Genomic DNA, 72089 nt, shown 5'->3' with positions numbered 1-72089 from the left:
TAGCTGAAAGTAAATGTCGATGTCATTTCCAGGTTGTTTCGGGCATTGGATAATCATTGACATCATAATGTATTTTTTTCTTCATACACAACCAAGGAGCTAGGTTATATATGCACAGAAGCACCGGCCATGTGCTGTGATTGGTGCTCATATCGCCAAAAGGATTCATCCCGCCAGTACACTCCCATAGCCTTATACTTCTAGGATCCTTGGCAATGTCTTCAAACTTGTTATCGATTCATTCCCACCGAGCCCCATCTTTCAGGTGCCTCATATACTTATCCGCAATTTGCTCATCATGATGCCACCGCAACCTCTTTGCCTCTCTAGGGTTTGCAAACAAATCCCTAAACCTTGGAATTAAATGCAAGTACCAAACAAACTTGAACAGGATTCCTGTCTTGATCTCGTCGTCCAATTTGTACTTTTCCTTTGCTCTCCTGCGCTTGTATCATGCATGCTTGCATGTGGGACATGCACGCAAATCTTTGTACTAACCATGGTACAATATACAATCATTCACACAAGCCTGTATCTTTTGTACTTCAAGTTCCAATGGGCAAACAGTTTTCTTCGCTTCATTCGTGCTTTTGGGGAGCACATTATCTTCTAGAAGAATTTCTTTGATAAGACGTAACATCTCGGTGAAGCCCTTGTTTGATAGACCGTTTGCTGCTTTAAATCTAAGAAGCACCAGGGTGGCACTCAACCTGGAATATTTCTTTTTGCAACCTGGATACAATTCTTTATTGGAGTCCGCATCCATGGTTGGTAGATCCTTGTACCCAATCATATCCTTTTTTGGACCCTCGAAATCTACAATCATAGCAGCACTGGTACAGCGAGGTGCTATACAAACGGTTTTTAACCCCTTTCCGCGACGGCGTTCAAAACCGTCACCTAGTGAGTGACTGCAATAGGGGGGGTCCTTCCCGCACGACCCAGAAACCATCGGGATATGCCCTCCTGGCACACACGCTCGGCAAAATGAGGTCGTTTGCGGCCGGTGAGCGACCAAATATGGTTATACGTACAGTAGTGCTAAAAAGATAAAATTATACAGGCGAAATCGTTTCCGATTGTAAGTACATCCCACATAGTCAGTCCCCGCTAAATGTTTCCGTTCATATATACATCCCACACAGTCGCTCCAAGGAAAACATTTGCGCAAGGTGGCCTAACGCAAACAATTTTCAAGAGAATGTCGTGTGTGATTGTTCATTGATCCGACACAGTTTATTCCAAGAAACTATGTGCGTTGCCTGAGGTCATCGTCCACAGTGTTTTCTCAATAACCGTTTGCAATAGGAAAACCCAATTAGCAGGCTAATTGCCCTATTATTACTAATCCATTTATTAATCTAATTGACATTCATATTAAGCACATAATATATTTCATTTCCATACTAAGGAAGCATGATTTCATAATTGAAATACATCCGAGTACAACATGATATAGCTTCAGCACTCAGCGACCCCATTACACAACTGCACCAGCACCAAGTTCCACATGCAACATCTAGAACCTTTCGAAATTAGCATCATAGATGGTACATAGACAGATGCATCTCATCTGGAAAACTGCTGAAGCGGAAGGCGAATATTGAGCCTTCATTCATGTTGAAGGTCTTTGCAACTTTAGGCCAGTTCCTGTGGATGATTGACCGTCCATCCTTCGCCCTCTTTAGGAACACTTCAATATTGAACCGTGGGTGTTGTATGAAAACCTTCCTCGCCTCCTGACCATAGAGGTGGTTTGAGAGGTAATCATTAGTGAGCTGCTTTAGAATGGCTTGAAAACAAGGATGTGCATAAATATCTTCTGTATATTGGAAATGGGGCAAAGGCATAAAAAGGCAAGGTATAATAGTTAGTACCGTCTTGTAGTGAACTGATGTCTTCTTCATTATGCAGACAAAGATTTTGTTGTTTTTTGTCGCTAATTTCTTTATCCTAACAATCTTTCTGAGTTTCTTGACTTGATTGATATTCATGGACAACTCATTTCCCCATATGAAAAAAGGGTCGAACAGTGGGTCAAAACCTTTGGCAGCAGGACCTACATGTGCAAGACCGAATTATTAAAAACCTAAATATTAGAATGGTTCCTGCAATTGCAGATTGATCAAATTAATTCAAGCCACATGGAAGACCCATTTATCCAAACCAGGCATGATTAAGAACTAGGAAATATAGCACTTGCATATGTTCTCATGTATTAAGTGCGGCCAAATTCGATTTATTCGTCACATGCACAACAATACAAAATTGTACCCACGACAATTGGACATCGCATTGCAGAATTGAACCAAGCAGTTAACTAAACACCACAACAAATGAACCAAATGTTAACTGAGCACCACATTGCACAATATAGCATACTCCTAATAGAAGATCAGACTGTTAACCAAACCAAGCATGCTTAACAACTTGGAATAGAGCAATTGTATTTGTTTCTCATGTATTTAGTACAGCCAAATTTGATTTATTTCTCACATGCTACACAATAACAAAATGCAGCCACAACAATTGAACATCACACTGCAGAATTGAAGCAAGCAGTTAACTAAACACCACAACAAATGAACCAAACGTTAACTGAGCACCACATTGCACAACATAACATACTCCTAATAGAAGATCAAACAGTTAACCAAACCAAGCATGCTTAACAACTTGGAAATATAGCAATTGTATTTGATTCTCATCTATTTAGTACAGCCAAATTCGATTTATTTCTCACATGGCATACAATAACAGAATGTAGCCACAACAATTGAACATCACATTGCAGAATTGAAGCAAGCAGTTAACTAAACACCACAACAAATGAACCAAACGTTAACTGAGCACCACATTGCACAATATAACATACTCCTAATAGAAGATCAGACAGTTAAACAAACCAAGCATGCTTAACAAATTAGAAATATAGCAATTGTATCTGTTTCTCATGTATTTAGTATAGCCAAATTCGATTTATTTCTCACATGGTATACAATAACAGAATGCACCCACAACAATTGAACATAGCATTGCAGAATTGAACCAAACAGTTAACTAAACACCACAACAAATGAACCAAACGTTAACTGAGCACCACATTGCACAATGTATAACATACTAGAAGATCATACAGTTAACCAAACCAAGCATGCTTGACAACTTGGAAAATTGCACCCTGAAGAATTGAACATCACATTTGCAGAATTGAACCAAATATTTAACTAAACACGACAACTAATTAACCAAACAGTTATTAAGTGAGCACCACATTCCACGACATATAGAACATATACACTAGAGCAACAGATTGCATGGTAAAAGTAGATAGCACAATTCACTAGAATTTGTTTAGGAAAGGATGTAGCTAGCAAACTGAACATGGGTCCTTATAGTGAGCTAATAAGACAAGCTACTCCTCATCGTCGGAGATATCAATGATGATTGGCTCCTTGGACATGGAAGAGGGTGAGGCCTCTGCATCGTGGGTGCCCTCGTCGTAGTGGTGAGTTGCCTGAGCCACTCCGGACACCAGCCTGCTGGCTCTCGAGATGAGGTAAGCACGTGCATGTTGAGAAAACAGCTCATAGTCTTTGTCGAAGGCATCGAGGATGGCCTCGAGAAAACGCCACAAATTGTCGTCTAAAGTAGCCAGCCGCGTCGCGGCGTCGGCGCAGGAGGCATCGATGATGGCCTCGACGGTGAGGTGCTCCTCCAAAACCTGGGGGTCAGCACGAATGGCAGCCATCGCGACCTCATCCGCGCGTGCGGCCGTGATTTGCTTCCCCGCTGCCAAATGCTCCTTGAGATCCTAGCTATACTGCATGCACCATGGCTTTGGGCGGTGCTTATTTGGTGGAGGGGTCAGTGATTTGGGTGGAAGGTGTCGCGCCGGCGGTCGGGGGATGTGGGATGTGGGAGGAGGAGGATGGGGGTCGGGTGTGGATTACCTGCCTGGATAGGCGAGGCCGAGCAGCATGAAGGAGGGTCGCCGGCGAGGAGGCGGCGTTGCAAGCAAGGAGTGAAGGTTTCAACTTGGAAAGGAAGGCGGAAACAGGGGAAATGTGGCTTTTGGTAAGGGGGAGGGGGCTGGGAGGTAGATACTTCCATGGAAGCTAAAATTTTTGAATCGCTTCAGCGAAAAAACTGGCGCGCTAAGTGTCATCAGACGGTGCTCCAGGATATTTTGTACAGCATCTCACACAGTTGGGGATAATAAAATGTGTGGGATCTACTTGATTTTTCATCTTGATTTGAATTACATAATGGGGTCACAGTGGCAATGGACGGTGTTTGAATTGCTAGAACTTTTATCTGCAGTGAACATGCAACTATATGTGTGTAGTAAATGAATTGGAATTATTCAAGGTTCGTTTGGACATTTTATACATTAAATTGGTTTTCTAGCCATTTCAGGTGCACAATTCAAAATTAAACTACATGCACATGCTCGGATGCAAAAACATGGGTTGTGTAATCATATATGTGTCCATGGGTCTATGCTTACGTCCCATGCAAGAAATGGGGATGAATTTTGAACACCACAGCACCGTGGCTCTCCGACAAACATCGAGGTACTTGCTTTTGTAATTCTAGTAAATCTAAAACCCGTCTAAAATTCATGAACCTTGGCATGGTATCATGGAATGGCATCAACATGCTGGGGTAAATAATATTGTCCAATTTGGGGCAGGTTATGGTATAATCTTCTCACAAACCAGAGCTTCTCCGAAGAAGCCTCATGGTTCCGTTAGGGAAACGTGTCACCTTTGTAGACAAAATGATATTTTGTTGCCTCTTCATCCTTTCAATTTTTTTCCTTGTGTCAACATAGAACAACACGAGTGTTGTGTCAATTTTTGGGATTTTTCGGGGTTCGCTTGGACATTTTTATACATTAAATAAGTTTTTTATGCATTCATGTGCATAATTCAAATTTGAAATACATGCACATGCTCCAGTGCATATAAATTGGTTCATAATTTGAATGTGTGTCCTTGGTTACATGCTTAAGTCCCATGGAAGAAATGAGAATGAATGTCAAACACCTTGCCACCGTCGCTCGGCCGCTAACATTGAGATACATGGCTTCTAAATTCTAGTAAATCGAAAACGCGTCTAAAATTTATGAAACTTGACATGCTAGCATGGAACAACATCAACATGCAGTGGTAAAAATATTGTCCCATTTGGGGCAGGTTGGGGTATATAAGCTTCTCACAAACCAGAGCCTCTCAAAACAAGCTGCATGGTTACGGTAGGGAACGTTTCACCTTTCTGGACAAAACGATATCCGTTTCCTCTTCTTGATTTCAATTTTTTTCTAGTGTCAACATAGAAAAACATGAGTGTTGTGTCAATTTTTGGAATTTTTCGGGGCTCGTTTGGACATTTTTATACATTAACTCAGTTTTCTATGCATTTATGTGCATAATTCAAATTTGAACTGCAGGCACATGCTCTAATGCATATAAATTGGTTGAAAATTCAAATCTGGGTCCTTCGTTGCATGCTTAGGTCCCATGCAAGAAATGGGAATGAATGTCAAACACCCTGCCACCGTCACTCGGCCGCAAACATTGAGATACCTGGTTTTTAAATTCGAGTAAATCCAAAACACGTCTGAAATTCATGAAACTTGGCATGCTATCATGGAGCGCATCAAACATGTCATGGTAAAAAATTTGTCCCATTTGGTGCAGGTTTGCGTATAAGCTTCTCACAAACCAGAGTTTCTCACAACAAGCCTCATGGTTTCGGTAGGGAATGTGCCACCTTTGGGGAGGAAACGATATCCATTGCCTCTTATTGCTTTCAAAAAAATTCTAGTGTCAACATAGAACAACAGGAATGTTGCGTTAAATTTTGGAATTTTTCGGGGTTTGTTTACACATTTTTATGCATTAACTGGGTTTTCTAGGCATTTTATGTGCACAATTCAAATTTGAACTACATGCACATGCTCTAGTGCATATAAATTGGTGAAAAATCAAATCTGTGTCCTTGGGTGCATGCTTAGGTCCCATGCAAGAAATGGGAATGAATTTCAAACACCAAGTCACTTTTGATTGCCGGCAAAACATTTAGATACTTTGTTTTTAAATTCTAGTAAATCCAAAACTCGTCTGAAATTCTTGAAACTTGGCATGCTATCATGGAATGGCACGCGACATGTTGTGGTATTTTTTGTGTCCATTTCGAGAGAAGGCGCACTTGAATAACAGCCAACAAAGGCATTTTGAAAAAAAATAGCTGTCACTTTAATACCTCAAAGGTTTGTATAATTCAAATCGTGTGCGTTCTGTTAACCATTCACGTGATGCCACGTGTCTTGGTTTTAATGGCTATAGGAGGTGTCGTGCGGACAGGTGCTTGACTGAACGGGAGGTGTGCGAGCGCTCTCCGGTGCGTAGGCTCACCGGGAAGCGTGCGAGCTGTTCAACGCAAGATTTGTGCATCTCTTCAACGCAAATGGTTCAGATTGAATACGGTACGCAAATTAAACCCAGACTTCGGTGCTAAGCCAAGAGACACTGTGATTTGTCAAAATACGCAACTAAAAATCACTAGCACTATCTAATTTTTGCAACTAAAATTCAGTAATTAAGCATAGATTTCATTCATAGATTAAGCAGTCGTTCTCACCGGGAAGCGAGACAGCCTTAGACTGCTGCCCGCCTCGCTCCCACTGGTTTGTATTAATGGTACGGCCGAGCGTCCGCACGCCCCATCCTCGCCACACACACAATCCTCTCTCTCAGCCCGCATCCTCGTTGCCGCTCTCAATCCTCAAAGACGTCAGTGTATGAGGATGTCCCCGAAGCGCCCCATCGGAGGGAGTGGCGACACCGGGGCTGCTGAAGCACCGGAGCACGGCGTGAATATGGAGATAGAGGTTTCTGTCGCCGCCGACGAGGTGGAGAACGAGGCTGCCAACAAGCGGAGGCAGGTTGAGAAAGAACCGCAAGCGACTCCAGCAGGCCTAGACTTCATCAGCAACCTCCCCGATGATATGTTGAGAGTCATCATATCCCTCCTCCCAATCAAATATGGGGCAAGGACAGCCGCCCTTTCCCGGTGGTAGCGCCCCCTATGGCTCCTCACCCCTGTCAACCTCCTCGACGCCCACGAGCTCTGCCATGGCTATCGCAAAAGCTTGGATGCGTTCTCGCAAATCCTTGCCAGTCACCATGGCGCAATCAGAGGCCTTATCATGGGCAAGTTCCATTCCAATGGCAAGGACCTAGCCAAGTTGACGAGTGGTTCCGATCCCTCGGCATAGATCAGCTCGAGAACCTCAGTTTTAATGATGGGCATATGCGCTCGCTACCAACGTCCGCGCTCCACCTCACGCCCACGCTGTGCCTCGCCAAGTTCATGAACTGCCATCCCCCTTAATGACACGCCCGCTCTTTTTTCTACCACGACTGAGGTACCTCGAGCTTGTCGCCGTCTGCATCCCAAAGGATGACATGGAGCGCCTACTCCGTGGCTATACTGCACTCGAGTTCCTTCGTCTTCAGGTGAAGAATTGGTCAAGTACCTTCCACATCACCTCCAGGACTCTCCGGACTATTTATCTGTGTTGCTGGTGCTGCAACGAGAGATCAAAAAAGGTGGACCACAATATGGTCATTGAGGACACACCTTCACTTGAGAGATTACTTGTAGTTGATCAACAAGGTCCAACAAGAATCAATGTCATTTCTGCTCTGAAATTGATAGTGGTGGGCTACTCGTCTGTCAAGTACTACTACTTTCAGGTACAACAGTCGCCTTATACCTCTCCTTCTTGATATCAACATTATTTCTAGTTTTGAAGATGTTTCTTCGTCTGTCATCCAGCAAAAGCTTCACCCAGATTCTGGGCATAGTGAAGGTCTTGGCACTATAATCTGTCGGCCCCAACCTGGACCAAGTTGTCAGTTGCCTGAGAAGCTTTCCGTGCCTGAAGAAGCTGTATATCGAGGTGATGTTCCTTTCCTATTAAATGTTAACCATAAGGGAGTTCTATTTTTTGCACCTTTTCCCAAGTTTACAATGACAATGTACTACGATTTCTGAAGGAATTTTGGAGGATTACATGACATACACCCGCACCCTATATTTGTTGCTTGATTCATATGGTTACAATCCATAAGCATTTCTCCTTTGGATTCATCTGTACTAGTTTTCTTAGGGAATTTTTCATCCAATCCAACCTCTTGTGAAGAATGCTACATGTTTCTAGTTTGTAATCAAATGGCCATGTTAATCATGTCAGATCGAAGATGGTACATTGGTGCATTTCACAAATCCCGCAAACCAAACAGGCGTGTAGTAGTGTTCAAAACAGCATGTAGGCACTAACACGTTCTCTTCTTTTGCAGATAATAATAGGCCCGGAGGTGGATAATGTTTATAACGACAATCACATCTAATGCCTGGATCTGCATCTCTCAAATATTACTTTGAACTCCTACCGTGGGACCTTACCGGAGATTACACTCGCCAGGTTCTTTCTTGCCAGAGTGTCGGTATCAAAACCGGCGGATCTCGGGTAGGGGGTCCCGAACTGTGCGTCTAAGGTCGATGGTAACAGGAGACAGGGGACATGCTATTTTCCCAGGTTCGAGCCCTCTCTATGGAGGTAATACCCTACTTCCTCCTTGATTGATCTTGATGAATATGAGTATTACAAGAGTTGATCTACCACGAGATCATAATGGCTAAAACCCTAGAGGTCTAGCCTGTATGATTATGATTGTCCTCTACAGACTAAGCCCTCCGGTTTATATAGACACCAGAGGGGACTAGGGTTATACAAAGTCGGTTACAGAGAAAGGAATCTTCATATCAGACGCCAAGCTTGCCTTCCACGCCAAGGAGAGTCCCATCCGGACACGGGAAAGTGTCTTCGGTCTTGTATCTTCACAGCCCATCAGTCCGGCCCATGTCCAACAGGCCAGACGCCCGAGGACCCCTTAGTCCAGGACTCCCTTAGTAGCCCCCAAACTAGGCTTTCAATGACGATGTGTCCGGCGTGCAGATTGTCTTCGGCATTGCAAGGCGGGTTCCTCCTCCGATGACTTCAAAGAGCTGTATTCGGCCTTTCATTTAATGTCATATCCATCGGCTTCTGTGCATCCAGTGCTTCAGCTTCCACGTGTCGAGCAAATACGAGAGGTCAGAGTATATTTTGCATATAACACCCCGGCCATGTAAGAAAAGCGTCTATTTAAAGGGATTGGATCTCAAATCCGTTCCACATCACGCAAACAATCCTCAGAGCTTGCTAGGAGAGACCACTCCAACATGGCTAGGACTCCCAGTTCTTCCTTCCGTCCCCACGGCCCTGAAAAAGGCGATTGGGAGAGATGTTCTGTATCCCACGATCAGCTATTGAAGCTGCAAACACAGGGATTTCTCCCCCCCCCCCCCCGCGAATGTAGTCCCCGTTCGAGTAGGATTGACTTCCTTCAACGGCGTGGCTCAGGCTGAGAATTTCCCCAATCCATCCAGGGGGGATCGAGTGTGCTTTGTTCCCTACCTGCTAAGAGGCGTCGTATTTCCAATCCATCCGTTCCTCCGAGGACTTCTGGAGTATTATGGCCTTCAACTTCACAACTTCACTCCTGCTTCCATTCTGCACATCGCGGGTTACGTCGCTCTTTGTGAGCTATTCCTAGGTTGTGAGGCCCATTTTGAATTGTGGCGGAAGCTATTCTACCTCGTCCCTCGTAACCAAGAGGGATCAATATTTGAAGTGGGCGGAGCTGAGGTATGGCGCATCGCCGGGACCGGATACCTATCCGTCACACCGAAGAAGGCATCCAAAGAGTGGCCTTCCGAATGGTTCTATATTGAGGACGTCCCCCTTCCTGACCCAGTCCAAATGGGTCTTCCCAAATTTACAAGTGTTCCGTTGAAGAAACGCCACAGCTGGCGCCCTCGGAGCCTTGAGGAGGAAGATAGTGCGGAAGTCCGTCAACTGATGAGCAAGATAAAGACGCTTGCCCAGTCCGGATTATTGATAGTCGAGGTAATGGCGACTTCCATAGTGCGAGGGGTTCAGCCACTCCAATACAGAGGGCTTCCCATGTGGCACTATAATGGGGAAGATGACGCCTCCTGCTGCGGTCGGAAGGGTTTGGACACCCCCACCGCTTTGGCCAAGATACTGGCCGAACTATTCAAAGGGGAGGAAGAGGAAATCATTCGTATTAAGCGTAGAGACGGATTTTCCATGTACAATCCTCCGAGCTGGGTGAGCTCCAATCCCACTACTCTACTCATTCTACTCCCCAAGTCACTTTTAATGAACATTAATCCGTCCATTTGTAACAGGAATGGCGAAAGATCACCGAGGGGCTCCACTGCCACGCCCCACAGCCAGAGGACCACAACCGGGACCTTGACCCCGGATTCGAAGAGGATCCGGACATATTCGTGGTGCTCGAGGATGGGGTGTTCTACCAGGCGAGCTATGACGGCAAGGAGATGGCCAGCACCGCCGACTATCCCGGTCTTCTCCTTGCCTCCCACGTAAGTAATCAGGAGACATCCCCGAAAGAGCTTCCTCGTTCTGCCTCACCCACCGCACTGTCTTGTGCTCCAAAGGGGAGGCATTCGGCGCGTCATGCTATACCACAGGCAACTCCAAAGAGAGCGGCGCCCACATCGGGCAAGCCTTCGAAGAGGAAGGCAAACGAAGACATGGTCGAACCCTCATCGAAGAGGTAAGGTTTTGTAAATATGCCCCTTGGCAGTCACATCCAACTATGACATTTTCCGTTTGTGCCTTATCAGGAAAAGCATTCGCCGGACTATGTCCGGGGGTCCGGCCGGTCATACTCCCAACTGGCGGGTTCCAGACCCTGCCGTAAAGACGGGGGCTGATATGGGAGTGACACCGGATTGTCCTTTGGCAGAGGATTCAGATGATGTATCCGTCACCATCTCGGAAGTGGAGAGCGCCATGAATCATCGACGCCGGAGGGCCGCCCTACGCGACACTAGCCTTACAAAAGAGGCATTCAATGCCTTCAACACTGCTGATGCATACAACCGAGCTGCCCGAGACGGGCTCAACAGAGCCACATACCAGCATTTGAAAGATATGCGGGTAAGTTTACATTGTCAAAATATGATAATTATATACCAGTAGCCCCCGAGACTTGAAGCAGTTAAGCCAACTGATTTAAGGATCATTGTATAACCAGGTGCTTACTGAGAAGAACAACCTATTGTCTGAAGAACTAGAAAAGTGTCGGACCGAGCTGAATGCTGCTATCGTCCAACTGAAACAATCGAAGAAGGCATCGCCTTGTAATATTCCCCTCCATCGAGAAAATATAATTATATACCAGTAATGCTAATATTTGTGCATAACTCATGATCGTCAGCTAAATTGAAGGAGGCACTGGAAGTCGCGCAAGCGGGTGAACAAGAAGCCAAAAGGCAACGGGACACGGGCGAACGTATACTGACACGGATCAGGGAACAGTTAAAAAATCGAGGATACCAATACCTAGCTGGCGAAGAACTGAAAGATGTGCGGGCCCAGCTGGCTGACTCCATGAAGGAAAATAAGAGGCTGCGGGGCGGTATATTTAGTACGTGTTCAAACTTTCCTTCATGTAATTCAATGAGGAAAGGAACTGACAGAGTTATGTCCGTAGGTATGCTGATTGGCCGTCCCGAGGAAGAGATGTCCGGATCTTCAGGTGATCAGCTACAAGAGCTGTCGCAAATTTACGAGCAAGCTCGGCAGGCGATGCGAAGTGTTGCCAAGGCCTTATGGCCATCCGCCTCCCCTCCAGGAAGTATGGAGGAGCTTGTACAACTATTCAAGGGAACGCGGCGGCGTTTCCGATTATGGAAGATATCGGCCTGCCGGGAAGGTGCACGAGAGGCCTAGGCCATGGTGAAAACACGGTATACCAAGCTTGATCCAAATTATATGGCCCGGGTCGGACCTCTAGGGTCATATGGGAAAGAAATTCCCGTTAATTTGGTATATGACCAAGTAGAAGTAGCTGCCAAATATTCGTTGCAAGTTAGACAGCCTGTTAGACGGTATAGAGGAGGAAATTTATGAGTCCAAGTGACTATGTACTTTCCTTGACATATTTGTCCATAGCCGAATTGTAAAACGATTGTCATGGCTGACCTTTTCGCTTCAACCTCTGGACCCGATGGTGCGGAGTGTTTCCGAATACCTGAGCGACAAAATAAACCGGGGTATGTGTGGAAACCAGGCGTAGGGGTCACAGTTTCTTGAACAAACAAGTTGTATCCGGCTAGCAATGTTATATTACATTGTGATTGTAAGAAACATCTTCCAGAGAGAATAGTTCCGTTAAGGGTTCCTTTCCCTGGGTGTACATGCATTAATGTGCATGTCCGAACTGTGATTGAAAAATCGCAGTATATGCAACATCTGGGGGTTCATATTTGAATGAATGTACAAACATCTTCAGTTCGCCGACCGAATATTCCCTTAAGAACGCTAGCTTTCGGCTTCACCCAGCTGAGGTACACATCCGGATGATCCGGCAGTAACAATCGCAGAGGTGCTCCCTTTATGCCCTAGCCGAACTAATGGGAATGTAGGGCATAAGCACAGGAGCCAGGCAACCTAGCTTGGCCAAAACTTAAGTCATATCGATGCATATAATGGCGAAGAAAAGGTACATATGAGGAAAAACGCATATGTGATGAGCTTGATGCTCGGAAAATAACAATAATAAGCTTATGTCCAAGAAGCCCCCAGGTATAATGGACGTACATGGTAGAGGATGTGTACGTTTGATAGGTGCACGGTTTAGCCGCACAAAAGCTTTAAGGCTAAAAAAGGCGAAAAGAGAGGGAAAATAGTGAAAAATTAGGGAGAAGGAGACGAACAAAGAGTTCGGCGCTAGGCATAGAATCTTCGGAGTCTGGCCGCGTTCCAGGGGTTCGGCTCTAGGTGATTGTTTGATGCATCATGCAGGCGGTACGCTCCTCCAGTGAGAACTTCGTCAATGATGAAGGGACCCTCCCACTTGGGCTTGAGTTTGTCCTTTCTTTTCTCTGGCAGGTGTAGAACAAGTTCGCCAACATTATAAGTCTTGGCCTGTACTTCTCTGCTTTGATATCTGTGGGCCTGCTGTTGATAAAATGCGGAACAAGCCTTTGCAACATCGTGCTCCTCCTCCAGGGCATCTAAGCTGTCCTGCGATCAAGCTCCGCCTCTCTCTCTTCGTACATGCGCACTCGATTTGAGTCATGAATAATGTCGCAGGGTAACATAGCCTCTGCGTCGTACACAATGCAGAAAGGTGTATATCCGGTAGTGCGATTGGGCATGGTCCACAACCCCCAGAGTATGGAGTCGAGCTCCTCCACCCAGTGCTTGTCTGATTCTTTCAAAGACCGCACTAGTCTAGGCTTAATGCCGCTCATAATAAGAGCATTTGCTCGTTCGACTTGACCGTTTGTTTGCGCATGATAGACAGAGGCGTAATCGAGCTTAATACCTAGATTAGCACAACAGGTTTTCACCTCATCGGCTGTGAAATTGGAGCCGTTATCGGTGATGATGCTGTGTGGAACACCATAATGGTGCTGAACACCAGATATGAAGTCTATCACTGGTCCAGCTTCGGCCGTTTTAACTATTTGGCCTCTATCCACTTAGTGAATTTATCCACCATGACCAGCAGATATTTTTTCTTATGGCTTCTGTCGGCGTTCTGGGAACAGGGGTCCCCAGACTTGCCTGCCTGCGGCCCACAGCGTGGCTAAGCAGCAGGCCGTACGAACCATCCCCATCAACAAGGCATCCAAGACCCTCGCGAGGCGGACGATGCAAGACCTCCTCTGGAGTGGCCTAGCCGGGCAGGCTCATCAGGAGTGGAGATATCAAGGCGGGGCAAACCTCACGAGGCTCCCATGACGTGAGCCATGACGAACGGCACCAGGCGGGCACCAGCGCGCAGCGTCCTTATTTCCTCTTTGGTGCTAAGGAGGCCAGCGCAGGCGAAGAGTACCGAGGCATCAGGAAAATGTTGCCATATTGGTGCAACGAGACCAAGACCAGGAGGAAGGCAAGGCGGAGGTCATCGTGGAGCCCAAGACGGCATCACCCTAGAGCTTTTCGCAGGCGAAGACCGCTTTTGTCAGGATAGGTTGTACTAGCTGTCCCCCTTCAAATTTGCCCGCCGTTGTTGGCTCCCTTCCCGCTCGATATTTGGGAAGAGGACCAGGGCTTCTATAAATAGGCTAGCCACCACAGTAGGAGGCAACCGATCTCGAACTGGTTCAGATCGTCCTCAACTACACAAGCACAAGAACACCTGAACCTGAGGAGGCTGTTCTTCCCGTGTACTGTTCATCATCAGCCAAGAGGCAATCCACCACCACAACACTTGAGTAGGGTATTACGCCACAACGGTGGCCCAAACCAGTATAAACCTCTTGTCTTTTTGTGTTGCGAGTTCGTCGAGTTCGTCTGCGAGATCTTAGCGAGCTAGAGCGTAGATCGGTAGGAGGGAAAGACTTCGCGCGCACCCCAGTGTTCGAACCTTAAGGGTTTGCTGGAACCCCACATCCGACATTTGGCGCGCCAGGTAGGGGTGCCCGTAGTTTCCCTTCCATCGGTTCGTTGCTCCATCGCTCCGTCATTTCCATGGCGGACGCTCGCCGTGCTCGAGCTGAGTGTCGGGCTGCCCTCTCCGCCCGCGTCGCTCAGATGGCTCCCGTAGGCGGGCCACGTCGTCGTTCTCCATCTCCTGCCGCCAACACTGCCACCGGCCCGGCGGGGAACGAGTAGCAGGCATCCTCGCTGCATCCTTCGGTGCGGCAAGATGGCCGCACCGCTACTCCATCGCTTACGCCTGCCGGTTCTTTGTCTCACGCGCACCACGCTCCCATGGAGGCACGGGCCGCGCTCATCGCGGCGAACGAGCTCCTGTGTTACTGCCTCGTCGACGACCTCTACGAGGAGTGGCTCGACCGCGTCGCCGAGCTCGTCCGCGCCGCAGGGGGCTCTCCGGCGCCGTCCCACTCTCTACCTTCCCCTCAACCAGCCGCAGGCGACGGGGCTCATGGCATGCCTCCACCACCTCAGCCCCAAGACAGTGCCTTGGCACCAAGGCGCGCGCCTCCGCGGCGTGATCCACCGTGCCCGGCGCCCGCCCGCGAAGAAAGAAGCTGCCAAGAAATCCCGCGGCCGCGAGAAGCTGCACCAGCGCTCCCCGCGCCACCTCGTCAATACCGTGCGCCGCCTGTAGCGGCGCAGCGCAGACCTCGCCAAGACCAAGCTCCATCTCAGAAGCGGGCCCCGGCAACCACGGCCGGCTGCCGCGCCTTCACCCCCAAGCTGCATAGCGTCTCCTGGCCAGGCAAGTTCAAGCCAAATCTGCCTCCTCGCTACGACGGCACCGCCGACCCCACGGAGTTCCTGCAGCTCTATGAGCTGAGCATCGAACCGGCCAACGGCGACGAAAAAGTCATGGCGAACTGGTTTCCCATGGCTATCAAGGATGGGGCCCGCTCCTGGCTCCTGAACCTGCAGCACGGCTCGATCTCCTCCTGGCACGAGATGCGCGACCGCTTCGTCGCCAACATCCAGGGCACTCGCGACCGCCCATCGGCCGCGGGTGATCTATGCCGCATCAAGCAACAACCAGGAGAGACCCTCCAGAAGTACATCCAGCGCTTCAACAATACCCGCCTCAAGATCCCCAAGGTCACGAACGAAGCCATCATCTCCGCGTTCTCGGACGGCGTCCGTGACGTCAAGATGAAGGAAGAGCTCGCTATCCACGAGGAGCTCTGCACATCTCAGGAGCTGTGTAACCTGGCGACCAAGTGCGCAAGAGCTGAGGAGGGGAACCTCTCTCTCCTTGAGCTGCCAGCTGCAGGAGCTTAGGAGAAGAAGGCCAAGGCCAAGGACGTGAAGCGCAAGGAGGCGGTTGTGCTCGTAGCGGAGCCCGACACTAGGCGAGGCAGAGATCAGCCCGAGGCATCCAAGAACGGCCGACGGTTCTACGCCTTCCACAACCTGAACACCCACAACACCAGCGACTGTCAGGAGCTCAGAGCCATACGGGAAGGACGCTACGGTTGACGCCCCGAGCGCAACGACCGGGGGTACTGCCGCGGAGGAGGACGTGGAGGTGGACGCTGGGACGACCGTGGCCCGCACCAGGAGTGGCGCGACCGGCCTCGTGAGGATCGCTGGCAGGACCAACCTCGTGAGGGCGCGTGGAGGGATACGCCTCGTGAGGATCGCCTCCAGGGCAACGCCGGTCTTCCCCCACTGCCGCCACCAAGAAGGAACGACGACCACCACCAGGACGAGGGGGCTGGGGGCTTCCAGGAGCCGCGTGCGATCGCCTGCATCTTGGGCGGTGCCCAGGCCCCAGCCTCTCAGCGCATCTTCAAACAGCTCGCTCGCGTGGTGAACGCAGTGCTCCCCAAGCTCGAGGCCACGCGCCTGCTCAGGTGGTCCCAATGTGCCATCACCTTCAACTCGGTGGATCAGCTCAAGTGTGCAGCCACCGCTGGCGCCCTCCCTATGCTGTGCTCCCCAGTCATCAGCAATGTGCAAGTCAGCAAGACTCTCATCGACGGCGGCGCAGGGCTCAATGTCCTGTCCGTCGACACGTTCGACAACCTCCAAGTGCCATATGAGCAGCTCCAGCCAACCAAGCCTTTCTCAGGAGTGACCGACAGTTCCACCACACCGATAGGGCAGGTCCGCCTGCCTGTCACCTTCGGGGAGCGCAAGAATTACCGCACCGAGCTCATCGACTTCGACGTCGCGCACATTCGCCTGCCGTACAATGCCATCCTCGGGTATCCAGCCCTGGCCAAGTTCATGGCAGTCACTCATCATGGCTACAACGTTCTCAAGATGCCCGGAAGCGGAGGAATCATCACGGTCCCGCGTGAAGAGGGGGATGCGGTGTGCTCCCTTGAGCGCGGCTTTCAAGCCGCAGCAATCGACGACCCCGACAGCAGAAGTGAAGGACCTCTGGAGACCATCCCCAAGAAAAGCTGCCGCGCCGCGCAGGGCCCCAAGAGGATGGCGTCGCGGAAGGAGCCTCATCAGGATCAGCGCCCGCTCTAGGGGCGCCTCCCTCCATCGCATAGGGAAGCGCGCCCAGCGCCCTCCTCAGGCAGGGCTCGGGGGCTCCCTTCTGGAGAGCGTCAGACCTTGCCAACCTCACGAGGGAGGCGCTTGGGCACCACTTGGAAGCGTGCCTCGCGGCACATTTTCCTCAGGAGAGCACAGGGCAAGGAGTGCCCACCACCCAGGAGTTCATCACCAAGACCACCCAAGAACTGCAAGAAGCAAGAGCCATGCGCGGCCACAGCCACTCACAAGGCGCAGCTCCCCATCCTGGCGAGGATGCCGGGCTGCGTGTCTGCGTCGACGTCCCAGGGCCCAATAGGGCCGCATCTCAGGAGTGCTTCTGGCCATCGCGCGTGGGCCGCTGCGAGGGCCCACCACACAGCTACGTTCGCATGCCCTTCGGCTTGCCGAGCGTGGCGTCGGCCTATCAGCGCAACATGTGGCAAGTCCTGGCGGCTCAGGAGCCCAGGTTCCACGCCGTCCTGGAGGAGATGGAGACGGTCTTCAGGGAACCTCCTGAACCCCCAGAGCCTCCGGAGGCTCAGGGTCCCGGTGGCTCATGAGGAGCCATTCCTTCAACGCGCGCCTTCTGCTGCACCAACTCTACTTCATCTACAGAACTAGGTGACATCTTCCAAGTTTGTTTAAGCTGGGAGCGCCCCTCGGGCTGCACTATTCCCAGGCCACATGGGTTCGTCCCTATGGCTTGTATCCCTTTTGCGTATGTCTTTAGCTTACCTTGCTAGGGGCGCCCGTCGGGCTGCATCATCCCTAAGCCGCTCGGGCCGGACCCGGTGGCATGTATCTTTCTGCATTTATCCAAGTTGATCTGCTCTTCATGCTTAACCTGCCAACGGCTATCGCCTGCTCGATTGCCGCCTGCCATGGGTTTGTTCATCCTATGCAATTCGCTTGCACGTTAAAAGGGGGGCTCCTGAGCATCGCGACTGAGGAGCTCTTACTGGCTCTCCAGCCCTCACCCCTGGCCTTGACCACGGCATCGCGACCTGGAATACCAGCGGCGGCTGAGCTCGCTCGAGGGCCGGGACCTGAGGACGTAGAGTGCTTGCATCAAACCGCCTTGCAGGAACATACAGTCACCAAGACTCAAGACCAGGCGCAACCCGCCTTGAGGTAGGGCCTCGTGAGTCCCGCGCTGGCTCACGAGTGCCCAGATACACCTCGCAGCCCTACCGTGCAAGCCACATGTCAGGGCGGGGCTGTAGACGCCCCGGGGGCTCCTCCCGAAGGGGGGCCCCATCCCACGCCCAAGTGGAAGCACCATGCTCCGCACTGGCTATCGACACTGCCGAGGAGCGGCTATGCCCGTGCACAAGCGGAAGCACTATGCTCCGCGCTGGTGATAAACAACTGAGGGTGACCCCACGGTCGTGCCAACCTCAGGGAGCCCAGAGCTCAACGCCCAGCCTTACCGCAACGCCTCCCCTCGGGAGAGCCGTGCATGGTGGCTGGGCACGGGCGCTGCGCTCGGGTCACGCCCAAGCGCACGCCACCTAACCAGGTCCCCCGGACCTGGGCATCGCGCGCCCCTCCCGAGGCCTCGGCGAGGGCAGGTCTGGGAATTGTTTGCACGTCAAGGGGGACTCCTGAGCATTGCGACTCACGAGCCTAACTCGTCACGTGGCCCCTCACTCCTTGGTCCGTCCTGGTCTCCGGTCGGCCCAATGGCGGTTGAGGTATGCGCGGGGCCGGGCCCTGCCAACGTAGAACATTAATCTATCCCCACGAACTCTCCCTATATGCTGTTTGCCCGTCAAGGGGGACTCCTGAGCATCGCGACTCAGGAGCCTAACTGGTGCCGTAGCCCCTCACTCCTTGGTCCGTCCCGGTCTCCGGTCGGCCCAATGGCGGTTGAGGTATGCATGGGGCCAGGCTCTGCCGACGCAGAACGCAAAGCAAATAGGAAGGAAATCGCGAAATCTCAAAGCAAATATTACAAGCATATTGTCCTCACAATACCAAATGAAAAGTTTGAACGCCTCCACGAGGCCTGATACATGTCGCAGGAACAGAACGGGAAGAATGGCCGCGGGTCACCTCTACACGTCGCCGTCGCCTGCGGAAGGTGCTTCCTCGTGAGCGGTTTTGTCTTCACCACCAGCCGCAAGGTCGACGACGCCGGACAGAGGAGCAGAGACAAAGTCGCGGAACCTCCTCAGCAAGGCCCCCACCTGATCCTGCACGGCCGCGGCAGCCGCCTCGTATTGATCTTCAGCTACAGGCTCCAGTAGCTCGTCAAGGCAAGCGTTGGGGTCGCGAAGGTGCAGGTGGCTAAAGACGCGAGTCAGCACGGCTGAAGACAGGATGCGAGCTTCTGCCTCCGCCATGGGACCGAGACCATCAACGACCTCCTCAAGCGCCTTCATCACGAGAGGAAGCAGCTGGGCGGGGCCTTCCTCGTCGGTGTTGTCGGAGGTGGGGTTCCGGCAAACCCTTAAGGTTCGAACACTGGGGTGCGCGCGAAGTCTCTCCCTCCTACCGATCTACGCTCTAGCTCGCTACGATCTCACGGATGAACTCGACGAACTCGCAACATAGGAAAACACGAGGTTTATACTGGTTCGGGCCACCGTTGTGGTGTAATACCCTAATCCAGTGTGGTGGTGGTGGATTGCCTCTCGGGCGGATGATGAAGAGTACAAGGGAAGAACAGCCTCCTAAGGTTGAGTTGTTCTTGTGCTTGTGAACTTGTGGCGTGAGGATTCGATGCCTCTACTGTGGTGGCTAGCTCTACTTATATAGGCCCTGGTCCTCTTCCCAAATATCGAGTGGGAAGGGAGCCAACAACGGCGGGCAAATTTGAAGGGGGACATCTAGTACAAGCTATCCTGACAAAAGCGGTCTTCGCCTGCGAAAATCTCTGGGGTGACACCGTCTTGGGCTCCATGATGACCTCCGCCTTGCCGTCCTCCTGGTCTTGGTCTCGTTGCACCAATATGGCAACCTTTGACTGATGCCTCGGTACTCTTCGCCTGCGCTGGCCTCCTTAGCACCAAAGAGGAAATAAGGACGCTGTGCGCACTGGCGCCCGCCTGGCACCCACTTGGTGCCGTTCGTCATGGCTCACGTCATGAGAGCCTTGTGAGGTTTGCCTTGCCTTGATATCAATGCTCCTCGTGAGCCTGCCTGGCTAGGCCACTCCAGAGGAGGTCTTGCGTCGTCCGCCTCGCGGGGCTTGGACCCTCGCGATGGTCTTGGGTGCCTTGTTGACGAATATGGGCCGTATGGCCCACTGCCTGGCCACGCTGTGGGCCGCAGGCAGGCAAGTCTGGGGACCCCCGTTCCCAGAACGCCGACAGTAGCCCCCGGGCCCAAGGTGCGCTCGGGCTTGGCTTCGCGGCGAAGCCAAGGGTCAAGTTCGGAGCACCGCGGGCCCCAAAAGCCTGTGGCCTCGTTCGACGCGTGGTGGTTGATTGGACGTGGGCGTCTCCACTTCCCCACGCTGCCTCGGCAACTGCTTGCCCTGACAAAGGCTGGTGCGGGCAGTTCTTTCCTTCATTGCCTCTTCCTTGTCTCGCTCCAGATCCCCTTTCTTGCTCTTTGCCGCCGCTATCTCTAGATCTGCTCCATCCTTGCTCTGCATCTGCCGCCCATGGCGTCGTGCAAGGTCAAGACTTCCTCAACACCGGCTTGGTATGAGCCGGCCCTCGAGGCGCCCACCGTCATGGAGAAGAGCCTTGCCTCTGTGCGCCTGCTGACAGCGGGCGAGAGCAATGAGTGGGGGAAGACGGAGCTCCGGCTCGCGTCCAACGAGCCAGAGCCTGAGGGGAGCACCTTCTTCCCCTTCTTCTCGAGCAGCGTCGCTGTCAGGTTGGTTCCTCCCTTCTTTGATTTCTTTTATGAAGTCCTCGACCACTACGGGCTGCAGGCGTTGCATCTCCATCCCAAATCTGTCCTCCTCCTGTCCATCTTTGCCTACTACTGCGAGGCGTACCTAGGCGTTATGCCGTCCGTGGCGCTCCTTCGCCATTTCTTCTTCCTCCACATCAGCGGCGAGCACACCTTCGGGTGTGCTAGTTTCGTTGCGTGCGGCAAGGCCAACTCGATCTCGAGCACCGGGAAGAGGGCCGACAACATCCGATCCAAATGGGTCATGATGGATGCCCAGCGCCCCGACCCACGTCTGGCGTTGCCCACAGCGGCGCCCCCTCCCAACGGGGGGTAGCCCAAGGTGGAGCTTGTCGACGAGCGGGATGTAGGGAATCGTAGCATAATTTAAAATTTTCCTACGCTCACCAAGATGCATCTATGGAGTCTACTAGCAACGAGGGGAAAGGAGTGGATCTACATACCCTTGTAGATCGCGAGCGGAAGCGTTCCAATGAACGTGGATGACGGAGTCGTACTCGCCGTGATCCAAATAACCGATGACCGAGTGCCGAACGTACGGCACCTCCGCGTTCAACACACGTACGGTGCAGCGACGTCTCCTCCTTCTTGATCCAGCAAGGGGGGAGGAGAGGTTGATGGAGATCCAACAGCACGACAGCGTGGTGATGGATGTAGCGGGTCTCCGGCAGGGCTTCGCCGAGCTTCTGCGAGAGAGAGAGAGAGGTGTTGCAGGGGGGGAGGGAGGCACCCAAGGCTTAGATCTTGCTGCCCTCCCTTCCCCCCACTATATATAGGGCCAAGGGAGAGGGGGGGCGCAGCCTTGCCCCTTCCTCCAAGGAAGGGTGCGGCCAGGGGGGAGTCCTTCCCCCCCAAGGCACCTCGGAGGTGCCTTCCCCTTTTAGGACTCTCCCTTTTTTTCTTATCTCTTGCGCATGGGCCTCTTGGGGCTGGTTACCTTGGCCCATATAGGCCAAGGCGCACCCCTTACAGCCCATGTGGCCCCCCGGGGCTGGTGGACCCCCTTGGTGGACCACCGGACCCCTTTCGGCACTCCCGGCACAATACCGATAAAGCGCGAAACTTTTCCGGCGACCAAAATAAGACTTCCCATATATAAATCTTTACCTCCGGACCATTCCGGAACCTCTCGTGACGTCTGGGATCTCATCCGGGACTCCGAACAACTTTCGGGTTTCCGCATACATATATCTCTACAACCCTAGCGTTACCGGACCTTAAGTGTGTAGACCCTACGGGTTCGGGAGACATGCAGACATGACCGAGACGCCTCTCCGGTCAATAACCAACAGCGGGATCTGGATACCCATGTTGGCTCCCACATGTTCCACGATGATATCATCGGATGAACCACGGTGTCGAGGATTCAATCAATCCGTATGCAATTCCCTTTGTCAATCGGTATGTTACTTGCCCGAGATTCGATCGTCGGTATCCCAATACCTTGTTCAATCTCGTTACCGGCAAGTCTCTTTACTCGTACCGCAATGCATGATCCCGTGACTAACGCCTTAGTCACATTGAGCTCATTATGATGATGCATTACCGAGTGGGCCCAGAGATACCTCTCCGTCACACGGAGTGACAAATCCCAGTCTCGATCCGTGCCAACCCAACAGACACTTTCGGAGATACCCGTAATGCACCTTTATAGTCACCCAGTTACGTTGTGACGTTTGGCACACCCAAAGCACTCCTACAGTATCCGGGAGTTGCACGATCTCATGGTCTAAGGAAAAGATACTTGACATTGGAAAAGCTCTAGCAAACGAAACTACACGATCTTTTATGCTATGCTTAAGTTGGGTCTTGTCCATCACATCATTCTCCTAATGATGTGATCCCGTTATCAATGACATCCAATGTCCATAGTCAGGAAACCATGACTATCTGTTGATCAACGAGCTAGTCAACTAGAGGCTTACTAGGGACAGGTTGTGGTCTATGTATTCACACATGTATTACGATTTCCGGACAATACAATTATAGCATGAATAATAGACAATTACCATGAACAAAGAAATATAATAATAACCATTTATTATTGCCTCTAGGGCATATTTCCAACACGGGCATCGCTGGTGTTGGGGCAGATGATGACCGACCTGAGGCTGGGAAATGCGAGGGCGGCCAAGGTAACGGGGGCGATGCTCCTGAGGGAGTTCTTGACGCTGCGGGTTGCCCCACTCCAGGCGCGCGTGCGCCCCCTCTAGGAGCTTGAAGAAGAGGAGAACAAGACCCGCCTGAGGCCAGGGGACCTGCCTGGCGATGAATTGGACGCCGTCCTGCTCCTCATAGTCGGGGACAACCAGGAGTACCCGCCTAGCGCTTTCGTTCCCCTGTTCCAACGCAGGGTCCGGGAGGAACTTGTCGCCTCCAGGCCGACCTTTGATGCGCGCGGGCTGGTGCCGCCAACGCCTCCGGGAGTTCCTACGGCGCAGAAACTGGTGGAGGTGTCTTCTAGTGAGTCCCGCGGAGAGGGAGAAGAGGAGGAGGACTCGGAGAAGACTCTGGAGGAGGTGGGGGAGACTTCCCCCCTGAGCAAGGCCAAGATTCTCCGCGCCCTTCCTGATGATGCCGAGGCCGATGCCTTCCAAGGGAGAGAGATCAACCCCTCATCCCGACGAAGGGTAGGTCGTCGCTGGTAGCCCGTGGTGCCGCCCCCGTCCTGGCACCTCCTGGGGCTGGCTCTGGCTCTGCCTCTGTCCGCCTGGTGCCGCCGGAGCCCGAACGCCTGCTCCTCAGGTCCCGAAGCTGTCAAGCTTCAAGCTTCTCAAGCGGTCAGTGGAATACGTCGCAGTGGATTGGTAAGTGTCTTGAGCTTCGCCTTGCCCTTGCTTGTACTCTTCGTTTCCTGATACTCGCCCTTGGTTGATCAGGCCGACATCTTCGGCGAAGAAGAGGAAGGAAGACGCAGCGGCCGTGCCTCCTGCGGAGAAAGGAGGCAACAGCGCCCGCATCTCCCCGGCCCGGTCGTCCTCGCGAGGCCAAGAGGATCCTCGCCGTGTGGAGTCAGCCCCCATGGCCCCGCTGGCTCCGGAGGTGCCGGTACTTGGCGCGGCTGACGAGGTCCCAGCTGCTCCGGAACCCGCGGTCTCTGAAGCCCTGGTGATGATGTCGCTTCCTCCCACTGTTGCATCTCCACTCCCTAGTCCTTCTGCTCCTGCGGCTGTCTTGGAGCGTGCCCTTGCGGAGATGACCCAGCTGCAGGTGGATGTCCTGAGTGCGGACCAGCGCCTGGTGGCCGGGCGTCTGGAGCTGGCCTCTGGTTGGCTTCACTCCGACCTGGCAGTTCGCATGGTGCTGGGTCAGGCTGCTGCGGCTTCCGAGAAGGAGAAGCAAGGAGCCGCCAACGCTTCAGCCGATCGTGAGGCGGCGCTAAAGGATGCCAAGGCCGCCCGTGACCACTGCCAAGTGCTGGAGGGCGAGCTGCAGAGCCTGCGCGACAAGCACGCCGAAGAGGTGCGCTATCGCCAAGCGAAGGAGGAGGAGGAGATGAAGGCCCGGGAGGAAGCCATCAAGAATTGTGATGCAGAGTTGGTGGAGCTGGGGAAGAAGCAGGCCGCCGAGCGTAACCGGTTGGAGGAGCTGGAGCAGAAGATGAGGACGAGGGAGGCCGATATTGACGCCAAGGCGCGAGTCCTGGCGGATGACCGCGTGGCCTTTGCCGATCTCGAGAAGAGGTCTCGCAAGGTGCTGAAGATGCTCTACGAGCACGGCCTGGAGAAGCCTCTGGACACTGACGAGGACGGCCCTGCCCAGCTGCTTCCTCTCGTGGTGAAGGCCCTTGAGGAGGTCGTTGATGGTCTCGGTCCCATGGCGGAGGCAGAAGCTCGCGTCCTGTCTTCAGCCGCGCTGACTCGCGTCTTTAGCCACCTGCACCTTTGCGACCCCAACGCTTGCCTTGACGAGCTGCTGGAGCCTATAGCTGAAGATCAGTCTGAGGCGGCTGCCGCGGCCGTGCAGGATCAGGTGGGGGCCTTGCTGAGGAGGATCCGCGGCTTTGTCTCCGCTCTTCTGTCCGGCGTCGTCGACCTTGCGGCTGGTGGTGAAGACAAAACCGATCACGAGGGAGCGCCTTCCGCTGGCGTCGGCGACGTCTAGAGGTGACCCGTGGCCATTCTTCCGGTTCCGTTCCTGTGACATGTAACAGGCCTCGTTGAGGCGTTTAGACTTTTATTTGGTATTGTGCGGACAATATGCTTGTAATATTTGCCTTGAGATTTCGGGATTTCCTTCCTATTTGCTTTGCGTTCTGCATCGGCAGAGCCCGGCCCCGCGCATACCTCAACCGCCATTGGGCCGACCGGAGACCAGGACGACCAAGGAGTGAGGGGCTACGTGACCAGTTAGGCTCCTGAGTCGCGATGCTCAGGAGTCCCCCTTGACGCGCAAACAACATATAGGGAGAGTTCGTGGGGGTAGATTAATGTTCTACGTTGGCAGGGCCCGGCCCCGCGCATACCTCAACCGCCATTGGGCCGACCGGAGACTAGGACAGACCAAGGAGTGAGGGGCTACGTGACCAGTTAGGCTCCTGAGTCGCGATGCTCAGGGGTCCCCCTTGACGTGCAAACAATTCCCATACCTGTCCTCCCCGAGGCCTTGGGAGGGGCGCGCGATGCCCAGGTCCGGGGACCTGGTTAGGTGGCGTGCGCTTGGGCGTGACGCGAGCGCAGCCCCCGTGCCCAGCCCCCATGCGCGGCTTTCCCGAGGGGAGGCGTTGCGGTAAGGCTGGGCGCTGAGCTCTGGGCTCCCTGAGGTTGGCACGACCGTGGGGTCGCCCTTAGTTGTTTATCACCAGCGCGGAGCATAGTGCTTCCACTTGTGCACGGGCATAGCCGCTCCTCGGCAGTGTCGACAGCCAGCATGGAGCATGGTGCTTCTACTTGGGCGTGGTATGGGGGGCCCCCTCCGGGAGGAGCCCCCGAGGCGTGTACAGCCCCGCCCTGAGACGTGGCTTGCACGGCAGGGCTGCGAGGTGTATCTGGGCACTCGTGAGCCAGCGCGGGACTCACGAGGCCCTACCTCAAGGCGGGTTGCGCGTGGTCTTGAGTCTTGGTGACTGTGTGTTCTGGCAAGGCAGTTAGATGCAAGCACTCTACGTCGTCAGGTCCCGGCCCTCGAGCGAGCTCAGCCGCCGCTGGTATGCCAGGTCACGATGCCGTGGTCAAGGCCAGGGGGTGAGGGCTAGAGTACTAGTAAGAGCTCCTGAGTCGTGATGCTCAGGAACCCCCCTTTTAACGTGCAAGCGAATTGCATGGGACAACATGCCCGCGGCGGGCGGCAATCGAGCGGGCGATAGCCGCTGGCAGGTTAAGCATGAAGAGCTGATCAACTTGGATAAATGCAAGAAGATACACACCACCGGGTCTGGCCCGAGCGGCTTGGGGATGATGCAGCCCGAGGGGCACCCCCAGCAAAGTAAGCTAAAGACATAAGCAAGAGGGATACAAGCCATAGGGACGGACCCATGTGGCCTGGGAATAATGCAGCCCGAGGGGCGCTCCCAGCTTAATCGAACTTGCAAGATGTCACCTGGTTCTGTAGACGAAGTAGAGTTGGTGCAGCTGAAGCCGCGTGTTGAAGGAATGGCTCCTCATGAGCCACCGGGGCCTTGAGCCTCGGGAGGCTCTGGGGGTTCAGGAGGTTCCCTCAAGGCCGTCTCCATCTCCTCCAGGACGGCGTGGAACCTGGCCTCCTGAGTCGCCAGGACTTGCCGCACGTTGCGCTGATAGGCCGACACCACGCATGGCAAGCCGAAGGGCATGCGAACGTAGCTGTGTGGTGGGCCCTCGCAGCAGCCCACACGCGATGGCCAGAAGCGCTCCTGAGATGCGGCCCTGTTGAGCCCTGGGACGTGGACGCAGACACGCAGCCCGGCATCCTCGCCTGGATGGGGAGCTGCGCCTTGTGAGCGGCTGTGGCCGCGCATGGCTCGTGCTTCTTGCAGTTCCTGGGTAGTCTTGGTGATGAAATCCTGGGTGGTGGGCACTCCTTGCCCTGTGCTCTCCTGAGAAAAGTGTGGCATGAGGCACGCTTCCAAGTGGTGCCCAAGCGCTTCCCTCACGAGGTTTGCAAGGTCTGAGGCTCTCCAGAAGAGAGCCCCCGTGCCCTGCCTGAGGAGGGCGCTGGGCGCGCTTTCCTATGCGGTGGAGGGAGGCGCCCCTGGAGCGGGCGCTGATCCTGACGAGGCTCTTACCGCGACGCCATCCTCCTGAGGTCCTGTGCGGCGCGGCAACTTCTTCCTGGGGATGGTCTCTGGAGGGCTTTCACTCCATCTATCGGGGTCGTCGATTGCTGCGGCTTGAAAGGCGCGCTCAAGGGAGCACACCGCATCCCTCTCTTCACACGGGACCGTGATGATTCCTCCGCTTCCTGGCATCTTGAGAACGTTCTAGCCATGATGGGTGACTGCCATGAACTTGGCCAGGGATGGATACCCGAGGATGGCATTGTACGGCAGGCGGATTTGCGCGACGTCGAAGTTGATGAGCTCGGTGCGATAGTTCTTGCGCTCCCCGATGGTGACAGGCAGGCGGACCTACCCTATTGGTGTGGTGGAACCGTCGGTCACTCCTGAGAAAGGCTTGGTTGGCTGGAGCTGCTCATATGGCACTTGGAGGTTGTCGAACGTGTCAACGGACAGGATGTTGAGCCCTGCGCCGCCGTCGATGAGAGTCTTGGTGACTTGCACATTGCTGATGACCGGGGAACACAGCATAGGGAGGGCGCCAGCGGGTGCTGCGCACTTGAGCTGGTCTGCCGAGTTGAAGGTGATGGCACATTGGGACCACTTGAGCGGGCGCGTGGCCTCGAGCTTGGGGAGCGCCACGTTCACCTCGCGAGCGAACTGTTTGAAGATGCGCTGAGAGGATGGCGCATGGGCACCGCCCAAGATGCAGGCGATCGCACGCGGCTCCTGGAAGCCTCCGGCCCCCTCATCCTGGTGGCGGTCGTCGCTCCTCCTTGGCGGCGACAGCGGAGGAAGACCGGCGTTGCCCTGGGGGCGATCCTCACGAGGCTGGTCCCTCCAGGCACCCTCGCATGGTTGGTCCTGCCAACGGTCCTCACGAGGCCGGTCGCGCCACTCCTGGCGCAGGCCACGGTCGTCCCAGCGTCCGCCTGCGCGTCCTCCTCCGCGGCCGTAGCCCCGGTCGTTGCGCTCGGGGCGTCGACCGTAGCGTCCTTCCCGTATGGCTGTGAGCTCTTGGCAGTCACTGGTGTTGTGGGTGTTCAAGTTATGGAAGGCGCAGAACGGTCGGCCGTTCTTGGATGACTCGGGCTGATCTCTGCCTCGCTTGGTGTCGAGCTCCGCTGCGAGCACCACTGCCTCTTTGCGCTTCACGTCCTTGGCCTTGGCCTTCTTCTCCTCCGCTCCTGCAGCTGGCAGCTCAAGGAGGGAAAGGCGCCACTCCTCTGCTCTTGCGCACTTGGTCGCCAGGTTGAATAACTCCTGAGATGTGCAAAGCTCCTCATGGATAGCGAGTTCTTCCTTCATCTTGAGGTCACGGACGCCATCCGAGAACGCGGAGATGATGGCTTCGTCTGTGACCTTGGGGATCTTGAGGCGGGTGTTGTTGAAGCGCTGAATGTACTTCTGGAGGGTCTCTCCTGGTTGTTGCTTGATGCGGCGTAGGTCACCCGCGGCTGGTGGGCGGTCGCGAGTGCCCTGGAAGTTGGCGACGAAACAGTCACACATCTCGTCCCAGGAGGAGATTGAGCCATGCTGCAGGTTCAGTTGCCAGGAGCGGGCCCCATCCTTGAGAGCCATGGGAAACCAGTTCGCCATGACTTTTTTGTCGCCATTGGCCGCTTAGATGCTCAGCTCATAGAGCTGCAGGAGCTCCGCGGGGTCGGCGGTGCCGTCGTAGCAAGGAGGCAGATCTGGTTTGAACTTGCCTGGCCAGGCGACGCTACGCAGCTCGGGGGTGAAGGCGCGGCAGCCGGGCGTGGTCGCCGGGGCCCGCTTCTGAGGTGGAGCTTGGTCTTGGCGAGGTCCGCTCTGCGCCACTTCAGGCGGCACGCGGTCTTGACGAGGTGGCGCGGGGAGCGCTGGCGCTGCTTCTCACGGCCGCGGGATTTCTTGGCAGCATCTTTCTTCACGTGCGGGCGCCGGGCGCGTTGGATCACGCCGCAGAGGCGCGCGCCTTGGTGCCAAGGCACCGTCTTGGGGCTGATGTGGTGGAGGGATGCCATGAGCCCCATCACCCGCGGCTGGTTGAGGGGGAGGCAGAGAGTGGGACGGCGCCGGAGAACCCCCTGTGGCACGGACGAGCTCGGCAACGCGGTAACGCGGGAGCTCGTTCGCCGCGATGAGCGCGCCCCGTGTCTCCATGGGAGCGCAGTGCGCGTGAGACAAGGAACCGGCAGGGGTAAGTGATGGAGTAGCGGTGCGGCCGTCTTGCCGCACCGAAGGATGCAGCGAGGATGCTTGCTGCTCATTCCCCGCCGGGCCGGTGGCAGCGTTGGCGGCGGGAGACGGAGAACGACGGGGTGGCCCGCCTACGGGAGCCGTCTGAGCGACGCGGGCGGATACGGCAACCCGACGCTCAGCTCGAGCACGGCGAGCATCCGCCATGGAAATGACGGAGCGATGGAGCAACGAACTGATGGAAGGGAAACTACGGCACACCCCTACCTGGCGCGCCAAATGTCGGAGGTGGGGTTCCGGCAAACCCTTAAGGTTCGAACACTTGGGTGCGCGCGAAGTCTCTCCCTCCTACCGATCTACGCTCTAGCTCGCTACGATCTCGCGGATGAACTCGACGAACTCGCAACACAGGAAAACACGAGGTTTATACTTGTTCGGGCCACCGTTGTGGTGTAATAACCTACTCCAGTGTGGTGGTGGTGGATTGACTCTCGACCCAAGAGGCAATCAACCACCACCACACTGGAGTAGGGTATTACACCACAACGGTGGCCCGAACAAGTATAAACCTCGTGTTTTCCTGTGTTGCGAGTTCGTCGAGTTCATCCACGAGATCGTAGCGAGCTAGAGCGTAGATCGGTAGGAGGGAGACTTCGCGCGCACCCAAGTGTTCGAACCTTAAGGGTTTGCCGGAACCCCACCTCCGACAGCTTCCTACTTTAGGGGGTCCAACCATATCAAGTCCCCAGACCGCAAAAGGCCTAGTGATGGGGATTGTTTGTAGAGCGGTGGGTGGCATATGGCTCTGGTTGGCGAAAAGCTGGCATCCGACACAACGTTGGACAAGGTCCTGTGCATCTTCTCGGGCCGTCGGCCAATAGAAACCTGTATGGAAGGCCTTACTTACAAGGGCATGAGCCGCGGCATGGTGACCATCAAGACAGGCGTGAATTTCAGCCAAGAGCTGTCGTCCCTCCTCTTCGGAGATACATCTTTGGAGTACTCCGGTGGTGCTTTTCTTGTAGAGGTTTCCGTCATGAACCTTGTAGGCTTTTGAGTGCCGAACAATGCGGCGAGCCTCATTCTGATCCTTAGGGAGTTCTCGCCTATTAAGGTAGGCCAAGAACGGTTCGGTCCAAGGGGCGATGACTGCCATGATAAGATGGGCCGACGGTGTTATTTCGGTGGCTGAGCCCCCGATTATATCGGTGTGTTCGGAATCTAGGGTTGTGGTCGGATCCGGACTGGTGTTGCCATTCTCACCTTGCCACACCACGGATGGCTTAAAAAGCCTTTCCAGAAAGATGTTAGGTGGGACGGGGTCGCGCTTGGCGCCGATGCGAGCAAGGACATCCGGCGCTTGATTACTTTCTCGAGCCACATGATGAATCTCGAGCCCCTCGAACTGAGCCGACATTTTGAGAATGGCGTTACGATAAGCCGCCATCTTTGAATCTTTCACATCGAAATCTCCATTTATTTGAGATATTGCGAGGTTTGAATCCCCACGCACTTCCAGGCGTTGAATGCCCATGGAGACAGCCATCCGAAGACCATGCAACAAGGCCTCGTATTCGGCTGCATTGTTGGAGTCTGTGTATAATATTTGGAGTACGTACTGAACTACATCTCCAGTTGGGGATGTTAAGACAATGCCCGCTCCTAAGCCCGCCAGCATTTTTGAGCCATCCAAGTGCATGACCCAGTTGGAATATGTGCCGTACTCTTTAGGGAGTTCGGCCTCTGTCCATTCGGCGATGAAGTCGGCCAGTACTTGCGATTTGATGGCCCGACGCGGTTTGTATGTTATGTCGAATGGAAGGAGCTCAATGGCCCAGTTAGCAATCCGTACTGTCGCATCGCGGTTGTTTATTATGTCATTGAGTGGTACTTCAGAGTCCACCGTGATTGAACACTCTTGAAAGTAGTGTTGTACCTTCTGGGATGCCATGAAGACCGCGTATGCTATTTTTTGGTAATGAGGGTACTGGGATTTGCATGGTGTGAGGACAGTGGATAGTAGTATACCAGTTTCTAGAGTGGGAACTTGTGTTCGTCCTATTCTCGTTCGACAACGAGCACGGCACTCACCACCCGGTGTGTTGCCGATATGTATAATAACATAGGTTCGCCGATGTTCGGCGCGGCCAGGATTGGGTTGCTCGCTAAAAGGGCCTTTATTTCTTCCAGTCCGCCCGTGGCCGCATCCGTCCACTCGAAGTGGTCGGTGCGTCGAAGAAGTCAATAAAGTGGCAACACTTTTTCTCCTAATTTGGAGATAAAGCAGCTTAATGCTGCCAGACATCCGGCTAGTTTTTGGACCTGTTTAAGGTGAGTTGGTATAGCCAATTGTGACAAAGCCCGGATTTTGGCTATATTGGCCTCAATTCTCTATTGGAAATGATGAAGCCCAACAGTTTTACCTGCGGGAACGCAGAAAACACACTTTTTCGGATTGAGCTTGATGTCATATGTACGGAGGTTATCGAATGTGAGACGTAAGTCGTCTATTAGTGACTCGAGGTGCCTACTCTTGATGACTACGTCATCTACATATGCTTCAACTGTCTTGCCGATTTGTTTCTCCAAACATGTTTGAATCATGCGTTGATAGGTGGCGCCAGGGTTTTTGAGCCCGAAAGGCATAGTGTTGAAGCAGAAAGGCCCGTATGGGGTAATAAATGCCGTTGCGGCTTGATTGGACTCCTTCATCTTGATTTGATGGTATCCGGAGTATGCGTCGAGGAAACATAGTGAGTCGTGTCTAGCGGTTGCATCAATAATCTGATCGATGCGAGGGAGGGGGATGGGATCCTCAGGGCAGGCCTTGTTGAGGTCTTTAAAATCGACGCATAGGCGCCAGGATTTATCCTTCTTTGGTACCATCACCAGGTTTGCTAACCAGTCCGGGTGTTTTATTTCTGTGATGAGTCCGGCTTCGAGTAACTTGGCTAGCTCCTCTCCCATAGCTGGTCGTTTGGGTTCGGAAAAACGCCGCAGTGCTTGCTTGACCGGTTTATATCCCTTTAATATATTGAGGCCGTGTTCGGCCAACCTGCGTGGGATTCCTGGCATATCAGAAGGGTGCCAGGCGAATATGTCCCAGTTCTCATGCAGGAACTCTCGTAGCGCGGCGTCGATCGTTGGGTCGAGTTGTGCCCCGATGGATGCTGTCTTCTTGGGGTCCGTTGGGTTGACTTGAAATTTCACTATTTCATATGCTGGTTTAAAGGAGGTGGATTTGGGTCGCTTGTCCATGATTACGTCATCCCTATCCACAATGGAGTGCAGCATGGTTAGCTCTTCGGCTGCGAGGGCTTCAGACAATGCCTCGAGGGCCAGGGATGCGGTTTTATTTTCAGCGCGCAGTGCTATGTCCGGATACTCGCAAGAGTGATGATGCCGTTGGGCCCGGGCATCTTGAGCTTACCCGTAATGAGGTATAACTTGGAAGCGTGTGAATGCATCTCGCCCCAATAGGGCGTGATATCCGCTGTTGAAAGGGGCCACTTGGAAGGTTATCTCTTCGGACCGATAATTCTCCGGCGTGCCGAATACCACGTCGAGCGTGATTTTTCCCGCGCATCGTGCCTCTCGACTGGGAATGATTTCCCGGAAGGTCATGCTACTTTGCTCAATGCGGCTCCTATCTATTTCCATTTTGATGAGTGTGTCCTCGTAGATGAGGTTTAGTCCACTGTCGCCGTCCATAAGCACTTTGGTGAGTCGAAAGCCGTCCACAATTGGACTGAGGACCAAGGCGGCTGGTGCCCGGACTGTCCTGAATTTTGGTTCGTCACCGGCATTGAAAGTTATGGTTGTGTCGTTCCAGGGGTTTATTGCGGCGACTTGGCAGAGTTCGGTCAGATCGCGGAGTGCCCTTTTCCGCTGATTTTTTGAAGCGAAGGTCTCGAAGACCGTCAATACTCTGAGGTCGTCGTCTTCCGGGTGGTGTTGTTCTGGGGTATTTTTGGTGAGGAGATCCTCGCCGCTCTAGGCCACTTGCCGGAGTATCCAACATGCTCTAAGGCTATGGGTTGGTGTGGTATCCGGTGTTGTATGTATTTTGCATGGCCTATCAAGCCATCCCTCCAGAATAGTTCCGCACCCCATAATGGGCTTAGATTTCTTTACTATTGGGTCAGGCGCCCCACGAGGGTGTGTCCTTTTTGCCCAGACGACGAGCTGAGTTGAAACCGGTGGTTCCCAGCGAGCTGCCTGAGTTTTCCAGGCGCTTTCCATTGCGCAGTACTTCTGTACTATGGTTGCATAGTCAGCGAAGTGTAATACGCGATGGCCGTTGATGGCGTTGAGGATTCCTTCGCCCGTGCAATTGTTGCAGAATACTGAGATCGCGTCTTCATCATGGCAATCTTTAATCTTGTCTTTGACAAGGAGGAATCTGGCCCAAAAGTGATGGACCGTTTCCTGAGACTGCTGTCATATGTACATAAGATCGCGTATAGCTGGGTGGGTGGGTAGCTTTAATGGTTCGGGCTCCGGGATATCAACTGATGTTTTAGGCCCATCGTCCGATTCTAGGTTCGGAGGGGAAGGGTACGTCGTTCCGCGGACAGGTATCCGGCTCCTCGAGCCCGGAAATCCGAACATAGTTCGTCCTCAATATAGAGGAAGAGTTATTGTTTTGCTCCTCTACTACCGCTATCTGATGGGTGATCGGTGGAGATTTGATTTCTCTCTGGTCGGGTTTAAGCCCAATCCTATCGTAGTTTGTAGCGACCCCCAAGGCGGCAATGCGGTCTAGGAGTTCGTTTAAAGATGACAACTCCGTCGAATCCATCCGTTTGGAGTATTCGGAGCCAACGCGGAAGCGATTTTCGATGACTCGAGAGGTCATCGTCGGCTCAACAGCCGAACGGGCGGTCATGGTAAAGCCGCCAAGTCGGAGGGTTTGGCCTAGGGCCATGGCTCCTCCGGAGGTGATATTATCCTTGACAACAAGGCGAGCCATCAATCCTATTTTCGACGTCACAGCGGAACTCTCAATGAAATCACCAATGTCGGTGTCAAAACTAGTGGATCTCGGGTAGGGGGTCCCGAACTGTGCGTCTAAGGTCGATGGTAACAGGAGACAGGGGACAATATGTTTACCCAGGTTCGGGCCCTCTCTATGGAGGTAATACCCTACTTCCTGCTTGATTGGTCTTGATGAGTATGAGTATTACAAGAGTTGATCTACCACGAGATCGTAATGGCTAAAACCCTAGAGGTCTAGCATGTATGATTATGATTGTCCTCTACGGACTAAGCCCTCCAGTTTATATAGACACCAGAGGGGACTAGGATTACACAAAGTCGGTTACAGAGAAAGGAATCTTCATATCGGACGCCAAGCTTGCCTTCCACGCCAAGGAGAGTCCCATCCGGATACGGGAGAGAGTCTTCGGTCTTGTATCTTCATAGCCCATCAGTCCGGCCCACGTCCAACAGGCCGGAAGCAAGGGTGCTGAGGGTACTGAGGTTGAACACACATTTAATTAGGAAAGATGAATGGTATGTTGATCAGAACCAGCACGTACTTCAGCATGGAAGAGGCTCCAAAAAAGCTAAACTTCGTATTGGAAGAGCATACGACAGAGCAATCGGAAGTTAGTGTTGCAAACCCAAACATGACTTGTCAGCGGCTGATCCCTTTGCAGAAATGACGAGGTTTGCAATGTTTGAATTTGGGCATTGTAATCTTTGAATTTGAATGTTGCAATATTTATGGTATTTGTTATATAACTTAATTGGATGTTTATTTTGGTATTGCAATCATGTCATGTTACAAGTATATATATATATATATATATATGTTGTTCTTCTGTACACAGAGCATAGATGTTCTGCAGACAGAGCATATCACAACACACACGAACCGCACTAGCTAACCCGTTAGCGATGAATTCATCAATCGCAAACGGTTACATACCGGCAAGCGTTTGCCCATAGTTTATCTTATTTGCCACTTATCACTGTGTCGGCCTCTCCTCGAGTCCCTCGGCAAGCTGTGCTCACTGTTAGGCGCTGCGGCGTGGTCTGCTCGCATTCGTCGGCGCACTCTGCTCGCGTCCGTCGTTGCGCTCGGCTTGTGGACAACTTTACCTTGCGTGTTCAGCTGCTGCTATATGAATATATATGGTTGCTTGCCGTTGAGGCGACTGCGGAGCGCTCTGCTCGCGTCCCTCCAAGCGCGCTCTGCCAGTGGTTGGGCGTGCACACGATCACGTCGGGGGCCCCATATGCATGCGGTTGCGCCGCGCACGTTGCCACGCGATGCAGTTACGTGTGGCACGATGGAGTTACGCGCTGCAAATTAGAACTGCCATTAGGGCGTGCCGATATTCCTGGCCGTCCGACTTGCCCTTTAATTCCCGCGGTTATTACAACCTTTGTATCTTCAACCTTTCGATCGCGCCCCACAACACAACAAGCACACCCACGACGACACATAGAGAGGGGATGTCTAGCAGCGCTCCAATGGAGTTCGGCGAGCATAAAGTGGAGACCCACGTGAGGGAGACGGATCTCTTGGTGGTGTACACCATCGACCCAACCTTGGTGGACGACTACATCAACATCGTTGAGGAGTTTCTTGCTCGAGACATGTACAAGGTGGTTGCCATCGACCTCCAATACACCGCCGGTCATCCCGACATAGATCAGAAGGTTGCCGTCGCCCAGTTGTGTGTGCGCCATCATGTCCTCATCTACCACTACTGCATGGCCATCGAGCCTTGCGACCGTTTAACCAGGTTTGTCAACAGCACCGACTACCAGTTTGCCACGCTGGAAACCACCAAGGATGTAAAAGCGCTCAGGGTTACGGGCATGGCCTGCCCGAACCTTGTCGAAATCCATGAGCACCATAGGGTCTGGGGCAGTACGAAGAAGGACTCCCTGGTTGAACTCGCCTCGGACATAATCGACCCATACTATGAAAAGATGAAGCAGGATGCCAACAGAACACGTCCCGTATCCTGGCACAGGGCCTGGATGCGGCAACTCGATGAATCTCACCTTAGGTTCGCGGCCAAGAGCGTGTACACATGCTACGAGATGCAGAGGCATTGACATCAGGAAGTGCCTTGTTACGGACATCGACGAGGCCGGATCAAGCCACAACCAGAGCAAGCATCACAAGAAGTAGATGATGATCAAATGATCATTTATCCTAGTTAAACATGCAAGTAATATATAGTTTACTTTGGTGTGTGGAAATGTCATGTGTGTAGTAGCCACCTATATAATTATGCATGTAATAGTTTACCTTGGTATGTGCAAATGCCATGGTTGTAGTAGCCACCTATGTAAGTGGATGTTTAATTTGGTTATGCAACCATGTCCTTATAAGTGTGTGTGTGTGTGTATGTTGTTGTTCTATATGCAATCCCATCGCACAACACACACATCTTGTTAAATTGAACCATTTCTGTTCTCTTGGCTCAACGCAAACAGTTCATCCGAGTGAACCGTATGCCGTATATCGCACACACCTTGATCTAGCTGACCATATCTTTCGTGTTGCCTAATCACAAATAGTTCATCCAAGTGAACCGTATGCTGTATATCGCACACACCTTCATCTGGCTGCCCGTTTCTGTTCTTCTGCCTCATCGCAAACAGTTCATTGAACGGAACTGTATGCCCCTCATCGCACATAAACTAAATTCTGAAGCGTGTTTGATGCCTCTGGCATCGCAAACGTTTTGCATGTTTTTTGACAGTTTTTTACACCATCGTTTCTGATTATTGCATCGCACACAATTTCGTCGAAGGGTCACTGATCGTAGTGTCGCGTTAGCAGCATCCTGCAGTAGTGCACCAAAATCTGCCATATCAAGATCGCCATCATCAGCGTCGACGTCTTGGTTTTCCAGTGGGCATTTCGGCATTATGGTGTACCATTGGTAGTGTGATGCCTCGAGACCGACGCATCAGACGCCCTCCATGTTTTTCGTTATCGTCATGTGTATTTATATGTTTGCTGCATTCATCATCTCATCATCCGCATTGCATCGACACTCGTTGTCGTCATTGTTTTTTAAAGCTTGCATCCGTTTGTAGTTGCCGCTTCTTCCTCGCCTCTGTTGACCTTTCTCAAACCAACCCTTCTTTTGTTGTCCAACTGTTTGACCCTCTTTGCACAGTTCTCAGACCACTCGCACGTGTTCGAAAGTTGTCCCGAACCCGAACCGGACAATCGTTACCAATGTGTCCGCATCATCTCCAAACATCTCTAAAATATCTTCGGTTTCTCTTTTGGACTCTTATAACATTTTATTCTCGACCATCGGATTTCAATCGGATGATCCAAACTCCTCTCTTTCATATATATATACATAGTCCATTCCTAGTCACTTGAGACCAAACCCTATTTTCTAGGGATCCTCCCAATCCAGCCGCCGCTGTCTCCATTCCCCTCTGGATCACCAGCGATCCAGCCACTGCTGTCCACCTCGCACCCGCCCACACACACAGCCTCATCCAGCCAGCCACCTTCCACCTTGATCTGGAACTGCCAGATCAAGATCCGATGGCCCCTAGGCCACCAGTAGGGTGGTCTTGCTGGTCTTGTTTTACCATTGTTGAAATGTCTTGTAACCGGGATTCCGAGACTGATCGGGTCTTTCCGGGAGAAGGAATATCCTTCGTTGATTGTGAGAGATTGTGATGGGCTAAGTTGGGACACCCCTGCAGGGTATAAACTTTCGAAAGCCGTGCCCGCGGTTACGTGGCAGATGGGAATCTGTTAATGTCCGGTTGTAAAGAACTTGACACTTGACTTAATTAAAAAGCATCAACCGCGTGTGTAGCCGTGATGGTCTCTTTTCGGTGGAGTCCGGGAAGTGAACACGGTTTGGGCTATGTATGAACGTAAGTAGTTTCAGGATCACTTTTTGATCACTTCTAGTTTTCGACCGTTGCGTAGCTTCTCATCTTACTCTCATTTGCGTATGTTAGCCACCATATTTGCTTAGCGCTTGCTGCAACTCCACTTCATTACCTTATCCTACCCATAAGCTTAAATTGTCTTGATCTTGCGGGTTTTGAGATTGCTGAGTCCTCGTGACTCACAGATACTACTAAAACAGTTGCAGGTGCCGATGATACCAGTGCAGGTGATGCTACCGAACTCAAGTGGGAGTTTGACGAGGACCTTGGTCGTTACTACGTGTCTTTTCCGGATGATCAGTAGTGGTGCCCAGTTGGGATGCTCGGGGATCTAGCATTTGGGGTTATCTTCTTTTCATTTGGATTTGTCCATAGTCGGACTATGTGTGTACTCTAAATGATTTATGAATTATATGTTCATTGTGTGACGTGGCGATTGTAAGCCAACTCTCTTTATCCCTTTCTTGTTCATTACATGGGATTGTGTGAAGATGACCCTTCTTGCGACAAAACCACAATGCGGTTATGCCTCTAAGTCGTGCCTCGACACGTGGGAGATATAGCCGCATCGTGGGCGTTACAGGTAGCTTGACGTCTCTACCCTGATGTCAGATTCAACATACATGTGACACTGATCGGGGTTTGGCATCTCGCAGCCCTGAGTATCTCCATCCATGACCTCCTCTTCACCATGTCTGGTCCAACGTGTATATCCATCCATGAAACCCTGAGAGACTAAGTGCCACTGGACATCTGCAATTTCATGTGACTCTGTATTGGCACAATCAGTACACACAGGATGTAATCCGCATCACCAATTCTCCTCTTTGTACTTTCAGCCAAATTCATGAACTCTGTCACGCCACTGATAAAATCTGCGATTGTTCGATTCTTCATCCATCGAGGTCGTTCTATCTGCACCACACGAATGGTAATTAAAAACAAAACAATCAACATTAATACACGGATTAACTATTTTCCAAAGATGCGTGCATAAATCACAAGGTTTTATTTTTCATATTTACTGAGGGCGCTCCATATTGTTATCCGGACGTGCAATGAAAAAAATTAATGGCCAGTTAATTTACACGCAGAGTACTAGTACAACACTACCCTTAGGAATTGAATACCTTAATTAAGCCACTCACGAAAAGAATACATTAATTAATTAGCCATGCGGCGACCTCCATCCAGCAGACAGAGAAGTGCAATGCGGCGGCACACCGAGACAGCAGGGGCGAGGAGTAAAGCTTAGTGCGGTTGCTGCCTGAAGTTCAACCTCCACTATCCCGCCATCGACCGCGATGGATGTGCTCCAATCACGCCACTACCGACCTCGATGATTGAGCTCCTCCTATCTCCCGCCGCAGACCGAGGATTGACCTCCTATGACGCCGCCACTGCCCACCGACCAATGATTTACCTCTTCTCCGGTAGCCACTGCCTAGGTCGCCGCCTCCATCTCTATATGCAGAGCGGCTGTTTTTTTATGGATATCCGCAAAGCGGCTGTTTACACGGTATCACTGTAACTCAATTATAAGTACGGGGTAGTACACCACATACGGTTATGTAACGGCAACGGTGTCGAACCTACGTTGTCTTCTCACACGGTTTGGTGCGGAAATCGTGTGCGACTTTGTAATACCTAACACAAATGACATGTATAAACAGTGTGCCGTATACAACATATAGTGCCATAAGTAGTTCCCGATCATTAGTTTATCCCCACAGTTTCCCCATTTCCCCCAAATCCCTACATAGCCTCCAAATTCCCACGTGTGGCGGTGCCATTGGGGGAATGCGGACGAGTGGCGCTGGTGGTTTTGGTGCGGCTGCTCCTGCTCGTATCGCCGCCACGACGGCGGTCGCCGCCGAGCACTTGCCTAAGGTCATCAGAAGGTAGGTGTACTATGGACCAGAATCGTCCTGTCAGGTTCCAATCTATCCCGATCTTTTTTAGCATGTCCAAAGTAGCTCCTTGCTGAATCCATCCTGAATGAACCCCCCCCAGGAAAGCGATCTGCCGCCGAATCCGAAGCATGACTCCAGAGTCCCGCAACACGAGTTCGACTCCGAGTTTTGCGCCACCAAGAAGTACCAAAAGTTGAGTTGTGTGCACGGGCACACTCCCACTCGACATGTATGCACGGAGGGATCCGACATTGGCAGGCGGTTTCGCAGTTGCCCCATAGAGGTTAGTGCTAAGTTCATCATTTTACTTGAGTTAATGCCACCGGTCATCCTGAATACTATTTAACATTGTCAGGGATATGTGGCTTGTACCTTTGTTAACTGGCTGGATGAAGAATGGCATGGCAACGCTCGGAGTGTTATTACCAAGCTCGTAGAAGATAACGTAAAGCTGAAGAAGAAACTAGCTAATCTGGAATGTACAATAAGTACGATGAAGCTAGAAAGAATCAATCACAGGCAACAGATGAAAGCAAGAGACAAGAAGGAACTAGCATGTGTAGTTGTGGTTGTCGCATTAGCTATGTTCTATGCGCTATTTGCAATGATGATTAGGGGTTTTGTTTGACAGTATTGCTAAAGCACATTAGATGTGCTCTAAGTAATGCACATCTAGATCCTATTCCATTGATGTTACGCGAAGATTCGTGCAGATATTTTCCTTTGTCTTTTCTTTTTCTTTTCCTTTGTAGTTTGATTATAACTGGCTTTATCAATAAGAAGAGATCAATGTATTGCTTGCCAACTGTCCTACTCTATTTGTACAGCTACTGGTGCATAATCCCAAAACTCATTCCATGTTTTTGTCCTAAAAAAAGAAACCAGCCAAATAGCCAATAGGAGTCATGCGCAACCCTGGGAATTTGGATTGACTGGGTACAAATAATTGCGGTTGATTATATCAGCGGTTAGATAATACGTCAACCCCCTCTTCAATTGGCATTTCCTCTTCTTTGCATACCCCGCTTAAGTGTCCACCATCTTCATCATCCCCAATGAGGGAGTCCTGGACTAAGGGGTCCTCGGGCGTCCGGCTTGTTAGCCATGGGCCGGACAGATGGGCTGTGAAGATACGAAGACCGAAGACTGCACCCGTGTCCGGATGGGACTCTCCTTGGCGTGGAAGGCAAGCTTGGCGACCGGATATGTAGATTCCTTTCTTTGTAACCGACCCTGTGTAACCCTAGATCCTCCCGGTGTCTATATAAATCGGAGGACTTAGTCCGGTTAGATATACTCATTACCATAGTCATATAGGCTAGACTTCTAGGGTTTAGCCATTACGATCTCATGGTAGATCAACTCTTGTAATACTCATATTCATCAAGATCAATCAACCAGGATGTAGGGTATTACCTCCATAGAGAGGGCCCGAACCTGGGTAAACATCGTGTCCCCTGTCTCCTGTTACCATCGACCTTAGACGCACAGTTCGGGACCCCCTACCCGAGATCCGCCGGATTTGACACCGACATTGGTGCTTTCATTGAGAGTTCCACTGTGCCGTCGACAATAGGATCGATGACTTGTCTCGTCCTTAAAGACAATATCACTACCGGAGGAGAACTGGCCCTAGGCCAAACCCTCCGGTTGGGCAGCTTTACCATGACCGCTCGTTCGGCCGTTAAGCCGACGATGACCTCTCGGGCCATCGAAAATCCTCTTCGTATCGATCCCAAACACTCCACGCAGATGGATCCGGCGGAGTTTTCATCTTTAAACGAGCTCCTTGATCGTTTCGCCGCCCTGGGATCACCACAGACTACGATCGGATTGGGCTTAATCCCGACCAAAGAGAAATCAAATCTCCACCGATCACCCACCAGATAGCGGTAGTAGAGGAGCAAGACGGCGAATCTTCCCCTATAGTGAAGACGGACTATGTCCGGATCGCCAACCCTACAGAGCCGGATACCCACCCGCAAAAGGAGGTGACTAGCCTTCCGAACATAGAATCGGATGGCGGGAAAAGGCAACCAGAAGATACTCCGGAGCCCGGACTGTTAATTCTGGGAAACTTTCAGACTCCGGATCATCGATCAGGTCAGGGTCCAGACCCAATTCCACCCAGCCACCCAAACATAAGCGCTCTCACGAGCATGCAACAGCAGTCGCAAGAAATGGTCCACCACTTCTAGGCTAGATTCCTCCTTCTCAAGGACAAGGTTAAAGACTGCCACGACGAGGACGCGATATTAGCATTCCGCAACAATTGCCTGAACGAAGGAATCCTCAACGCCATTAATCGCCGCCGCATACTACATGTCGCTGACTTGGCAACTATCATACAGAAGTACAGCGCAATGGAAAGCGCCTGGAGGGATCAGGTAGCTTGTTGGGAGCCATCGCTCCCAACTCAACCACTAGTCCAGGCGAAAAGGGCGCATCCCCGTGACGCGCCCAGTCCAATAGCCAAGAAATAAAAACCCATTACGCGGCGTGGAACCGTTCTGGAGGGATGGCTCGATGGCCCATTCAAAATACACACAACACCGGATACCATACCAACCCACAGCCTCAGAGCATGTTGGATACCACGGCAGGTAGCCAAAAGCGGCGAGGACATCCTTACCAAAACACCCCAGAGCAACACGATCAAGAAGACGACGACCCCACAGTACTGACGGTCTTTGAGACATTCGCTTCAAACAATAAGCGCAAAAGGGCACTTCGCGGCCTTGCCGAAGTCTGTCAAATCGCCACAGTAAACCCTTGGAACGACACGGCTATAACCTTTAATACCGGCGATGAACCAAAATACAGGACAGTCCGAGCAGCAGCCGCTTTAGTCCTCAGTCCCATCATGGATGGCTTTCCAGTCACCAAGGTCCTCATGGAGGTGGCAGCGGACTAAACCTCATCTATGAGGATACACTCCACAAAGTGGAAATAGACAGAAGCCTCATCAAGCAAAGCAGCATGACCTTTCGAGGAATCATTCCCAGTCGGGAGGCGCGGTGAGCAGGAAAAATCACACTTGACGTGGTATTCGGCACACCGGAGAATTATCTGTCTGAAGAGATCACCTCCCATGTGGCTCCTTTCAGGAGCGGATACCACGCCCTATTGGGGCGGGATGCTTTTACACGCTTCCAAGCTATACCTCATTACGGGTATATGAAGCTCAAAATGCCTGGACCAAACAGCATAATCACTCTTGTCAGTGATCCGGACATAGCACTCCGCGCCGAAAACAAAATCGCATCCCTAGCCCTTGTAGCATTATCTAAAGCCCTCGCGGCCGAAGAATTAACCGCACTGCGCTCCACGGTGGATAGGGACGATGTGATCTTAGACAAATGACCCAAATCCACCTCCTTCAAACCGGCAGAAGAAATAGTCAATTCCAGGTCCACCCAACGGACCCCAAGAAGACAGCATCTATTGGAGCACAAGTTCACCCAACGGTCGACGCCGCACTAAGGGATTTCCTCTGCGAAAACTGGGATATATTCGCCTGGCACCCTTCTGACATGCCTGGAATCCCACGTGAGCTAGCCGAACATAGCCTTAACATCCTAAAGGGATACAAACCAATCAAACAAGCACTGCGACGCTTTTCCGAGCCCAAACGCCAAGCTATGGTGGAGGAGCTGGCCAAGCTAATTGAGGCCGGATTCATCAGAGAAATAAAACATCCTGACTGGCTGGCAAACCTGGTGATGGTACCAAAGAAGGACAAATCCTGGCAGTTGTGCGTCGATTTTAAAGACCTCAATAAGGCTTTCCCTAAGGATCCCTTCCCCTCCCCCGCATTGATCAAATCATTGATGCTACCGCATGACACGACTCACTGTGTTTCCTTCATGCATATTCCGGATACCATCAAATCAAAATGAAGGAGTCCGATCAAGCTGCAACAACATTCATTACCCCATATGGGCCATTCTGCTTCAACACCATGCCCTTCGGGCTCAAGAACGTCGGCGCCACATACCAACGCATGATTCAAACATGCCTGCAGAAGCAGATCGGCAAGACAGTTGAAGCTTATGTGGACGACGTCGTCATCAAGACTAGGCGCGTCGAAACACTAATAGACGATTTACGTCTCACATTTGATAACCTCCGCGCGTATGACATTAAGCTCAATCTGGAAAAGTGCGTTTTCGGTGTCCCCGCTGGAAAACTGCTGGGCTTCATCGTTTCCAACAGAGGAATTGAAGCAAATCCAACCAAAATCCGAGCTCTGTCACAATTGGCTATGCCAGCAGACCTTAAACAAGTCCAAAAGCTCGCGGGTTGCGTGGCAGCTCGAAGCCGATTTATCTCCAGATTGGCAGAAAAGGCAGTGCCACTCTATCGCCTTCTACGGCGAACCGGTCACTTCGAGTGGACGGACGTGGCAACAGCCGGACTGGAGGAAATAAAAACCCTTCTTGCGAGCAACCCAATCCTGGCCGCGCCAAACATCGGCGAACCGATGCTATTATACATATCGGCAACACATCAGGTGGTGAGCGCCGTGCTCGTCGTTGAACGAGAACAGGACGGACACAAATTCCCGCTTCAGAAGCCAGTATACTACGTATCTACTGTCCTTACACCATGCAAATCCCGGTACCCGCATTATCAAAAGATAGCATACGCGGTCTTCATGGCATCCCGAAAGCTCCGTCACTACTTCCAGGAGTGTTCGATCATGGTGGCTTCCGAAGTACCACTCAATGACATTATAAACAACCGCGATGCCACGGGCCGGATTGCCAAATGGGCCATTGAGCTCCTTCCATTTGATATTACATACAAACCACGTCGAGCTATTAAATCCCAGTACTGGCTGACTTCGTCGCCGAATGGACAGAGGCCGAACTCCCTAAAGAGTACGGCACATATTCCAATTGGGTCATGTATTTCGATGGCACCAAAATGCTGGCAGGCCTAGGGGCAGGCGTCGTTTTAATGTCACCTACTGGAGACGTCGTTCAGTACGTACTCCAAATACTATACACAGACTCCAACAATGCAGCCGAATACGAGGCCTTAATGCATGGTCTCCGGATGGCTGTCTCCATGGGCATACAATGCCTAGAAGTGCGCGGGGACTCAAACCTTGCAATATCTCAAATAAACGGAGACTTCAACGCCAAAGATCCGAAGATGGCAGCTTCTCGCAATGCTGTCATAAAAATGTCAGCCCGGTTCGAGGGGCTCGAGTTCCATCATGTGGCTCGAGAAAGTAATTAAGTAGCGGATGTTCTTGCTCATATCGGTGCTAAGCGCGACCCCGTCCCGCCTAATATCTTTCTGGAAAGGCTTTTTAAGCCATCCGTAGTGTGGCAGGGGGAAAACGGCAACACTAGTCCGGATCCGAACATGACCCCAGATTCTGAAGACACCGACATCATCGGAGGCTCAGCCACCAAAATAACACCGTCGGCGCATCTCATCATGGCAGTCATTGCCCCATGGACCGAGCCCTTCCTGGCCTACCTTAACAGGAAGGAGCTTCCTGAGGACCAGAATGAGGCCCGCCGCATTGTCCGGCGTTCGAAGGCCTACAAGGTTCACGATGGAGAGCTCTATAATAAAAGCACTACCGGATTCCTTCAAAGAAGTTTCTCTGAGGAGGAGGGGCCGCAGCTCCTGACTGAGATTCATGCCGGTCTCGGCGGGCACCACGCTGCAGCTCGGGCCCTTGTTAGCAAGGCCTTCCGTACATGATTCTATTGGCCGACGGCCCGACCGGATGCACAGGACCTTGTCCAACGTTGTGTTGGATGCCAACTCTTCGCCAACCATAGCCATATTCCCCCACCGCCCTACAAACAATCCCCATCACTTGGCCTTTTGCGGTCTGGGGACTGGATATGGTTGGACCCGTTAAAGGAGGAAGCCATAAGAAAAAATATTTGCTAGTCATGGTGGATAAATTCACCAAGTGGATAGAGGACAAACCAGTTAAAACGGCTGAGTCCGGGCCAGTAATAGACTTTACATCCGGCGTCGTACACCGTTATGGTGTCCCGCACAGCATCATCACTGATAACGGCTCCAATTTCACAGCCGACAGAGTGAAAACCTGGTGTGCTAATCTGGGCATCAAGCTTGATTACGCCTCTGTCTATCATCCACAGACAAACGGCCAAGTCAAACAAGCCAATGGTGTCGGCTTTTTGGGAACGGGGGTCCCCAGACTTGCCTGCCTGCGGCCCACGGCGTGGCTATGCTAGCGGGCCTGTACGACCCATCTTCATCAACAAAGCATTCAAGACCCTCGCGAGGGGCCAAGCCTGGCGAGGCGGATGACGCAAGACCTCCTCAGGAGCGAACTCTCCAGGCTGCCTCGCGAGCAGTGGAGATATCAAAGCGGGGCAAACCTCGCGAGGCTCTCGTGACGTGAGCCATGATGATCAGGATCAGGCGGGCGCCAGACGGGCACCAGCACGCGCAGCGTCCTTGTTTCTTCTTTGGTGCTAAGGAAGCCAGCGCAGGCGTGGAGTACCGAGGCATCAGGCAAAGGTTTCCATATCGGTGCAATGAGACCAAGACCAGTAGGCCGGCAGGACGGAGGTCACCGTGGAGCCCAAGACGGCGTCATCGCCAGAGCCCTTTCGCAGGCGAAGACCGCTTTTGTCAGGATAGCTTGTACTAGCTGTCCCATTTCAAATTGGCCGCCGTTGTTGGCTCCTTTCCCGCTCAATATTTTGGGAGAGGACCAGGGCCTATATTAGTAGAGCTAGCCACCACAGTAGGAGGAGAGGTTGAACTGACCGAGTCATCAACCACACAAGTTCAACAAGTTCAACAAGCACAAGAACACCTCAACCTGAGGAGGCTGTTCTTCCCCGTGTACTGTTCTTCATCAGCCCAAGAGGCAATCCACCACCACATACTAGATTAGGGTATTACACCACAACGGTGGCCCAAACCAGTATAAATCTTGTGTCCCTTGTGTTGTGAGTTCATCCGCAAGATCATAGCGAGCTAGGGCGTAGATCGGTAGGAGGAAAAGGACCTTGCGCGCGCCCCAGAGTTCAAACCTTAAGGGTCTAGCCAGAACCCAAGATCCGACATTTGGCGCGCCAGGTAGGGGTGCACCGTAGCTCCTCTCCACCAGCCTACGCTCCGCGCCGCACTTCACCCCCATGGCAGGTGCCCCGCCACCTGCTCCAGCGGCCGGTGCTGATGACGAGGCCAGGTGGCTCCGAGCCTTGGCCCCCGCCCTCCGGTGGGTGCAATGGCCACCCAAGTTCAGGACGGAGATGCCGCCGCGTTATGACGGCGCAGCGGACCCGTCAGCTTTCCTGTTGGTGTACGAGGAGGCCATCCTCGAGGCCGGAGGCGATGACAAGGTCATGGCCAACTGGCTCCGCATGGCCCTCGCCGGCGAGCCACGTGCCTGGCTGCTCAACCTCCCTGGATCCACGGTGGCATCCTGGGGGAACTCCGCGACCTCTTCAATGCTCCCTACGCGGTACCGGCACACCACGCAGTCGCGGCCCTGCTGGGCGGCTCTCAAGCACCGCCTTTAGATCGCCACGTCAAGCCGTTCCTCCACCAGATTGTTGCCGCTTCCAAGTGCCCGGGGGCTCCGCCCGGTTGGGCTGCACCGGAGGCCGACCTCACCTTCTGCTCAGAAGACCACCCCGACTCCACCGCCGGCACGGGCATGCTTCCGATGCTCTGCACGCCCAGCATCTGCCACGTGACTGTCACCAAGACCCTCATCGATGATGGTGCTGGCCTCAACTTGCTCTCCATGGAAGCCTTCAGCCTCCTTCACGTGCCGCTCGAGCGGATCACCCTCAGCAAGCCTTTCTCAGGAGTTGGTGGCGGCGCTGCCCACTCCCTGGGGAAGATCCGCCTTCCCGTCACCTTCGGCATGCGCGACAACTACCGCACCGAGCTGGTCGACTTCGACATGCCCGCATCGGTCTCCCGTACAATGCCATCCTCGGGTACCCAGCTCTGGCCCAGTTCATGGCGGCGACTCATCCGGCCTGTAACCTCATGAAGATGCCTGGAAGCAAAGGTGTCCTCACCATCAAGGGGGACACCAAGGAGGCCGTGATGGCACTCAAGCTCGCCTTCAAGACCGCAGCGGTGGCGCAGGCCGCCAGCGCCGGTACCCCCGAGGCCAAGGAGGCCGCGCCAACCAAGAAGAAGCAGCTGTTCACCCAAGACAAGGCAGAAACCAAGCAGGTGCCGGTCAACAAGGACGGGTCCTCAGGAGCCACCTTCACCATAGGTGCCGGCCTCAACCAAGGTCAAGAGGAAGCATTGGTGAAGTTTTTGCGCGCAAACAAGGATATATTCGCGTGGGAGCCCAATCAGCTGGTAGGAGTCCCGAGAGAGGTGATTCAGCATCATTTAAGGGTATGCCCCAATGTACGCCCCGTGAAGCAGCGGGCGAGACGGCAGTGCACTGAGAAGCAGGCCTTCATCGTCAAAGAGACCCGCAAGCTGGAGGCGGCGGGTGCCATTCGCGAGGTTCGGTATCCCGAGTGGCTGGCAAACCCCGTCGTAGTGCCGAAGAAAGGCGGGAAAGAACGGAGGTGCGTCGACTTCACCAACCTTAACAAAGCCTGCCCCCAAGATCCGTTCCCACTCCCGCGCATCGATCAAATCATCGACTCCACCGCCGAGTGTGACCTGCTGTGCTTCCTGGACGCGTTCTCAAGATATCAACAGATCAAGATGGCAGTAGAAGATGTGGAGAAGATAGCCTTCCTGATCCCGTGTGGGGTGTACTGCTACACTTGCATGCCCTTTGGATTGCGCAACGCGGGCGCAACCTTTCAGCGACTGATGCACATCGCCTTAGGGCGACAGCTCGGAAGGAACACAGGGGCCTATGTGGACGATATCGTCATGAAATCTCGGGAGGCGAGGACCCTGATCCAAGACCTGGAAGAGACCTTTGAGAGCCTGCGCCAGGTGAACTTGCGGCTTAACCCAGAGAAGTGTGTGTTCGGTGTCCCTTCCAGCAAGTTGCTGGGATTCCTCGTATCCCAAAGAGGGATCGAGGCGAACCCGGAGAAGATCAAAGCCATTGAGGACATGAGCCCACCGCAGACCCTCAGAGAAATGCAGAAGCTGGCCGGTCGGGTGACTGCGTTGGGACGCTTCATCTCCAAGCTAGGAGAACACGCCTTGCCCTTCTTCAAGATAATGATGAAGAAAGGCCCGTTTGAGTGGACCCCGGAGGCCAACCAAGCCTTCCAAGACCTCAAGAGATATCTAACTAGCCTACCGGTGATGGTAGCGCCACGGCCTCTCGAGCCCCTGGTGCTCTACCTGGCTGCCACCCCGTACTCTGCCAGCACAGCGCTGGTGGGGGTTCGGGAGGAGCACCAAGCCAAGGGCACGCTGCGCCAAGCTACAACTGAAATGACGCAGGATCAGGAAGGCGCCGCAGGAGCCGCAGTGGCGTCAACGAAAGATCAAGCTCGGCAGAACAACGTCACAGAGACCCCCGCAAGCGGCCAGGCACCAGGAGTTCGACCACCTCAGGAGACGTCCAGGCCCTTGCAAGACACAAGCCTCACCAACGCGCCAGCCCTTGTCGAGCACCCGCTGTACTTTGTCAGCACGGTGTTGCAGGACGCAAGGGCACGATATCCCATGCCTCATAAGCTCCTGCTCGCACTCTTGGTGGCCTCGCGCAAGCTGGGCACTACTTCCAGGGCCACCCCATCAAGGTCGTCTCAGCCTACCCATTGGAGAGGCTGCTCAGGAGCCAAAATTCTGCTGGGAGGGTCGCCGAGTGGAACATCGAGCTGCAAGCATTCCAGTTAGAGTTCAGCACTACCAGGGTCATCAAGAGAGCCGCGCTCGCTGATTTTATGGCGGAATGGACGGACGTCCCGACACTTGAGGTAGGTGAAGACCGGTCCACCTCGCCAGGAAGTGAGGCACCAGACGGTTGGGTCATGTACTTCGATGGTGCCTTTGCGCACCAGGGCGCAGGGGCTGGAGCAGTACTCATCTCGCCCACTCAGGATAAGCTCTACTACGCCGTGCAGCCCTGCTTTCAGCAGGGCGAGAAGGTCTCCAACAACATCACATAATACGTATGCCTCATAGCTGTCCTGAAGGCCGCGGCAGCTCTGGGGGTGAGGCGCCTTACCGTTAGAGGCGACTCGCAACTCCTCGTCAACTTCTCCAACAAAGTATATGAGCCAAAGGACGAGCATATGGAGGCATACCTCATGGAGGTGCGCAAGATGGAGAAGCAGTTCCTAGGCCTGGAGCTGCAGCACGTGCCCCGGGCCCATGCAGCACTGAAACAACAAGCGTGGCATAATGGTTAATAAGTTACGGTTCGATACACGCCCCTCCGGGCCCATGCTGGTTTCATTTCAATGCAGGAAGGAAAAGAGGAACATAACAAAAGCGGCGCTCGCCCCTGCAGCAGCCGACGGGGGCAGGGCCTTGGCAGCGTCGCGGGTCTAGTCGGACCCCTCCTTGCGCTTCACCGATGCGCGGCAGCGAGACAATCCGCTGCCACCTTCGAAGCGGGTGCGGCGGCGTGGCGGCTGATCAAGGCGGACGCTGCTGGAGCTGTCGCCAAGGGAGGAGCCACCATAGCCAGACGAGGCGCAGCCGGCGGGTTCGCCCTCCTCCTCGTCCCGACCATCGCCAAGGCCGAGCACCTCCTCGCCGTCGTTCACCTCGGGGTAGCATCCGGCACGGCGACCGTCTTCCCCAAACACCCTCACGAAGAGGGTCGCGTCACCGTCGAACTTGAAGTGGAGGGTGCACCGCCTGCCCAGGCCGTGCGCGCGGGCGAATGTCTGCCAACCGCGGGCCAGAGCTATGTTGCCCGTGACGGAGATCTCGACCGCGACCCAAGAAGCCCGGTTGTAGCAACCGTCTGCCTGTAGCCAGAGACTGCCTGGACCGGAGGCCGGCAGCTCGCCGGCAAGGAAGCGGGGGAGCTGGAGGCAGCTGCCGGCCGGATCCTCCGACCAGACAACGAACTCCGGTAGCACCTCAGACGCATGGAACCGCCGTCGGGGTGGTCGCGCAACCACGGGCGTCTCCTCTCGTCGACAAGACTGTCGCGGCCAGAGCGACTCCTGCCGCGCGCTGCGGCGCTACCCCAAGAGCCGGGGGCCATGGCGGGGGTCGCGGCATGCTTGCGGGGATGGCCACCTCCTCGCTTGGGCGTCGGGGAGCCGGGTCCCTCCCGAGGGGCCTTGCCCTTCTCCGTGGCGGAGAACCTCTTCGATGGCGCCATTGTTGCAAGATGAGGAGCAAGGAGGAAAGAAGCAAGCAAGCAAGGGAGAGATGCGCGACTGGGGCTCCGCCCCCCTCCCCATATGTAGCAAGAGGAGGCCAACCGGCGCCTTCCATGATCACAGGTAATGATGGTTTTCCTTGCATGTCGCAGGGACTTGTCAAATCGAGCATTTGCCGAGCCAGCGCGGGGAAGTGGAGACGCCCACGTCCAATCTACCGCCACTCGTCGACCAAGGCCGCCGGCTTTTGGGACCCGCGGCGCTCCGTGCTTGACCTTTGGCTTCGCCGCGAAGCCCAGCCCGAGCGCACCTTGGGCCCGGGGCCTACTGTCGGCGTTCTGGGAACGGGGGTCCCTAGACTTGCCTGCCTGTGGCCCACAGCGTGGCTATGCTAGCAGGCCTGTACGGCCCATCTTCATCAACAAAGCATTCAAGACCCTCGCAAAGGGCCAAGCCTCGCGAGGCGGACGACGCAAGACCTCCTCAGGAGCGGCCTCTCCAGGCTGCCTCGCGAGGAGCGGAGAGATCAAGGCCGGGCAAACCTCGCGACGCTCTCGTGACGTGAGCCATGACGATCAGGATCAGGCGGGCAACAGCGCGCGCAGCGTCCTTGTTTCCTCTTTGGTGCTAAGGAAGCCAGCGCAGGCGTGAAGTACCGAGGCATCAGGGAAAGGTTTCCATATCGGTGCAAGGAGACCAAGACCAGTAGGCCGGCAGGACGGAGGTCACCGTGGAGCCCAAGACGGCGTCATCGCCATAGCCCTTTCACAGGCGAAGACCGCTTTTGTGAGGATTGCTTGTACTAGCTGTCCCCTTTCAAATTGGCCTCCGTTGTTGGCTCCCTTCGCGCTCAATAGTTGGGGAGAGGACCAGGGCATATATAAGTAGAGTTAGACACCACAGTAGGAGGAGAGGTTGAACTGACCGAGTCCTCACCCACACAAGTTCAACAAGCACAAGAACACTTCAACCTCAGGAGGCTGTTCTTCCCCGTGTACTGTTCTTCATCAGCCTAAGAGGCAATCCACCACCACACACTGGAGTAGGGTATTACACCACAATGGTGGCCCGAACCAGTATAAATCTTGTGTCCCTTGTGTTGTGAGTTCGTCGAGTTCGTTCGCAAGATCTTAGCGAGCTAGGGCGTAGATCGGTAGGAGGAAAAGGACTTCGCGCGCGCCCCAGAGTTCGAACCTTAAGGGTCTAGCCGGAACCCAAGATCCAAAAATGGTCTTATTATGAGCGGCATTAAGCCTAGACTACTGCGGTCTTTGAAGGAATCAGACAAGCACTGGGTTGAGGAGCTCAACTCCGTACGCCGGGGGCTGCGGACCACTCCCAATCGCACTACCGGATACACACCCTTTTTCATGGTGTACGGCGTAGAGGCAATACTACCTGCGGTTTATTCATGACTCACCTCGAGTGCGCATGTACGAAGAGAGAGAGGCCGAGCTCGATCGGCAGGACAGCTTAGACGCCCTGGAGGAGGAGCGCAACGTCGCAAAAGCCCATTCCGCAATTTATCAACAACAGGCTCGCAGGTATCAAAGCACAGAAGTGCGGGCCAAAACTTACAATGTTGGCGAACTCGTTCTACGACTGTTGGAGAAGAAAAAGGACAAACTCAAGCCAAATGGGAGGGTCCCTTCATCATCGACGATACTCTCACCGGAGGAGCGTACCGCTTGCCTGATGCGTCAGACAATCGACTAGAGCCGAATCCCTTGAACGCGGCCAGACTCCGAAGATTCTATGCCTAGCGCTGAACTCTTTGTTCGTCTCCTTCCTCTTATTGTTTTCTTCATTTTTTCTCTCTTTTCGTTTCTTCTCTTTAGCCTTAAAGGCTTTCGTATGGTTAGACCGTGTACCACCGACGCATACATCTTCAAGTATGTACGTCTATCATACCTGGGGGCTTCTTGGACAGAAGCTTGCTATTTCTATTTTCTGAGCATAAAGCTCATCACATATGCGTGTTCTCCCATATGTACCTTTTCTTTGCCATTATATGCATCGATATGACTTAAGTTTTGGCCAAGCTGGGTTGCCTGGCTCCTGTGCTTATGCCCTATGTTCCCGTTAGTTTGGCTAGGGCATAAAGGGAGCACCTCTGCGATTGTTACTGTTGGGTCATCCGGATGTGTACCTCAGACTGGGTGAAGCCGAAAGCTAGCATTCTTAAGGGAATATTCGGTCGGCGAACTAAAGATGTTTTTGCACTCGCTCCATTATGAACCCCCAGAAGTTATACCCACTGTGATTTTTTCATCACAGTGCGGACATGCACATAGATGCATGTGCACCCAGGGAAAGGAACCCTTAACAGAACTATTCTCTCTGGGAGATATTTCTTACAAAATTCAATGTAATATAACATAACTAGCTAGATACAACTTCTATGTTCAAGCACCTATGACCCCTTCGCCTGGTTTCCATGCATACCCCGGTTTATTTTGCCGCTCAGGTATTCGGAAACACTCCGCACCTTCGGGTCGAGAGATCAAAGCGAAAAGGTCGGCCATGACAATCGTTTTACAATCTAGCTAGAAGGAAAAATACATAGTCACTTAGGACTTAAAATTTTCCTCCTCTATACCATCCAACAGGCGGTCTAATTTACAATCCTGTTGGGAGTATCTAGCAGCCACCTCTACTTGGCCATATACTAAACTAACGGGAATTTCTTCCCCATTTGACCCTAGCGGTCCAACCCGGGCCATGTGATTCGGATCCATCTTGGTATATCGTGTTTTTACCATGGCCCAGGGCTCTCGCGCACCCTCTCGGCAAGCCGATATCTTCCATAGTCGGATACGCCGCCGCGCTCCCTTGAACAGCTCTACAAGCTTCTCCATACTCCCTGGAGGGGAGTCGGATGGCCATAAGGCCTTGGCTACACTTCGCATTGCCTGCCGAGCTTGCTCGTGCAACTGCGACAGCCCTTGCAGGAGATCACTTGATGATCCGGACACCTCCTCTTCGGGACGGCCCGTCAATATACCTGCAATCACAGCTATATCAGCTACTTTTACCTCCAAACTATTATAAGGTCAATTCGGCCACGTACTGAATATGCTGCCTCACAGCCTTTTGTTCTCCTTCACGGAGTCGGCTAGCTGGGCTCGTACATCTTTCAGTTATTCGCCCAGTTTGGTGTTTGAATCTTGGAGTTTGTTTTTCTCCTCTTTGACTTTGGTCAGGATGCGCTCGCCCACGGCACGTTGTCTCTTCGCCTCTCTTTCGCTCGTCTGCGCGGCCTTCAGTTCCTCTTCCAGTTGGTTCGATGACCCTGTTATGACACAAGCAGCAGTTTCAATATAGTTGGTGTATCATTTTTTGTTTCTCGATGGAGGGAAATATTACCAGAGGACGCCTTCTTGAACTTTTCCTGTTCGGTGGTAGCAGCAGTTAGCTGTGTCTGGCACTGCTCCAGCTCTTGGGCTAGCAAGTCGTTCTTCTCCATAAGAACCTGGTTACACAATGATACTTCAAACATTTGTCCCAACTGCTTCAATTCTCGGGGGCTACTGACTCATGGTTATCAAATTCGGGCAAGGTAAACTTACCTACACATCTTTCAAATGTTGCTCGGTGGCTCTGTTAAGCCCATCTCGAGCAGCTCGGATGTATGCATTAGCCTAGCTAAAGGCACCGAACGCCTCTTTTGAGAAGCGGGGATGTTGTAAAACGGCCTTCCGGCGCCGGTGATCGATGGCGCCCTCCACCTCCGAATTGGTGACGGAGATATTTTCTGAACCCTCGACAGAAGGACAGTCCGGCGCCACTCCCATATCGGGCCCCTTCTCTTCGATCGGGACCAAATCTTGGTTATTAAAAGCACGACTAGCTGGGTCCCTGGACATAGTCTGTCGAACCTTATTTCTGACACAAAATGAACATATGAGTCACGGTTGGACGCGACTGCTAAAAAGAGCATAGTTGCAAACCCATACCTCTTGGAGGAAGGCCCGACCATGTCTCTGTTTACCTTCCTCTTCGAAGGCCTGCCCGGAGCGGGATCCCCTCTCTCCGAAGACGCACCTGTGGCGGCCCAACACGCCGAACGCCTCCCCTTCTGAGCACAGGATGCCGCGGTGAGCAAGAAAAGAATGCAGAAACCCTCTCAGACAAAGTGTCTCCTAATTACTTACATGAGAAGCAGGGAGAAGATCGGGATAGTCGGCGACGATGGCCACCTCTGTGCCATCATAGCTCGTTTGGTAAAATGTCCCATTCTACAGCACCACAAATATATCCGGATCCTCTTCGAATCTGGGGTCAAGGTCCCGATTGTGGCCTTTGGGCTGCGCGGCGGGGCTGTAAAGCCCCTCAGAAGTCTTTCGCCAGTGCTGTTATAAATGGACGGGTTAATAAAGCTCAGGGAGAGGAATGAATGAAGCAAAAAAGTTGGGGGCTCACCCAGCTAGGAGGATTGTACATGGAATATCCTCTGTGCGTGATGCGCGGGAACTCCTCTTCCTCACCTTTGAGCAGTTCGGCCAATATTTTGGCTAGGGCGGCAGGGGTGTCTGGACCTTTCCTTCCACATAGGGAGGTGTCATCTTCCCCATTGTAATTCCACATGGGAAGTCCTCTGTATTGGAGTGGCTGAACTCCCCGTACTATGGAGGTCGCCATCACTTCGACTATTGTATACCCGGACTGGGCAAGCGTCCTGATCTTGCTCAGGACTTGTCAAACTTCCGCACTATCTTCCTCCTCGAGGCTCCGAGGACGCCAGCTGTGGCGCTTCTTCAAAGGAACACTCGCAAACTCGGGGAGACCTCTCCGGACTGGGTCTGGAAGTATGACATCATCAATGTAGAACCACTCGGAGGTCCACTCTTCAGAAGCTTTCTTCGGTGTGCCGGATAGGTATCCGGTCTCAGCAATACGCCATATTTCGGCCCCGCCCACTTGAAATATCGATCCCTTATGGTTGCGCGGGACAAGGCAAAACAACTTTCTCCACAGATCAAAATGGGCCTCACAACCCAGGAATAGTTCGCATAAGGCGACGTAGCCTGCGATATGCAGGACAGAAGAAGGGGTAAAATTGTGCAGCTAGAGGCCATAATACTCCAGGAGCCCTTGGGGGAATGGGTGAATTGGAAATCCCACGCCCCTCAGCAAATAGGGGACGAAGCACACTCATTCTCCCGCAGACGGATTGGGGAAATCCTCCGCCTGGGTTTTGCCGTCGAAGGAGGCCAATCCTACTCGAACAGGGACCAGATCTGCAGGGGGAGAAATCCCTGTGTTTGCAACTTCTCCAATTGGCTGTGGGACACAGAGCACCTCTCCCACTCGCCTCTCTCTAGGTTGGAACGGGAAGAGGAGCTGGGAATGTTAGCCATGTTGGAATGGTCTTTCCTGGCAGTCTCTGAGGATTTCCTCCGCGTGGTGCCGAATGGATCTGAGATCCAATCTCTTTAAATAGACGTTCTTTCTGGCATGTCTAGGGTGTTATTTGCAAAAAATACCCTGACCGTCCGCCTTCGCCCGACACGTGGAAGATGAAGTCATAGATGCACAGAAGCCGAGGGGTGCAACATTGAATTAAAAGCCGAATACATTACTTGGAAGCCATCGGAGGGGGAACCCGCCTTGCAATGCTGAAGACAATCTGCATGCCGAACACGTCGCCATTGAAGCCTGGTTCGGGGGCTAATGAGGCAGTCCCGGACTAAGGGGTCCTCGGGCGTCCGGCCTGTTAGCCATGGGCCGGACTGATGGGCTGTGAAGATACGTAGACCGAAGACTGCACCCGTGTCTGGATGGGACTCTCCTTGGCGTGGAAGGCAAGCTTGGAGACCGGATATGTAGATTCCTTTCTTTGTAACCGACCCTGTGTAACCCTAGATCCTCCCGGTGTCTATATAAACCGGAGGACTTAGTCCGGTTAGATAAACTCATTACCATAGTCATATAGGCTAGACTTCTAGGGTTTAGCCATTACGATCTCATGGTAGATCAACTCTTGTAATACTCATATTCAACAAGATCAATCAAGCAGGAAGTAGGGTATTACCTCCATAGAGAGGGCCCAAACCTGGGTAACATCATGTCCCTTGTCTCCTGTTACCATCGACCTTAGATGCACAGTTCGGGACCCCCTACCCGAGATCCGCCGGTTTTGACACCGACACCCGGCAGGCCGCGCTACACAATGGCACACACTCTGCAGCCATGTCGAGTGACAGCGAGGATGACATTTCGGCCAGCAATCTGGCGCCCGATAATAGGTTAACATCGGAATCATCCTACTCATCTTCCATGAGTCCGGCGTCGAGCCCAGACCTCGATTATATACGGATCATGGAAGGGACGCCGCCTCCGGAGTCGTCAGACGACAACCAGACGGATGACGAGCCGTCGGAGGACGAAGAGGAGGACGCCGATGATGATGATGAGGAATGGTCGAACAAGGAGGAGGACGACGACGACAGCAACGACGATGACGACTGCGGCGGTGATGAAAAGCCAACGGTCAGTGGCAAGAAGCGTCCTCACCAAGACGATGTCGCGGGGCCATCCAACAACAACAACAACAAGAAGAAGAAGGGCTAAATTAAGCAGACTGTATATATCTCTATTTCTGTTCGCTCATATTAATTTGTTATCTTTGTTTATCCTGTCAATCTCATCGCAGACGGTTAGTAATACATATTCGACAGAGATCTTCTACATTATCGCCCACAGGTTGGTTTGTTGAACTGTGTGCCCTGACGAGCACACAATTCACAAAAAAGACCGTATGGGCTGTCTATAATGATCGCACACAATTCTGATTACTGACCTGTTTGCCGGGTTTCACACACATCTTGTTACGCCGAATCATTTGTGTTCACCTCAATCATCACAAACGGTTCATCCGAGCAAACTGTATGCCGTATATTGCACACACCTTGATCTGGCTACCCGTTTCTGTTGTTCTCTCTCATTGCAAATGGTTTGTATGGATCAACCGTATGCCCAGCATTGCACACGCAACTAAAATCTGAATCGACTTTGATGTATCATTCATCGCAAACGTTTTGCGTCTTTTTTGACTGTTTTTTACATCACCATTTGCGATTAATGCATCGAAAACAGTTTCTTCAAAGGGTCTCCGATGGTAGTGTCGCGTTAGCAGCATCCTGTAGTAGTGTGTGAACTAGATTATTGACTCTAGTGCAAGTGGGAGACTGAAGGAAATATGCCCTAGAGGCAATAATAAAGTTGTTATTTTATTATATTTCCTGATTCATGATAAAGGTTTATTATTCAGGCTAGAATTGTAATGGTCGAAAACTTAAATACATGTGTGAATGCATAAACAAATATCGTGTCCCTAGTAAGCCTCTACTAGACTAGCTCGTTGATCAAAGATGGTTAAGGTTTCCTAATGATACGTCTCCAACGTATCTATAATTTTTGATTGTTCCATGCTATATTATATTCTGTTTTGGATGTTTAACAGGCTTTATTACACACTTCTATATTATCTTTTGGACTAACCTATTAACCAGAGTCCCAGCCCGAATTGCTGTTTTTTCCTATTTTAGTGTTTCGCAGAAAAAGAATATCAAACGGAGTCCAAACGGAATGAAACCTTCGGGAACGCGATTTTCGAAACGAACGTGATCCAGAGGACTTGGAGTCTACGCATAGTAATCAACGAGGAGAGCACGAGGCAGGGGGCGCGCCTACCCCCCCCCCCCCAGGCGCGCCCTCCACCCTCGTGGGGCCCATGTCGCTCCACCGATGTACTTCTTCCTCCTATATATACCTACGTACCCCCAAACTATCAGATACGGAGCCAAAAAGCTATTTCCACCGCCGCAACCTTCTGTACCCGTGAGATCCCATATTAGGGCCCTTTCCGGCGCTCCACCGGAGGGGGCATTGATCGGGCTTCTACATCAACACCATTGCCTCTCCGATGATGTGTGAGTAGTTTACCTCAGACCTTCGGGTCCATAGTTATTAGCTAGATGGCTTCTTCTCTCTCATTGGATCTCAATACAAAGTTCTCATCGATCTTCTTGGAGATCTATTCGATGTAATCTTCTTTTGCGGTTTGTTTGTCAAGATCTGATGAATTGTGGCTTTATGATCAAGTTTATCTATGAACAATATTTTAATCTCCTGTGAATTCCTTTATGTATGATTGGTTATCTTTGCAAGTGTCTTCGAATTATCAGTTTGGTTTGGCCTACTAGATTGATTTTTCTTGCAATGGGAGAAGTGCTTAGCTTTGGGCTCAATCTTGCGGTGCTCGATCCCAGTGACAGAAAGGGAAACGACACGTATTGTATTGTTGCCATCGAGGATAAAAAGATGGGGTTTATATCATATTGCATGAGTTTATCCCTCTACATCATGTCATCTTACTTAAAGCATTACTCTGTTCTTATGAACATAATACTCTAGATGCATGCTGGATAGCGGTCGATGTGTGGAGTAATAGTAGTAGATGCAGAATCATTTTGGTCTACTTGTCGCGGACGTGATGCCTATATACATGATCATACCTAGATATTCTCATAACTATGCTCAGTTCTATCAATTGCTCACAGTAATTTGATCACCCACCGTAATACTTATGCTATCTTGAGAGAATCCACTAGTGAAACCTATGGCCCCCGGGTCTATTTTCCATCATATTAATCTTCCAATACTTAGTTATTTCTATTCCCTTTAGTTTACTTTGCATCTTTATTTCTCTTTATCATAAAAATACCAAAAATATTATCTTATCATATCTATCAGTTCTCACTCTCATAAGTGACCGTTGAGGGATTGACAACCCCTTTATCACGTTGGTTGCGAGGTTCTTATTTTGTTTGTGTAGGTGTGAGGGACTCATGCGTGATCTCCTACTGGATTGATACCTTGGTTCTCAAAAATAGAGGGAAATACTTACGCTACTTTACTGCATCACCCTTTGATCTTCAAGGGAAAACCAACGCAGTGCTCAAGAGGTAGCACCTAACCATACACATATGTTGTCATTTGATAACGGGATCACATCATTAGGAGAATGATGTGATGGACAAAACCAATCCGTTAGCTTAGCGTAATGATCATTCAAGTATTATTGCTATTGCTCTCTTCCTGTAAAATACATATTCCTTCGACTATAAGATTATGCAACTCCCGGATACCAGAGGAATACCTTGTGTTCTATCAAACGTCACAACGTAACTGGGTGATCATCAAGATGGTCTACAGGTATCTCCGAAGGTGTTTGTTGAGTTGGCATAGATCAAGATTAGGATTTGTCACTCCAAGTATCAGAGAGGTATCTCTAGGCCCTCTCGGTAATACACATCATAAGCATGCAAGCAAGCGAATAAGGAGTTAGTCATGAGGTTATGTATTACGGAACGAGTATAGAGACTTGCTGGTAACCACATTGAACTAGGTATGAAGATACGGATGAGCGAATGTCGGGCAAGTAACATACCGATGGACAAAGGGAATTAAATATGATATCATAACGGTTCGACCAATAAAGATCGTCGTATGTAGGATACAATATGGGCATCCAGGTTCTGCTATTGGTTATTGACAGGAGAGGTGTCTCGGTCATGTCTACATAGTTCTAGAACCCGTAGGGTCCGCACGCTTAACATTCAATGACGATATAGTATTATATGAGTTATGTGATTTGGTGACCGTATGTTGTTCGGAGTCCCGGATGAGATCACAGACATGACGAGGAGTCTCTAAATGGTCGAGAGGTAAAGATCGATATATAGTACGATGGTATTCGGACACCAAAAGTGTTTCGAGAAGTATCGGGTACTTATCGGGTCACAGGAAGGGGTTCCGGGCACCCCTGCCAAAAGATATGGGCCTTATGGGCCAAGAGGGGAAACACACTGTAACACCCTGGATGTAACTTTCCATATTTGTAACTCCAACTCTTGCCATTTTCGGCTATGTGTTATGATATTCCCTTCGTGGTCGGGTTTTGTCTCTCGTTTTACATTTTGTTCATGTCATGCATCTCATATCATGTCATCATGTGCATCTCATTTGCATACATGTTCGTCTCATGCATCCGAGTATTTTCCCCGTTGTCCGTTTCGCAATCCGACACTCCCACATGCACCGGCGCACCCCCTCTTGTCTCTTTTCGTGAGCAGGTGTTAAACGTTCTCGGAATGGACCGAGGTTGCCAAGTGGCCTTGGTACACCACCGGTAGACCACCTATCAAGTTTCGTTCCATTTGGAGGTCGTTTGATGCTCCAACGGTTAACCGGGTAACCGCAACGGCCTTTCGGAGTGTTGCAGCCAAACACCCCTCCAAACAGCCCAATAACCCATCTAAGCCCCCTCCACGCTCTCGGTCGTTCGATCATGATCGTGTGGGCGAAAACCGCACTCCATTTGGAGTCTCCTAGCTCCCTCTACCTATAAATATGTGATCCCCTCCGAAATCCCGGGTCCCGAAACCCTGGCCCCGCTCCCTCTCCGCCGCCGGACACGTCCGGTCCGGCCGGACAGACAGCGCCGCCGCACCGCGCCTATCGCGTGCCGCCTCTCCCGTCGAAGCCCGCCGGGCCCGAGGCCGGCCCCCGCGGCCCGCGTCTCCGCCCCCGCGCGCCTCCCGCTTCGGGCCTCGTCCCGCCGCCCGTCTCCAGCGCCGCCCCGCCGCCCATCGCCGCCTCGCTCCGGTCGTCGCCGGACGCCGCCGCCTCGTCGCCGGGACGCCGCCCCGCGCCGTCTGACCCCGCTTCCGCCTCCGACGGCGCCGGATCCGGCCAGTCCCCGTCCGCCCGACGCCCCCTCTGACCCCCTCCGGCTACCACCGCCTCTTCTCCGGCGAGGAACCCCGGCGAACCTCGGTTCGCGTGAGATCCGCGAGGTTGAATTGTTCGTGAACGAGGAACCTGTTGAGTACGCTTACGAGGATCAAGCTTTCGACAACTCTGAGGACCTTGCAGGCAAGATGACCATACCCTCGAAATCACTTCTATCTTTGCTTTGCTAGTTGTTCGCACTTTTGCTATGCTGCTACCTACCACTTGCTATATCATGCCTCCCATATTGCCATGTCCAGCCTCTAACCATCTTTTCCTAGCAAACCGTTGTTTGGCTAAGTTACCGCTTTTGCTCACCCCTTCTTATAGCGTTGCTAGTTGCAGGTGAAGTAGAAGTGCGTTCCATGTTGGAACATGGATATTTTGGCATATCACAATATCTCTTATTTAATAAATGCATCTATATATTTGGTAAAGGGTGGAAGGCTCGGCCTTATGCCTGGTGTTTTTTTCCACTCTTGCCGCCCTAGTTTCTGTCATACCGGTATTATGTTCCTTGAGTTTGCGTTCCTTATGAGGTTGGGTGATTTATGGGACCCCTTGACAGTTCGCCTTGAATAGAACTCCTCCAGCAAGGCCCAACCTTGGTTTTACATTTGCCTACCTAAGCCTTTTTCCCTTGGGTTTTCGCGAGCCCGAGGGTCATCTTTATTTTAACCCCCGGGCCAGTGCTCCTCCGAGTGTTGGTCCAAACTAGAGCACCGTGCGGGACCGTCCCTTGGCAACTTGGGTTACGTTGGTACCTGTACGCTTAGCTTATCCGGTGTGCCCTGAGAACGAGATATGTCCAGCTCCTATCGGGATTTGTCGGCACAGCGGGTGGTCTTGCTGGTCTTGTTTTACCATTGTCGAAACGTCTTGTAAACCGGGATTCCGAGACTGACCGGGTCTTCCCGGGAGAAGGTTTATCCTTCGTTGACCGTGAGAGCTTATAATGGGCTAAGTTGGGACACCCCTGTAGGGTATTATCTTTTGAAAGCCATGCCCACGGTTATGTGGCAGATGGGAATTTGTTAATGTCCGGTTGTAGAGAACTTGACACTTGACTTAATTAAAATACATCAACCGTGTGTGTAGCCGTGATGGTCTATTTTCGGCGGAGTCCGGGAAGTGAACACGGTCTGGGTTATGCATGAACGTAAGTAGTTTCAGGATCACTTCTTGATCATTTCTAGCTCCACGACCGTTGCGTTGCTTCTCTTCTCGCTCTCATTTGCGTATGTTAGCCACCATATATGCTTAGTTCTTGCTGCAGCTCTACCTCATTACCCCATCCTTTCCTATAAGCTTAAATAGTCTTGATCTCGCGGGTGTGAGATTGCTGAGTCCTCGTGACTCACAGATTCTACCAAAACAGTTGCAGGTGCCGACGATACCAGTGTAGATGACGCAACCGAGCTCAAGTGGGAGTTCGACGAGGAACGTGGTCATTACTATGTTTCTTTTCCGGATGATTAGTAGTGGAGCCCACTTGGGACGATCGGGGATCTAGCATTTGGGGTTATCTTATTTTCATTTGGATTTGACTGTAGTCGGTCTATGTGTGGATTTTGGATGATGTATGAATTAATTTATGTATAGTGTGAAGTGGCGATTGTAAGCCAACGCTCATTATCCCATTCTTGTTCATTACATGGGATTGTGTGAAGATAACCCTTCTTGCGACAATACCACAATGCGGTTATGCCTCTAAGTCGTGCCTCGACACGTGGGAGATATAGCCGCATCGCGGGCGTTACACACACCAGCCACAAGGGGCTGGTGCACCCCCCATATGGGCCGACCTAAGGAGGAGAAGGAAAGGGGAGAAGGGAATGGAAAGTGTGGATTAGGATTCCGACTTCCTTCCCTCTCCCCCTCTTTCCTTCCCCCTCCGACAAACATGGCAGGGGGCGCGGCCAATCGCAGGAGCCCAAGTAGGATTCGGACCTACTTGGGGCTCTCCTTGGCCTCTTCCCTCTCCCTCCCACCTATATATATATGAGGAGGGGGCACCTAGCACACCCCAGACAAAGGCCGAGCCGTGTGCGGCGCCCCCCTCCACCGTTTACACCCTCGGTCATATTTTTGTAGTGCTTACATGAAGCCCTACGGAGATCACTTCACCATCACCGTCACCACGCCGTCGTGCTGACGGAACTCATCTACTACCTCGATGTCTTGCTGGATCAGGAAGGCGAGGGATGTCACGGAGCTGAACGTGTGCAGAACGCGGAGGTGACGTGCGTTCGGCACTTGAACGGTTGAAGCGCGAAGAAGTTCAACTACATCAACCGCGTTGTGAAACGCTTTCGCTTACGGTCTATGATGGTACGTAGAAACAATCTCCCCCTCATAGCTATGTGTCTCCATGCATAGATCATTGCGTGTGTGTAGAATTTTTTTGTTTTCCATGCAGCGATTCCCAACAGAACTGTGCAGTTCAATTTCATCAATACCAGTTTCAACAATACCACTATGAATGACTACATTTGGTTGCTACATGTTGTAGTTTACATGCCTTGCCATTTTTATTTAACAATAACTAGTGTACTTAGACCGGCACAATACCAGTTTGAGTGACTATGTTTGCTTGTTGTTAAATGTTAGGCGTGTTGCAGTTAACACACCTTTCCACTTGTTTTGCTTAACTAGCATGCTTAAACCTACACACTGAAGATATCTTGTGGAGATTATTTTGTCTGCCATGGATATATTTGGTTGATGTTTAGCCTGTTGTGCTTAACATGCCTCTCGATGTACTTACACAGTACAATTTTGGGAACGACTATTGTTTTCCATCGAGATTAGTTTCATCCCATGGCTTATATATACTCACTGTTCAGGATATCAGTAGCTGGCACCATATAGGCTGGGGGCTGATAAGGGACTAATCGGTGAATTGGACTTTAACTGAATATATCTGTAACTCATTTAACGTTAGGTTAACTAGGGCCATATGTAATATATCTGAGGCTAGGTAGCAACATGCACTGTATTGAATGTCTAAATATGCAATCCTAGGTTACATAGCAAAAAGGAAGAGTGTTACCTTAATGTTCTGATGATGTCTAGATATACGTAGAAGTGCAGCAGCAACAACAACAACGACACAGCAGCAGTTAATCAGCCGATAATTTGTAAAAATGCAACAAACTCCCTCCGGCCCATAATATAAGATGTTAATTCATCCAATATGTGAGTATATTGGACGTTATAAAATATTATATAATGGGACGGAGGGAGTGTTGTACTACATCATTGTGCAATTGTTGTTTAGCTTCTAATATTAACTTGGTGCTTTTAGGTACATATGCCATTGGTAAAGATCCGCGCTTCGACCCTTTCTGCGTATGGGGCAATGAGATATTGATGAACCAGCATCAACCGAGGAAGCTGATAAAGATTATTAGTAAAATGGGTCAAAAGATGGCAATTAAACTATTTGTTTACACTTTATCCAAGACAACAGCGAACTGTAGGATGGTAAGTAAGAACTCTGCAGCCTTCTTTTTATTGCCCATAATGAGTTGTGTTAGATGAGAATGTCTGGATCTTTTTCCATTGTAGTGGTTCCCAAAGCAGTTTACTCAAGATTACCTCTCAAACTACATGATTGATGGGAATGCAAAGGTTAAAGTATTTCTACCAGAACATGATGATTATCTAGATCTTTTCACGCAGATAGTGAAGGATTGGCAGTCGGCCATCACAAGGGGTTGGACTAGAGTCGTGCGTGCCTTCTGCATGGAGGAGGGCACAATATGGGCATTTCGCTTCACCTTGTTCAGCAACCATAATGTATTTCGCCACTTTCTTTGTCATCTTTAATAGTACAAGTATACAATTGTGGTTCATCATTCTTTTTTTGGTGCTTATGTAATTCTTGAACATATGTACCTGTGAATCGAATAATGCATTGGTTGTTTGAACCTGATGGATATGAATAAAACTATAACATACTTTCAAATTCAAATCCGGTACAATTTGAAATAGCATCAATTAAATTACGGTGAAATTATGCTCTGCATGTCGTTCCGGCACACTTCTTATAGCGTTGCTAGTTGCAGGTGAAGTTGAAGTGGGTTCCATGTTGGAACATGGATATTTTGGCATATCACAATATCTCTTATTTAATAAATGCATCTATATATTTGGTAAAGGGTGGAAGGCTCGGCCTTATGCCTGGTGTTTTTTTCCACTCTTGCCGCCCTAGTTTCCGTCATACCGGTATTATGTTCCTTGAGTTTGCGTTCCTTACGAGGTTGGGTGATTTATGGGACCCCCTTGACAGTTCGCCTTGAATAGAACTCCTCCAGCAAGGCCCAACCTTGGTTTTACATTTGCCTACCTAAGCCTTTTTCCCTTGTGTTTTCGCGAGCCTGAGGGTCATCTTTATTTTAACCCCCGGGCCAGTGCTCCTCCGAGTGTTGGTCCAAACTAGAGCACCGTGCGGGACCGTCCCTTGGCAACTTGGGTTACGTTGGTACCTGTATGCTTAGCTTATCCGGTGTGCCCTGAGAACGAGATATGTGCAGCTCCTATCGAGATTTGTCGGCACAGCGGGTGGTCTTGTTGGTCTTGTTTACCATTGTCGAAATGTCTTGTAAACCGGGATTCCGAGACTGATCGGGTCTTCCCGGGAGAAGGTTTATCCTTCGTTGACCGTGAGAGCTTATAATGGGCTAAGTTGGGACACCCCTGCAGGGTATTATCTTTCGAAAGCCGTGCCCGCGGTTATGTGGCAGATGTGAATTTGTTAATGTCCGGTTGTAGAGAACTTGACACTTGACTTAATTAAAATACATCAACCGTGTGTGTAGCCGTGATGGTCTCTTTTCGGTGGAGTCCGGGAAGTGAACACGGTCTGGGTTATGCATGAACGTAAGTAGTTTCAGGATCACTTCTTGATCATTTCTAGCTTCACGACCGTTGCGTTGCTTCTATTCTCGCTCTCATTTGCGTATGTTAGCCACCATATATGCTTAGTGCTTGCTGCAGCTCTACCTCATTACCCCATCCTTTCCTATAAGCTTAAATAGTCTTGATCTCGCGGGTGTGAGATTGCTGAGTCCTCGTGACTCACAGATTCTACCAAAACAGTTGCAGGTGCCGACGATACCAGTGTAGATGACGCAACCGAGCTCAAGTGGGAGTTCGACGAGGAACGTGGTCGTTACTATGTTTCTTTTCCGGATGATCAGTAGTGGAGCCCAGTTGGGACGATCGGGGATCTAGCATTTGGGGTTATCTTATTTTCATTTGGATTTGACTATAGTTGGTCTATGTGTGGATTTTGGATGATGTATGAATTAATTTATGTATTGTGTGAAGTGGCGATTGTAAGCCAACTCTCGTTATCCCATTCTTGTTCATTACATGGGATTGTGTGAAGATAACCCTTCTTGCGACTATACCACAATGCGGTTATGCCTCTAAGTCGTGCCTCGACACGTGGGAGATATAGCCGCATCGCGGGCGTTACACACACCAGCCACAAGGTGCTGGTGCACCCCCCATATGGGCCGACCTAAGGAGGAGAAGGAAAGGGGAGAAGGGAATGGAAAGTGTGGATTAGGATTCCCACTTCCTTCCCTCTCCCCCCTCTTTCCTTCCCCCTCCGACAAACATGGCAGGGGGCGCGGCCAATCGCAGGAGCCCAAGTAGGATTCGGACCTACTTGGGGCTCTCCTTGGCCTCTTCCCTCTCCCTCCCACCTATATATATATGAGGAGGGGGCACCTAGCACACCCCAGACAATTGCCGAGCTGTGTGCGGCGCCCCCCTCCACTGTTTACACCCCCGGTCATATTTTTGTAGTGCTTACATGAAGCCCTACGGAGATCACTTCACCATCACTGTCACCACGCCGTCGTGCTGACGGAACTCATCTACTACCTTGATGTCTTGCTGGATCAAGAAGGCGAGGGATGTCACCGAGCTGAACGTGTGCAGAACGCGGAGGTGACGTGCGTTTGGCACTTGAACGGTTGAAGCGCGAAGAAGTTCAACTACATCAACCGCATTGTGAAACGCTTTCGCTTACGGTCTATGATGGTACATAGAAACAATCTCCCCCTCATTGCTATGCATCTCCATGCATAGATCATTGCGTGTGTGTAGAATTTTTTTTGTATACCATGCAGCGATTCCCAACAGAACTGTGCAGTTCAATTTCATCAATACCAGTTTCAACAATACCACTATGAATGACTACATTTCGTTGCTGCATGTTGTAGTTTACATGCCTTGCCATTTTTATTTAACAATAACTAGTGTACTTAGACCGGCACAATACCAGTTTGAGTGACTATGTTTGCTTGTTGTTAAATGTTAGGCGTGTTGTAGTTAACACACCTTTCCACTTGTTTTGCTTAACTAGCATGCTTAAACCTACACACTGAAGATATCTTGTGGAGATTATTTTGTCTGCCATGGATATATTTGGTTGATGTTTAGCCTGTTGTGCTTAACATGCCTCTCGATGTACTTACATAGTACAATTTTGGGAACGACTATTGTTTTCCATCGAGATTAGTTTCATCCCATGGCTTATATATACTCACTGTTCAGGATATCGGTAGCTGGCACCATATAGGCTGGGGGCTGATAAGGGACTAATCGGTGAATTGGACTTTAACTGAATATATCTGTAACTCATTTAACGTTAGGTTAACTAGGGCCATATGTAATATATCTGAGGCTACGTAGCAACATGCATTGTATTGAATGTCTGAATATGCAATCCTAGGCTACATAGCAAAAAGGAAGAGTGTTACCTTAATGTTCTGATGATGTCTAGATATACGTAGAAGTGCAGCAGCAACAACAACAACGACACAGCAGCAGTTAATCAGCCGATAATTTGTAAAAATGCAACAAACTCCCTCCTGCCCATAATATAAGATGTTAATTCATCCAATATGTGAGTATATTGGATGTTATAAAATATTATATAATGGGACGGAGGGAGTGTTGTACTATATCATTGTGCAATTGTTGTTTAGCTTCTAATATTAACTTGGTGCTTTTAGGTACATATGCCATTGGTAAAGATCCGCGCTTCGACCCTTTCTGCGTATGGGGCAATGAGATATTGATGAACCAGCATCAACCGAGGAAGCTGATAAAGATTATTAGTAAAATGGGTCAAAAGATGGCAATTAAACTATTTGTTTACACTTTATCCAAGACAACAGCGAACTGCAGGATGGTAAGTAAGAACTCTGCAACCTTCTTTTTATTGCCCATAATGAGTTGTGTTAGATGAGAATTTCTGGATCTTTTTCCATTGTAGTGGTTCCCAAAGCAGTTTACTCAAGATTACCTCTCAAACTACATGATTGACGGGAATGCAAAGGTTAAAGTATTTCTACCAGAACATGATGATTATCTAGATGTTTTCATGAAGATAGTGAAGGATTGGCAGTCGGCCATCACAAGGGGTTGGACTAGAGTCGTGCGTGCCTTCTGCATGGAGGAGGGCACAATATGGGCATTTCGCTTCACCTTGTTCAGCAACCATAATGTATTTCGCCACTTTCTTTGTCGTCTTTAATAGTACAAGTATACAATTGTGGTTCATCATTCTTTTTTTTGGTGCTTATGTAATTCTTGAACATATGTACCTGTGAATCGAATAATGCATTGGTTGTTTGAACCTGATGGATATGAATAAACTATAGCGTACTTTCAAATTAAAATCCGGTACAATTTGAAATAGCATCAATTAAATTACGGTGAAATTATGCTCTGCATGTCGTTCCGGCACACTTCTTATAGCGTTGCTAGTTGCAGGTGAAGTTGAAGTGGGTTCCATGTTGGAACATGGATATTTTGGCATATCACAATATCTCTTATTTAATAAATGCATCTATATATTTGGTAAAGGGTGGAAGGCTCGGCCTTATGCCTGGTGTTTTTTCCACTCTTGCCGCCCTAGTTTCCGTCATACCGGTATTATGTTCCTTGAGTTTGCGTTCCTTACGAGGTTGGGTGATTTATGGGACCCCCTTGACAGTTCGCCTTGAATAGAACTCCTCCAGCAAGGCCCAACCTTGGTTTTACATTTGCCTACCTAAGCCTTTTTCCATTGGGTTTTCGCGAGCCCGAGGGTCATCTTTATTTTAACCCCCGGGCCAGTGCTCCTCCGAGTGTTGGTCCAAACTAGAGCACCGTGCCGGACCGTCCCTTGGCAACTTGGGTTACGTTGGTACCTGTATGCTTAGCTTATCCGGTGTGCCCTGAGAACGAGATATGTGCAGCTCCTATCGGCATTTGTTGGCACAGCGGGTGGTCTTGCTGGTCTTGTTTTACCATTGTCGAAATGTCTTGTAAACCGGGATTCCGAGACTGATCGGGTCTTCCTGGGAGAAGGTTTATCCTTCGTTGACCGTGAGAGCTTATAATGGGCTAAGTTGGGACACCCCTGCAGGGTATTATCTTTCGAAAGCCGTGCCCGCGGTTATGTGGCAGATGGGAATTTGTTAATGTCCGGTTGTAGAGAACTTGACACTTGACTTAATTAAAATACATCAACCGTGTGTGTAGCCATGATGGTCTCTTTTCGGCGGAGTCCGGGAAGTGAACACGGTCTGGGTTATGCACGAACATAAGTAGTTTCAGGATCACTTCCTGATCATTTCTAGCTTCACGACCATTGCGTTGCTTCTCTTCTCACTCTCATTTGCGTATGTTAGCCACCATATATGCTTAGTGCTTGCTGCAGCTCTACCTCATTACCCCATCCTTTCCTATAAGCTTAAATAGTCTTGATCTCGCGGGTGTGAGATTGCTGAGTCCTCGTGACTCAAAGATTCTACCAAAACAGTTGCAGGTGCCGACGATACCAGTGTAGATGACGCAACCGAGCTCAAGTGGGAGTTCGACGAGGAACGTGGTCGTTACTATGTTTCTTTTCCGGATGATCAGTAGTGGAGCCCAGTTGGGACGATCGGGGATCTAGCATTTGGGGTTATCTTATTTTCACTTGGATTTGACTGTAGTCGGTCTATGTGTGGATTTTGGATGATGTATGAATTAATTTATGTATTGTGTGAAGTGGCAATTGTAAGCCAACTCTCGTTATCCCATTCTTGTTCATTACATGGGATTGTGTGAAGATAACCCTTCTTGCGACAATACCACAATGCGGTTATGCCTCTAAGTCGTGCCTCGACACGTGGGAGATATAGCCGCATCGTGGGCGTTACACACACCAGCCACAAGGGGCTGGTGCACCCCCCATATGGGCCCACGTAAGGAGGAGAAGGAAAGGGGAGAAGGGAATGGAAAGTGTGGATTAGGATTCCCACTTCCTTCCCTCTCCCCCCTCTTTCCTTCCCCTCCGACAAACATGGCAGGGGGCGCGGCCAATCGCAGGAGCCCAAGTAGGATTCAGACCTACTTGGGGCTCTCCTTGGCTTCTTCCCTCTCCCTCCCACCTATATATATGAGGAGGCGGCACCTAGCACACCCAGACAATTGCCGAGCCGTGTGCGGCGCCCCCCTCCACCGTTTACACCCCCGGTCATATTTTCGTAGTGCTTACATGAAGCCCTACGGATATCACTTCACCATCACCGTCACCACACCGTCGTGCTAACGGAACTCAGCTACTACCTCGACGTCTTGCTGGATCAAGAAGGCGAGGGATGTCACATCATTGCGTGTGTGTAGAATGTTTCTTGTTTTCCATGCAACGATTCCCAACAGAACTGTGCAGTTCAATTTCATCAATACCAGTTTCAACAATACCACTATGAATGACTACATTTGGTTACTGCATGTTGTAGTTTACATGCCTTGCCATTTTTATTTAACAATAACTAGTGTACTTAGACCGGCACAATACCAGTTTGAGCGACTATGTTTGCTTGTTGTTAAAT

Source organism: Triticum aestivum, chromosome 7D (assembly GCF_018294505.1).
Source record: "Triticum aestivum cultivar Chinese Spring chromosome 7D, IWGSC CS RefSeq v2.1, whole genome shotgun sequence".
Lineage (NCBI taxonomy): Eukaryota > Viridiplantae > Streptophyta > Magnoliopsida > Poales > Poaceae > Triticum > Triticum aestivum.
Note: the sequence above shows the minus strand (reverse complement) of the source record.